The 71615-nt window shown below is 41.0% G+C and overlaps 3 protein-coding genes and 1 non-coding gene across 9 annotated transcripts; 1 reads left to right on the forward strand and 3 right to left on the reverse strand.

The window, feature by feature from the left end:
- Positions 1-3381: 3381 nt before the first annotated feature.
- On the reverse strand, positions 3382-5109 carry LOC115690278 (multiple organellar RNA editing factor 3, mitochondrial-like). The gene is made up of 4 exons (XM_030616586.2): positions 4580-5109; positions 4378-4475; positions 4124-4189; positions 3382-3998 (listed from the first exon to the last, which is right to left on the reverse strand). Exons 1-4 carry the CDS (start codon positions 4945-4947, stop codon positions 3736-3738), a joined length of 795 nt encoding a protein of 264 aa, XP_030472446.1. The 5' UTR covers positions 4948-5109; the 3' UTR covers positions 3382-3735.
- A 4422-nt stretch (positions 5110-9531) lies between these two features.
- On the reverse strand, positions 9532-15213 carry LOC115689859 (vacuolar protein sorting-associated protein 2 homolog 3). The gene is made up of 11 exons (XM_030616045.2): positions 14961-15213; positions 14731-14775; positions 12510-12544; positions 12361-12411; positions 12143-12247; positions 11997-12068; positions 11771-11842; positions 11590-11670; positions 11186-11221; positions 11039-11094; positions 9532-9800 (listed from the first exon to the last, which is right to left on the reverse strand). Exons 1-11 carry the CDS (start codon positions 14995-14997, stop codon positions 9749-9751), a joined length of 642 nt encoding a protein of 213 aa, XP_030471905.1. The 5' UTR covers positions 14998-15213; the 3' UTR covers positions 9532-9748.
- A 3608-nt stretch (positions 15214-18821) lies between these two features.
- TRNAA-AGC (transfer RNA alanine (anticodon AGC)) lies at positions 18822-18894 on the reverse strand. Its single transcript has one exon. It is a non-coding gene; the product is annotated as a tRNA-Ala (tRNA).
- Positions 18895-22911: 4017 nt separating this feature from the next.
- On the forward strand, positions 22912-29778 carry LOC115689735 (probable inactive lysine-specific demethylase JMJ19). 6 transcript variants are annotated; one of them, XM_056307703.1, is made up of 8 exons: positions 22912-23439; positions 25127-25204; positions 25342-25836; positions 25910-26098; positions 26366-26521; positions 27524-27892; positions 28689-28776; positions 28864-29778. In XM_056307703.1, the coding sequence occupies exons 1-8, from the start codon at positions 23179-23181 to the stop codon at positions 29517-29519; spliced, it is 2292 nt and encodes a 763-aa protein (XP_056163678.1). In that variant the 5' UTR covers positions 22912-23178; the 3' UTR covers positions 29520-29778. The 6 variants fall into 6 exon arrangements, with proteins under 6 accessions (XP_056163678.1, XP_056163679.1, XP_030471746.1 ...); XM_056307704.1 differs by having other exon boundaries at positions 28954-29778; XM_030615886.2 differs by having other exon boundaries at positions 22912-23095; positions 23179-23439; positions 28689-29778.
- Positions 29779-71615: the final 41837 nt, after the last annotated feature.

Below are 71615 nucleotides of genomic sequence, written 5' to 3' on the forward strand. Positions count from 1 at the left end.
GGTCCCTGAACTTTCAATTTATTCAATTTAGTCCATGAAATATATTAAAATGTTCAAAATTATCTCTGAACTTAAATTAATGGAAGGACAATATTGAACTTTTTTATATCGTTCATAGACTAAATTAAACATATACCAAAAGTCCATATACCGCATTGAATAAATTGAAAGTTCAAGAACTACATTACACATTGGGCTAAAGTTCAGAGATCATATTGAACAAATCAAAAATTCATGGATCACATTGTATATTGGGTTAAAGTTAAGAGACCATTTGTCTTATTATCCCAAATTTTAAGTACGATATGGAATTAGGACAAACTTTGCTTGAATTATCAAATTATTTGACACCCTTCGGAGGGGGAGCAAATTTTATACGATCTTGATGTAAGTGAACTCAACTCATATGTTTTGAAAAAAAAAAAAACTCAACTCATATGTATCAACGGTGCACATGAGCCTTTAACAATACATGGATAGGACTCCATTCTGACCCATGAATCAAAAGTCACTTTCTTGGAGGCACAGATAGCATCTATTCTGTTGTTCTTTTTCATTACTAGTCATACAACTAATAGAACTGTACATTACAAAGCAACAGAAAAACAAAACATAAAGACCAATTGAAAATTCTTGTTGTAACGGGAGCTATTATCATTCCATCGAAATTGAAAGGTGCAAGATTCAAATAATTCGGGAAGTTTTGCTCGAAATATGACCAGATGACAAAAAGAGTTTGAAAATCATCCTTTAAAAAAAGTAGAATAAAAATTCACTTGTGCGCATACTGTATACTAGATATCTGCAGCGTAATCTCTATTATGCAAAAGCCAATTCAATGGGGGGTTTGAGCTTCAAACATTTATTCAAAAATTTCATGAAACATGCGTGACCTTCATTAGGATATGTAATATACTAGGAAGGACAAAATCATAATTTAAATAGAAATATAATTGTCAGCTAATCCATAATTCAATAAAACTCCATAATGCTGGGAGAAGCATGAGGGATCAAATGGGTTGTGAGAGTGATGTTAAAAACTCATGTCACGAATCTACAAATGGGTTGTGAGAGTGATGTTAAAAGCTTGCGTTAGGAACCTACTCATGAAAGGAACATCATGTGAAAGATGTCCGAAGGCAGGATTGGATATTCGAGTATAAATTGGTTGAGAGCTAATGCCGCTCTTCTGATAAAGACCACAGTAAGCCAAAACTAGTTGTTGTTTTGAATCAAGATGCATGCCTCGCTCGGGACATGAGATGCCTCAATTGAAGGGAGTCGTGGTACGGTCGATCGTAATAAGGCATTCCCCGGTACAATCCATAAGAACAATATTCAAAAAGAAAGACTGGCATAATGAATTGGCTCACCAACCATCTCATGATCCCATAATCGAGGCAAATCTGCATCTATCATGACAAATGGTATCAAAGTAAGTTCCCAAATTGTATATGTGGAGGCCATCTATTACCATATTTCAAGCATGAGCAATGGAATAGGGCGAAAATGTGTTTCAGTTGGGCAAGCAACATTCGTGTAATGCCTAGGAATAGGCATTGATAGTGCGGTACGCAAGGAAGTGATAGGGAGTAACGCATTATGTTGGGCGAGCATTGACCTTTTATCTAAGACCTAGGGAGAGGCAATAGTAATTAGAGGAATGAAGGAAACGACAGATTTTTCCGTGACAAGGGCATTGCAGAAATCAGTTGGGAGAGAATGTCATTGTCCGACATTTTTTCATTCCATGAAGGCATGGAAATGGACTCCACAATATCAGAAGAAGCATTAGCAATGCAAGATAGATGATACAATTGGTTCGTGAAAGCGGTATTTTAGGAAGCACGGATACTTTATGGGGGCCTTCGTGTCGGTGTCGGACATGTTCGACACTTTTCTTTTATTATTTTTTTTGCGTGGATTTGAATCAAATTAATTTGATTGAAATAATCATAAAAATGATAATTTATCATGTATATATAAAAATATAAATTTAATATACAACGTGTCTCAATTTGTCGGAATTCTCTATTTTTTTAAAAATGACGTGTCGGCGTATCATGTCATGTGTCGGTGTCAATTCTACTTAGGTGGTATTAGAATGTTTGGACTAAAATTCTACTAATGAAAGGAATATCATTCGTAAGATGTCCGAAAGCAGGCTTGGCCCCCATGCACATTATGATCGGGAGTTGATGCCGCTCTTCTAATGATAGTCACAGCATATCGAAATCAATTGTTATATTGAGTAGAGATGCATGCCTTGCCTGCTTTCGGACATCTTACGCTAAGGGTGAGCATGGTCCGAATGGGCGGTTCCTACCATAGAAACAAAAACCGCCCACTAAGGATCGGTTTCAAAAAAATGAAACCGAAAATCGCTCGTTGGTTCATTGGATCCACCTGAGAACCAGACCGGCAGTCCGGTCCGGTTCTCGAGTGGGTCCATGGAACCAGTCCCACTAGCCAGGGACGGAGACGAAAAGATGGAGACGGAGACGAAAATGGAAAGTCGAAAACGATGAGGTGAGCATCGACCGAAAAAAGTGAAAGTGAGAGTGAGAGTGAGCATGAGGCGAAAACGAAAGAAGGTGTTTCTCAGCTCAATGTGAGGCTGCGAGCGTCGAGCGAGTTAGATTTAATTTAAGGCTTTAGGATTTTTCTTTTTTTTAAAAAATATATTATATTTATTATTATATTACCCATCCGGTCCGGGTGGGCGGTTCCACACCTGAAACTGAGAACCGGACCGGTACCCACCGGTTCCCAACAATTGGAACCAAAAACCAGACCGGTTCCGGTCCGATTCCGGGCGGTCCCGGACATTTCCTGGTTCTTTTGCACACCCCTATCTTACACATGATATTGATTTCGCTATGCTGAAATCAGCCCAGACTGTGACACCCTATGGCTACTACCCCGTTAAAGGCTGGCGGTCCTTTACAAAGAGTTTCACACAAACCAAAGGCAACCTACGATATCGAAGAGGTGGTATCACTGCTTGAAAATGACTCAAACCAAGATTTCGTGCAGCACATGACCCACTACTCCGGCCACAAACAGGTCTTGCCACTGCAAAAAAATCTATTAAAAATTGATAAAACTTCCTCATTTTATACTTCAATCCAGAAAAGATGAGTTGAAGAAGTTCTCTCAATTTGGATAATAACCAAGTCTGCCTTGCAAAGCAGTTTCATTCAACATCCTCATGAAAGTCAGGAAATCTTTTTGAAATGTTCTGTGCAGGAATTAGAATACCTATTGTGGAAGCAAAATCTAGAGGGACAAGAAACAGCCGGTTTCACAATGCATTTGATATTCATTTTGTGCAGAAAAAGTTTGTACTCTCTCATCTAGTTCCAAGATCTTACACCATCATTGCCATGAAAGGAACTAGCGATGGACCTTAATATTGTAAATGACTTCACCACCAGCAGCAGCAGATGTCTGAAACAAGAGTAACAATTACATATGCAACTTCAGTAGATGTTTATACATTATCCACCAATTTTGCCGATTTAGCAGAGACTAGGTCCACCAATCTGTTTTCCCTTCGGTATATTTCTAACTAGGAAGAGTAGCGACCAAAGCAAAACAGCTAACCTCTCGACAAGCGAAAAATTCCGATAAGACAAGGCCGTGTCTGCAACGGCAAACCTCCATTCATGCCACTCTCATAAATTTTGCGTGAGGGCTTCATCAAGACAGTTATATATTAAAGCCGACAACATCTTATGTCCTTCCAGTATTTGATTCTCCCATGTTGACGCCTGCCCCTCCAACCTGAGCGGAACCCTGGGATTCCATAGTCATTTGCTGCTGAACAGCCTGTGGCCGGCTCTGTGCCCAGCTCGCTCTGTTTCCAGGATCTCTCCTTTCAACCTGCATCGTTTCACGGCGCCTATCATACCGTGGGCGAGGCCGCCTCGTTGGCTGCCTCTCGTTATACCAATATTGCGGCCGGTGAATGACTTTACCATCAACAAACAAATCACCTGATAACGTGCTCCGAGAATTCGGAAGCCAACATTGTTTGCAGTTAGCAAGGGGGACACACAAATGAACGGAAGCAACGCGCTCATAACTGGCAGTAATATGGCGAAATGCTCTAAACACCAACCTCCATAATCTTTGTTCGGCACATCAAGATACGAATCGGGCAAAACCCAGAGAACACCAGGTAGTCCTATTCAACCAAGACGAAGCAATTTAATCAAAAACTCAAGCCAACACGATCCGACACCAAGGCGACACCAATCCTCAATCATCGAATTGAGTGGAATCTCCAACAATTTCCAAGCTAATTGAAGACACTAGCATCCAAAAACCAATTTGAACATCCTTAAATCCTAAACCCAGATCAAAATGAATCACCTTTAACTTTATAGGAGAGCTCCTCGGAGATCAAGCACCCGAATCCGGTATAAGTGGTCGTGCAAACTGAGTAAATCTTCTTCTTCGCCTCCTCCTCACTGGAAACTCGAACACATGCGAATCACCAGCTTGAACTAGGAAAAGAAATTAAATAGAAGGAAAAAAAAAACACACACACACACACAGCGTCGAAATTGGTTACCTTCCGACAACGGAGGCTAGGGTTTTGACGTAAGCGTTGACCATCTCCTCCTCGGAGGGCTTGGGGTCGGCGGGGAACTCCATGACGATGAGCCAGTGCTCGTAGTCACAGCCGTCGAGGAGGATGGTCTCCTTGGGAGGCCGGTTGCTCCAGTTCGGCGACGGGTCGTTCAGGGGCGAGTAGCCCGACCCGGAGGTCTTGGGGCGGGTCGGGACGCCGAGCGGGTCAGGCCCGGGGAAGGGCGAGGCGTGGAGGAGAGGAATGGAGAGGCGAGAGCGAGAGGAGGAGGATGGAGATGGGGAAGCGAGGGCTCGAGCGAGGAGCGAAGCTAGGGTTCGACGAGCTGTGATTGTGAAGGGGGAAGCCATTGACGAGGAGTGTTCGAGCTTTTAGGGTTCGAGGGAGTCACCGCGGATCGTCGCTCTCTCGTCTGCGTATGTATGGCTACTCCGCTTTTGCGTCCGCTGACAACAGAGAGAACGATCCTCTCCCATCCAAGGTTCCGCTTCCGCTTCTGTTTTTTGGAAAATGACTCGCGGACGCGGAGTGCTTAATTTTGCCCCAATATGCAATTTAATCCATGAATTTTTAATTTATTTAGTATAATCTCTGAACTTTAGCCTAATATATAATGTGATCCCTGAACTTTTAATTTGTTACATATGATTCTTCAAGTTTTGGTACATGCTCAATTTAGTCCCTGAACTATATGAAAATATTCAATATATACTGAACATTAGGCTAAAGTTTATGGATTTTATTGAAGAAATTAAAAGTTCATGAACCAAATTAAACATCGGGCCAAAGTTAGGGACTCTTTGAGTCATTTTTCCTCTCTTTTTTAAAGGGAAAAAGCCAAAAAAAAATTTTAACTATACCAACCGTGAGGCCTAACTCCCAAAAAAAATTGGTCAAGTCTCAAATCTGCTCCATAACTTATTTTTATCTCGGAAAAACTCCAGACTTTAGGTTCAGTCTCAAATCTGCCCTGAACATTTTTTTATCTTGGAAAAAACCCCAAACTTTAAGTCCAATACCAAATCTGCTTCGAATTTTTTTTGTCTAAAAAAATCACCAAATTTCAATCTATTATAAGTTCTACCCCTTAATTAATGCCCAACTTGATGTGTCATTTTCACGTTGATAACAATTCACATCGGCAAAGTAATAGGGTGATAAGTACGGACCGATATCGCATTTCCACTTCGATAACAAATCCGATCCAATAAAAATTGTTGAAATACTCCAAAATAAAACCGTTCTAGGATATGAAAGTTAGGGACGATAATAAATCCACCCCAATAAAACTTTTTTTTATCTAAAAAAATACCCAAACTTTAGGTTCAGTCCAAATTTCTATCGAACATTTCTTTGTCTTAAAAAAAAGCCACATTACTTTGCTGATGTGGATTTATTATTAACGTGGAAGTATCACGTCAAGTTGGGACTGAATCACGGAGGTACATTTTGAGAATAGATTGAAATTTGGTAATTTTTGTAGATAAAACAAAATTCGGGACGAATTTGGGATTGGACTTAAAGTTAGGGTTTTTTTTAGAAAAAAAAAGTTTGGGGCAAATTTGAAACTGGACCTAAAGTTGGAAGTTTTTTTTGGGAATTAGGACCCATTATGACATATTTACTCTCAAATTTTTTTGTGACATCAAAAACTCCAAACTGTCTATTGTGACACATTTACCCTAAATTTGTAACATAAAAAATCCAAAAACCTGTGACATATTTACCCTCCATTAATATTCCATCGGATGATTTTTCAGTTAAAATGTCTTTTTTATTTCACTTAAGCCACGTCAACGCCATTTCAACAACGTTCGCTTTAATGCAGGTAGGTTTTTAACGGTCCTCATTGATGAAACTTCGATAGAAGATAAATGTGTCGTACAAGTTTAAGATTTTTGGTATCGAAAAAAAAAATTAAGATAATTGTGTCATAACTCTTATGTTTAGGATAACAGTTCTTCTTTGCCCACTTTATTCCATCCACTTAAATAGATCATCACCTAGTAAAGTCTGTCTACATCCTTCTAATCCTCAAGTACACTTTCATCACGGTCACCTCACGGATAATTTCATTACCCTCATGTCATCATCATTATCATTGTTCCCGCATTGGTAACCTCAAAAATGGTGCATTCGCGGAGTGCTCCATTAGCGTTCCTGAAAATTTGTTCTATAATTCTAATACATGTACCGAATTGAATTTAAACCATTTAAAATTGGTTCTCCTAAATTGAATTTAGACCATTGAGAATTGGTTCTCCCGAATGCAGGTTCATTCTAATATATTAGCGAGTTTGAACTGTTTATTCCATAATTCATGCCCATCAAAATACGGACTCAGCATACAATAAGATACTACCGCCTGAGTGGTTTTTTGCCGGAGAAACATCACAATACTTCGTTAAAACGAACCCGATCAATTATATCTTTTAAAAGCAATTCTAACAAAGAAGATGGGGGGTGTCGTTACCTAATCACCCAAGCACATCCTCTTTTTACCTCCTTGTGCTGACCAATTTGCACTTTCTTTACCACCACCTATAATCACATTAAAAGAAAAACCCTCAAAAACAGAAGACAAAGAGTGAATGTCTGCAATTAGAAGAGATATCTTCCAGCTACTGCTGAATTTCCCAGCCTTCAGACTCTTGTAGACACCAATTATGAGTCGATTTTCGAATACCACCTTCCATTGTTTCCTTTTAGCCAACAAGACCCCTTCCCCGAGAGCTGCTGCTTCAGTAACCTCAGCACAATCTGCATTTATCTCCTTGCTAATACCTCCCAAACTCTACCTTTCCAGTCTCGAGCTAGAATACCTCTACCTGCTTCTTGTGAACTTAGAGAGAAAGCACCACCACAACTTAGTTTCATAACATCTCTATCAGGCTTCATCCGTTCCTCTACAACGTCCTGTTGAGCGTTGGTTTGTTGGCCAACCTTCTTCTTAAGCAAACTTTTAGTATCAGGTGAGTGATGGCCAAAGGTGGCCTCGCATTTACCTTTCCCAGTATACCAACAAATGGTTAGAAGCTAATTGGCCAACACCCCCTTCTTAGCATGCTTCTCTGTTAATACTGCTGGCTAACTTAGACACCAAATCATCAATGGTAGAGATTGATTTGTTATGGATTTCGACCCTGAAACCTCTCAAAACCAACTCCTCTATTCCGTTCACATAAGAATGGAGCATGTTCAATAGTCTCATCCTCGTGGCAAAAGGAACACTCCTTACCAGCTCGTCTTCCTTTTCCACATATTATCAGTAGTGACAATGGCTTTTGTGCAGGCTCTCCAGAGACTGTTTACTTCTTTATACACGATCCAGGCTCCACAACATCTTCCAAAAGCTCCCCTCAACCACATGAGAAGTAGGTGGCCCGCTGTGTGCAACTTTCCCTCCTGCATTCTTCAAAACATAATAGGCTGACTTAACCAAAATTACTCCTCTTCCATCAGCAGGCCGGACCAGTTTGTCTTGCTAACCTCTGCATGGGATGTAGATCTTCAAGAGGCATCCATATCAACTTGGGACACCTGATACCCAATATGGAGAGATCCCAACAACTTGCTTATTTATTAATAATTTCTGAGACCTTCTACTCCTCATCAATGTTCTCACGATCCTTTGGAAGTATCTTAAAATTTTCAGCACCCGCCACCCTTGGATCAGCCCACACTTTAATACTTTCTCCATAGCCAATCTGCCAGCAAGCACCTTTTCTAAGACCATCTCTTCCTTCGAAAATGCTATTCCATCCCCATGATCTCCGAGCCCCTTTCCTATCTTCCCATGAAGCCACAATTTGGGAAATACGAACCTCCAAATTCCCTGGCCCATAGAGCTTGAGGATTCTGCAAGAGCCTCCAGGCTTGCTTAGTGAGCACAACAATGTTGAAGAGCTTAAGATCCTTGAAGCCCATTCCTCCTACATTTTTGACTTTATGAGAACATGCCACCTTTTCCAGGGCATTCTTCCTTCTGATTCTCTACGTCACCGCCTAAATCGAGCCATAAGTCCATGTGCTTCATCACTTCTTGGGCCACTTGAAACAATCTATTGAATATGGAGGTATTGCACAAGCCACTGCTTTGAGCAAAACTTCACTACCAGCCTGTGAGAGGAATTTCATTAACACCTTAGAGATTGTCTTCTAGACAAAGTTACACAAAGTTCTTGGCCTAAAATACGAGACTTCCTTTGGATTTGGAGTTTTTTGGAACACCAAAGCAATATTAGTAGTAGAGTTTGGAGAGACAGAGGAAGCTGACCTTAAACAAAAAAGAATTAAACAGCTGTGACAATGGAAGGTCCTACAACATCCCAATACTTTGATTAAAGAATCTCGAGAATTCATCTGGCCTAGGAGAATTTAGGGGGGCCCTGTTGAAAATTAGCTAGCCTTATCTCTTCTGCAGCTACCTCACTAAGGAAAGCCTGATCTATGCTTTCAGTCACCCTACAACTTACTGTAATCTAATACCCCTTCCCTGCTTCTATTTCCTCCATGTGAAAAGCTTCCTATTATAATCAACACATATTCATTGTCCGGAAGATCTGGCCATGGCAGCCATAGGCTTTAAAGCTCGAATGATCATGCAAAGGCGGCGGCCGTGAGCCTCGAGCTCGAGCAAGCCATGGCCGCGATATGGCTTCTTCTGGGCCGGTTCTCTCTCTCTCTTAAGTAACTGTTTTTTTTAGTTTTCATGTTGTTTTGACATAGTAGTTTTGAGTGTATCCTAACACCATACGTGTACTCCATCGTCCACATCAACAATCCAACTAACCATATTAGCAAAATTTCACCGGCAAAAGAAATAAATTAATGGAACCGCTGACGTAGAACGTTTTAGGAAGTACAGGGACGATTTTGGACAAAAAAGAGCAGAAGACGATTTTGAATTTCGGACAAAATAGAAGGACCATTGGTGACATAAAGCATATAGCAATTGAACTTGCACAGGAATTTCCCAAAATAAGTAGATCATTCAGTCATACAGGGAAATTCCTAATTCTGAGATGGATACGATGGAAAAGATGACCACAAAAATGAAAAAAGGAGGATATTTACAGTGTACAATTTGGAACAAATACGAATGATCCTCTATTCATCAATTCAACAAATTTTTGTTTCTCGATCTTCAGCTCATGGATTCTTTAGTGCCGCCAACCGCTTTTCAAGCTCATCAATGCCCGAACTGCAGCATAATAAGTATCCAAATGAAATCAACCAACAATTTGAAGAACTTTTCCGTAAGGCTTTAAGGATAACTAAGTAATCGGCTAGAATGCTGGCAATCATTGCAAGTCAGGTCGACCAAAACAATCATTCACAAATACATGAGCTCATTACTCTCACCTTGCAAGAACAAATACAACATAAAGCATGCAATAATAGAAACTCGGGATACAACAATTGTTCCAACCAAAGATAGAAATGAGACCATATTTTCTCAGCAAACAAAATATGATCAATTATTTACAAGCAAATAATATTATCTGACTACAATGTTGAGTTAATTGATCCACAATTTAATATCTTTCTGGGGAAACAATCAGCTCGTCGCTTGTTTTTGCTCTTATTTAACACCCCTTGTGCTTCAACCGTTATTACCCGACAAACAAAACAAAAAAGCGAGAATGAAATAATACGTCCAGGACATACATTTAAAAAAACAACATAACCATATTAACCTCCTATTCTTGAAGAATGCGAATCTTCCATAACAGGTGAATTTCAAGTTTCTGAAGAAAATCATAGATATATGACTAGACGTGTATCAAATAAACGGAAACCAGATCATATTTTTACTTTTTTAGGAAAAATAGTTCATAAATTGTTTGACTTTATGTAATTCACCCTCTCCATAATTTACTTCATTTTAGTTGGAAATCGCTATATTCCTTAAAAAAAAAAACCCCTATTTTCGTCTCATTACAAGGGGAAAACTTTGAAGACTATTTATTTCTATCCAGTTTCCAGAACAATATTTTTCTAGGAAAGAAAGTTGGTCACTGAACTAGTCTATGAATTTAATTGAGTGAAAATAGCAACCCGGAAATTCTCAAAAACCAAACAAGCCCTTAAAGTAGATTTTAAAACATTGTATCTTGATATGAATGTATTAATTGTTTGAGCTGTGATGGGATCAAGGCAGTCTTATTTAGTTATTCAATTGAATCAAAATTTAGAACAACCAATCTCTTCCTCAGGAGTCCAATGATCCCTATAGCCATGAAAAATTGGAGATAGTAGCAAAATCTACACCTCGTCTCCATTGGAAGAGAAAATCAAATTAAGACATTTTTAACCATCCAAAACTGTAGGCCTAAACTCCCAATATAATCAAGTAGACCATGTCTTGGAAGCATGGCTCGACTAAACTCAACGTCAAAATACCCAAGATGCAACAGGAGCAAAAACTCAGTGACATACCTGCCAACATCCTCACTTTGCTTTGTTGCAATTCTTCCTTTTGGAGCAGTTGACAACTGTGAAAAGTTCCAATGCAACAGAAGTCAGCCAAATATGTTACAACAACTAAATTTAAAGTGACAATATAAGTTCAACAAAAAAACTAACCTGCGAGGCAACATCAACACCAATCTCATCCAAAACCTGGAAACAGTTTGGGAATTAGAAAAAAACAATGATCATCTTGAGAAAAGTCGTGAAAACATATATCTAATGAAAGGTGAACAAAGAATGGCCGTCACAGGATATTTATAAGCTGAATGAAGATCATATGCTCCTTGAAAACTCAACAGACAAATGACATATGTAGAGAAGAAGTATTCTCGAATTGAATATACAAAATCTCTACCAAAGTTCTTTCCTACTTTTAGGTAACTAGTAGCAACCACATTACGATGGCTGAATCAATTCACTCTTCAAAGACTTCTAACATAAACATTCCGCATAAGCCAGACTATCAGAAAAACAATCCTAGTCTCAGTTCACGTAAACAAAGGCGATTAAAAATCTACCTGATTTGTCAACTCTTCAGTTTCATCTTCAGCCTCATCATCATCCAATGCATCGTCAATGGCATCTGACATCATTTCGGTCTGCAGAACAAAATATAGAGGGCTGAGATCTGAATTTCAAGACTACAAGCCCAAAAGGTAAATTTTCAGATGAGACTTAGAGCAAAGTGCAAGATCTTACAGTCATATCCATTTGAGCCGACTGCTTCTGAAATTCCTGAATAACCTTTGCTTGCTTTGCTGGGGCCATTTGCTAAAAAGAAACCATGCCAATTAGTCAAGGAGCAAGAGGAAGGAAAAGAGAGTCTCAATGCTTGTAGAGACACTTAAATTTTACCAAACATCTAAAAAAAATCCTCCCCCAAAAAAAGTATGCCATATGCGCAAAACTCATTAGCAAACCTCACCTTATTTATAGCTGACATTGCCTTACTAGCACCTTGCATGCCGACAGCAATCGAAGACTGAGCATACATTGCCTGCAGACAAGACAAACATTCTTGAGAGCACGCTCCAAGGAGAGAGAGAGAGAGAGAAGGATTGGCCAGTTGACCTGTGTGTGAGTTGCAATGCCTCTCATTTGAGCTCGACTACCCTGCAAGTTTGCTATTTGTTGTCTTAGCCTAACTAGCTGGCGGGCTAGAATTTTAGTAGCTGCCTACAGTTTAAACGTCAAAAGTGTACGAAATTTTGTGAGTATGAATTCAAACAACTTAACTTGTAACATTATGACGATTCAAGCTACACTAGTGAACTCAGTGTATTAGATACCTCATTTCCTGTTTTAGCAGTTCTCTTTATCTCAGCAACTAGTTTTTTCTCCTGAAAAAAGAATAATATCAAGATCCTATATCACATAAAATATATATATATATATATATATATATATAAAGGAAACTATTTGGAAGCTCACAACATACTTCTAGCTGAAGTGCTCCAATCTCCTTCTCTAAGCCTGGACAAATTCAAAAGTACAGTGACAAAAGTTTCATTTTATGAAAATACTGAATACTCCAATACAATTGTATAATCTACAAACATAATTTAGGCTTTGAAAAGATCTGAAAGAAGGATGTTTAGCATTACGAACCACAAGAGAGGCAAAAATTTTCCACCTTCCAACAGGTGAACTATATTTTCACTATAAACCAAGCATGAAACCACTAATGAAGATGACTAAAAATTGTTGAAGCTGCTGCAGGGCCTTATCATATCATGATTCATACCCAGCAGCACAAACCTGATTCTCACAGGAATATCGCCTATTATTAAAAGGATACTTTATACTTTTCTCAGTTAACCTTCAGAAATGGGGTGACCAAGGTCATCCAGTTCATTCACAGAGGGGATAATGCATAATATCAAGAGCTAACCAACTGTGCTAAAAGAATTTGAGCAAGAAAGAGCCCTTACAAAAGCCAGCAACCAAGCAAAGTTTAACTATAATAGCCAAAAGTTTCCTTCCAAAGATACAAAGTCTGCAAGAGTACAATGATGATCATGGACTTGAATTCATAATGGTTCTACATGTAAATCCATCAATCATCTCAGTGTGAATTGATCTTATGTCTGTATCTCTATAGAGACAAGAACAGATTCATACCTCCCGCTGTAAAAGCATATCAATATATTCAGTTATCAGAGAAGGCATGATGCTCTTTACCTAAGCTTTTAGCTTAGTGATCCAGGAAGTTTCTCAATAAACAGCTACTTTAAGTGAACCGATTAGATTTAGCATGTGAAAACCAATAACTTTTAAAGCAGAAATTGTATTTAAAGTCCAAAAAGAAAATTAAGCCTTTGATGCAGGAACAATCCTCATGTTTGTTAGACATGCCACTTTACACGAAAATTGAAGTCAAAACTGGTTAAAAGTTAGCTAATTGGCTAATTGTAATAAGCAGTTTACTTATCCAAAAAAAAGGACTTAGGAGCTCCAAGAAGATCCATCTAGGGTGAGTGGCAATTACAACAGAAAGTAGTCGGTAAAAAAGTCACTACCCGTACTGGATGGAGAAAATGTCAAGGATTTCACAATACCTAACTATGTGGACAAAATTTCAGCTTTCGAGTCTGACTGAGCTTTACCAACAAGACACGATGTGAGTAACCAACAACAAGAAAACATGATCCAAGTGGCTTCTAAAAAATTCTAAAGTCTGTTGGAGGATCAACAATTTCAGATATCAGGATCAGGAAATTGGGTTTAATGATCTGCTTGAACTTGCAAAGTAATCCAGACACATCTTCAAAAGTACATAATGGCTGATATCAAATATTTCCAATTGCATGCTAAAGGAGAAAGACGAGTCACTCAAAATCCTAAGAAACAGAATGTTTTTTGACCAATTCTTCATAGAAAGTTGAGAGTACAACAAATATAGACCTAACTTCATCATCCAAGGAAGTTGAATACTCTGAGCATCTCTCCCAAATAAGAAGCAACAACAAAATTAGCTGGTTTAATACTCCTTCTTCTATAGCTTTTACAAGTTGATATGAATCTAGAGTGGCAGTTTATTCCAGTTCATAGGTTATAATAGCTGTCCATAAGTGTCTCCATAACTTGTTCACAAAACATGTTTTTGGAGAACGAGAACAACAAAGAAGTTGTGAGGACAACTATAATTTTCTCGTTACCTAGTTCAACTAACAAATACATGGTCTGACATTATTCACATTCTCCATTCATGTACCGCTGGATTAAACTATTGAAAAGATCAAACCAAGGTTTATCCCAGAAAGCATGCATGCTGGCTCTCGGTGACAACTATCAGCCCCGAAAAAAAACCAGACAACTTTTCACTTTTCAACATATTCCCAGTAGAATTTCGGATATCCCAACATGATATGTAAAGCTGCTCCAAGTGACAGTCATGTAAGCACACAACTTAGAAGAAACCTGCTGCACTTATCAAAATCCAATGTTAACCCGAAGATCATAAAGCAATACAAATCCACAACACCCATCAATTCATCTGAAACCAAATCTTAAAACCCCAGAATAGCAGATTAACTTCAACAAAAGGAAAACAAACATCACCATTAGCAACACCAACTCCAACGACCATAGCAGACAAAAAAACTAAGCAGAAACTACCAAAAGAAAAAAAGGGCAGTCCTCCATAACAACAACCGTACCTCTGGTGGCCTGATTCATCTCCCTCTTGCTCTCTCGAAGAGCCTCTGCAAATCGAAAAAAACACCGGCGGCACACAAAGATCAATCAAAAACGACGACGACCCTTTTCTCCGCTGGCGACGAATCGAAGCCGCCAGAGCAACGCACCGGAAAATTCACACGAGAACGAATCGCAATCGGGGGCAATTCTTGAACGAAACGCAGAATCTAAAAGAGTTTGGAGAAGAGACCTTTGGGGTTGGGTTTCCGGTTGAAGAGGGTCTTCATGGCGGGCGATCGTTGGTCGGTCCAAATCGATCGATGAAGCGAATGTGCAAGCTGAACCGCGGCGATGAAGGGGAGGATGGTCCCTGTTTCGTTCTTGTTCGAGCAGGAATGCGTCCACGACAGAAGAAAACTCCCACTTCCGCGTACGCGGTGAAGAAGGCGAGAAGCAGTGTCTCGGAAAAAGTTTCTAAAGCGACGTACGCACCCCTCGTTTGGGAAAATGATTATTTCATGCCTATTAATTCAAGATTGGCTAAAATTTATTGTGAAAAATTGGCCTAATTCCCTCGACTTTTACTTGGGATCCAATTTTCGGCCCCAATTTTTTTTTTTTTGGTCTCGTGATGATGCACCAACTTTGTATCGTTATCCAAATCTAACTTTCTATGCCTTCATATGTCGTACTTGTGAATTGGCTCCTCTGTTTTGTCATCATCGAATCTGTCGAAACTATCTCCGTCCTTTTATCTTTTATATTTTCTAAGGAGTCGCTCAACTTACGAGATTTCTAGAGCCACCTACACCTTTAGACATTGAACGTGTCATTTCACGTGTACGTTATTTTCGTGTCGCCCGCTAACATGAAACTGAGGCACTTGAACCGATGTTGTTTCGACCAAAAGGCGAAGCCAACTCTGACTCAAACAATGCCGCTTGAAATTGGGGGAAGAATTAGGGCACCCAAACTACACAAGCCTCAAGCTTCAGAGTTTGCTCGAAAATCTATTATTTTGTTTTGACAGGGATGATGATCGTGGGTTTTTTTTTAATGGATTGATCATGCATTGACAATGCGAGAGAAAGAAGTGATTTGCCAACTGATGAATGATATTGAGACCTCGCAAATCGTGGACAATCAAATGTAAAGAAGCAAGTAAAAGATTAGCACTCTCCAAAGTTAGTAGGAAAGAATTGGGTTTTATCCGGAGATGAACATGATGTAAGAGTTTTTCTAATATGGATTACATTAATTGATATTGTAATTAACCATTTTATGGGCTTGGTCTAATAAAGTCAAATATAAAATTTCTTAATTAGTCCAATATGAGACCAGTTAGTGTGGGCCGAGTAAGATTGGCCCGTGATGAGAGAGTCTGGCTTAAAACTTTATAAATAGTGCTCAAGTTTCTCCTCTAATTCTGATTCACAAATTATTTCACATACGAAGCATACACTAATTGTGAGGATAGTCTTATTAAGCTAATGATGGGTAATAGATGAGAAGATTTGCACTGGGGATAGTCGCTATTCCGCATAAAAAACGACGGATTCCAAATCAGGTGCACAAATTCCTTTTACTCTATTCCTGTGTTCTAGATTCTAGCTATGGAGATCTTTGGTGTCGTTTTATCGTAACTAACACATGAGTCACATGACTTGACATTTGGTGCACAATGTGTATATAGAAAATTACTTCTTCCAAAGTTCGTATGGTAGATAAGGAGAGGCTGAATCTTCATAAATAAGTTGACTTTAATATCTAAACCAATTTGTGCCATGAACTAGACTTAGAATTATTTTTTTATTTTTTTATTTTTTTGGTAACCGAGGATCCGCCACCATTTCCCGGGGACAAGCCCGCACAGGTAATCGAGACGCCTATACCTCGGGGGAGACTAGCCCAGCAACCCACCGCCAGGGCCCCCCACTTAAATTACAGAACCGAGCGGGGATTCGAACCCAGAACCTCTGAGGAGGGAAGGAAAGCGTCCACCAACTCGGCCATGCGCAGGTGGGTAACTAGACTTAGAATTATTCATGTCTGCCAATTTCACAATATTGTTTCTAATCCTTGTAGCCTTTTCATTTTTATGTCTGTTTTTTCTTTGGGGCAGATGGTTAGCCTTATCCCCCTCTAGGGGTATTTTAGTAATAGGTTCTATAGGAACCGAACGATCCTATCTGTTCAAATACCTAGGGACAAACTCATGTGTTCCTTTCATTACAGTATTTCTGAACAAGTTCCTGGAGAACAGGCCTAAAGATTTTTTTATTGATGATATTGATATTGAGGATAGCGACGATATTGATCGTGATCTTGACACGGAGCTGGAGCTTCTAACTAGGACGAATGCGCTAACTATGGATATGATGCTGAAAATAGATCGATTTTATATTACCCTTCAATTCAAATTAGCAAAAGCAATGTATCATTACATAATATGGATTCCAAACATTCATGATCTGAATGTGAATAAGTCAAATCCCTCAGTCTATTAGTGAACTATCAAAATATTAATTTCTAAACCAGTTCTTTAGGGGGGTCAAAGGGACGATAATAAGCTGACTTTTAATTTCTAAACCAATTTGTGTGCACGAACTAAACTTAGAAATTAGAATTATTCAGACATTTGCCAATTTCACAGGGTTTGTGAATCCTCATAGCCTTTTTCATTTTTGATGTTTTGTTTTTCCTTTGAGACAGACGAATAGCTTTTCAAGAATGTTTTTGTGCGACAAACTAATTTTACCTCTCCAATCTGTTGAGCCCTCTCGCCCAAATCTAGTTTGCGATCAGCTCGAATGTCAAATATGTTTGGACAGGGGCAAGCACTTCCTTTTCTTGAGCTTGCAATTGATCAAAATTATGTGAAGGGAAAATGACACAAACAGTCTCTTAACTTTGATCCAATGTGTAATTTGGTCCCTGAATTTTAATTTGTTCAATGTAATCCCTGAACTTTAGCCTAATATTCAATTTGGTCCCTGAACTTTTAATTTGTTCAATGTGGTCCATGAGCTTTTAGTATATGTTCAATTTAGTCCCTGAACTATTTGAAAATGTTCAATTTAGTCCTTCCATTAATTCAAGTTTAGGGACTATTGAACATTTTCATATAGTTTAGGGACTAAATATGAACATATACTAAAAGTCTAGAGACCACATTAAACAGACTAAAAGTTTAGGGACCAAATTGAACATTAGGCTAAAGATTAAGGACTATATTGAACAGATTAAAAGTTCATGGACCAAATTGCATATTGGACCAAAGTTCAGGGACTGTTTGTGTCATTATCCCTTAGATCAATTTCACAACAAAAATTTATTATTTCTTTCAATCGTGGATGGATCCGAATAAAGATTTTTAGCCCCAATAGTAAACACTATCGCCCCAGCCTAACCAATAGTGTATCAAACTTTTTTTTGACTATCCATGGACAAAATGTAATACATTGGCTGTTCTTTAAGGCGTGCAAATAATAAAGAAAACAAAAAGAAAAAAATGTGAGAGAGATAGAGAGAAAATGGATGCACACGCTTCCCAATGACTTTGTCCGAGCCCTGTGAAATGCTATAGAGGTGGATCGGGCTCATGTGAATTGGATTCAAAACGACAAAGGGTTGATATAACGAAAAATCTCAAAATAGTACATATGTAGTAAATTAATTCTAAATTAATTTTTTGATCACAAAAAATCCTAAATCGGTATATTTACGATAAATTTATCCCAAACTAATGTTTTAACCACCAAAAATCGTAAACTGGTGTATTTATGATAAATTTACCATCTGTTATTTTTTATTTAATTTGATTAATACCATGAAAAATCATAAATCAGTATACTTGTGACAAACTGAGGTTAAAACCCCAAATCTGCACACCCATGAATCGCCATGTGTCATCCAACTCCGTAATTTGGAAAACTAACAGAGGGTAAATTTGTCACAGGTATACAAATTTAGGTTTTTGGTTATCAAAAAATTAGTTTTGGATAAATTTGTTATAGGTGTAATCATAGATGTACCAAATTGAAATTTTTGGTGGTATTAATCCAATGAAAAAAAGAGAAAAAAAGGAAAAATAAAAAATTCGGGAAAAGAGTGGAGATGCGGGGTATCGATCCCCGTACCTCTCGCATGCTAAGCGAGCGCTCTACCATCTGAGCTACATCCCCTTGATAAATTTATATTTTAATTTTTATATATATAGTAATATACCAATCTTGCGATTCTCCTTTTTGGGTCAAAGGTATTTCTTCTCTTGCGTGTGCAGTCTTCTTTCACTTTTTTCATGTTCCTAAGTTTAGCCCAGCCAATTTGATAAGCGTGAAGAAGCCTCGCATCCGAAGTATTCTAATATATTATATAAATGGAAAAGAATCCCACCTCATAGTATAATTTCGCTAATCTCGTGAATCAAGTAAGACGTGATCAAATCTAGGAATGATTCAAACATGAAATTGTTTGCACTCGATTACAGGAGGAATTGAACTTATGCTGCATATCTGATGGAGGTTCGTTCCACCCTAAACCCATTCAAAAATCAATAGTGGTGCTTGGATTGTTCGTTCGAATTAAAGTCGGTTAATCTATGTAGTATGTCGTGTTAAAATTGGAGCACTCGTAATGCTAAATTCGACGAACTAAAGAAAATACTCTTTAAAAAAAGAAAAAAAAGAAATTCTCGAAGAAAATGAAATTGCTCTTTAAGAAGCAAATTGGAAGTTGGATTATTGTTGACTTTCTTTAGCATTTAAGTAAGTCCGATCTCACGTGCTGTCCCAGTATTAAAATAGGGTTAATACCATGAAAAATCCAAAATTGATACACCAATAATAAATTTACCCCAAACTAATCTTTTGACTACCAAAAACCCCAAATTGATACATATGTGATAAATTTACCCTTCGTTTGTTTCCGTTAAAATTTATTGTCAAATTGCTGAATTAAATGACACGTAGCAGTTGACGGATATACTAGCTTTGGGTTTGACCATTCGTTTGTCATAGGTGTACTAGTTTGTAATTTTTTTTTGTATTAATCTAATTTAATGGGGGGTAAATTCATCACAAATGTACTAATTTGGGATTTTTGGTGGTCAAAAAATTAATTTGAGGTAAATTTATCACATGTGTACCAATTTGAGGTTTTTCATGATCAAAAAATTAGTTTGGTGTAAATTTATCACAAGTGTACTAGTTTTGGATTTTTTGTGGCATTGACCCATTAAAATATTGCCGCTTGAAAACTTCCATTTTATGAATTAACAAAATTAATCTTTAGAATTCTACCAAAATATGCCGCGGACTAATCTTATTTATTCAATTTTTTAGTCAATGAAAATTAAATTGTTGTCAATTTTTTTCTTCATCTAGTTAGTATGATCCCTGCCGAATGCCGTGTTAAGATTGTATAGCTAGAAACTCTAGTTTAATGATTAACTATATTACTCTCAAAGAAGCTGTCAAGAAAAGCCCCTTAATTCCATTCGTAACTATTTTTGGAAAATTGCTTTTCGACTTTCGGTACTTGAATGACGGAAAATTAATCGAATTATAGAAAATATTTTCCAAAGACTAAAAACAGCAAGCTTAGATTGAAGGAAACAACTTCCTTTTCTAGTGAGAAGGAATCCACTTTATTTAAACCATAAACGAATGAAAAGTAAGTATTTTTCTTGAAAATGATTTTCATGAAAAATATTTTCGTTTATTATAATAAAATTTTCAATAAAACAAACGAACGCTTAATTATTATTTTTCATTATTTCTTGAATTGATGAAAAATGGAATTATCGTCCAGTTTTTTTCATCCAAGTTAGTATAATCGTTATTGTTTGAAGGTTTTGAGAAGTTGGTAATCCGTTTATTTGGCAAATAATGTGGAAATCTCTTTCCTAAAACGATTATTTTTATGAAAATATTTTTAAAATTATTTATTTTTCGCAAAATAAATGAAAAGATGAGATATTTTAATGTTATAAAATGGGTAATTTTGAAGGTATAAAAATACCATAAAGTGGGAAGACATTTGTGCGCTCCTTAATCGGAGCGAGTAGAGCAAGTGGGTCCCATGGTCATATTTTGGCGTAAAAGTCGGTCAAAGTCAACTTTAGAGGTAGCTTGAAACGAAATTTAATTAGGAAATGACATAAATAATTCATAAACTTTGATCCAATATGCAATGTGGTCCCTAAACTTTTAATCTATTTGATATGGTCCTTAAACTTTTAGTATATGCGTAATTTAGTCAATGTATAATATGAAAATATTCAATATTGTCTTTGAACATGAATTAATGGAAAGACAACATTGACTATTTTCATGTTCAAAGATAACATTGAACATTTTCATATAGTTTAAGAATTACATTGAATATGTATCAAAAGTTCAATGACCATTTTGAACAAATTAAAAGTTCTGAGACCACATTATACATTAAGATAAAGTTTAGGACCACATTGAACAAAATAAAAGTTCATATACCACATTGCATATTGGATTAAAGTTCATGGACCATTTGTATCGTTACCCTAATTTGAAAGTATTAGGAGGCATATTGCCACAATGAAAACATTAGGGGCATTTTGCAAAAATCCAAAAAAATCCGGGGAATAACATGTAATTCCTCCTGTAGTTTTTTTTGTACATCCACGACTTATCTAACAAAAATTCTATATTTTCGTGTATTTATTATTCCCTAATTATACGAAAGAACATCTAAAAATCGTTAAATTTAATGCGCAACTGAAATGAAAGAGAGAGTCAAGCACTGCTTTCTATGAACGAGTAATATTAGGAGAAATTACACAAAAACCCCTTGAATTTTGGATTAGTATATTTTTTCCCTAAATTTTCATCTATCACATAATACGAGTGTCAATTCTTTATTATTTTTGCCGCTAGCATATGTAACGCACAAGACTTTTAAGTAGTAAAAGTATATATTCATCTTTTTTTTTGTTGAAGAAATCTTTGTTTTAGCCTTAATTATTATAATAAACGAAACAAAAATACAAAATACAGGAGAAAACTAAACTAATTAAAATGATAACAGAAAAATTAATAATATTATAAAATGAAGGGCCCAATTTAATGAAAACTAAATAATATATTTGAAATCAAAGAACAAACACAAATTGAATCGAAAGGGAAAAGACCTTATTAACAAAAAGTTCAAATGAGAAAAATTATTTTACTTATTATTTATACTAACTAATGTGAACAAATAATTGATTAATGAAAAAATATTTATAGAAAATTATAATGAAAAATGATGTCCTCAAATCATAAAAAGAAATCATTAACAAATATCTACGGCAATTTGTATTAAATAATTTCATTAATTAATCATTTTTCTGCATTAATTATACTTGCGGTATGTCACACTTGTTTATTTTGGAAGCTCGTAATCCTAAGCCGACACCGTCCCTTATTTTACTCTTGTTATTACATTTCAAGCTTCTCATCGTTTGCGTCGTCGAAGCATTTATCTCCTATCAAATCATGTGTGTTAGGAGAGACATGAGTATTACATTTTCATTGACTAATTATCTTAAAAAATACAGGCGATTATGTTTAGGAAAATTATTTTCATATAATTTATTTTTGAGCCTTAAATGTAATTTTCCTTTATATGGGCATCTCCAATTTACTACTTTCCTGTTAAGGCTCTATTCGTTTCACGAAAAATGTGACGTTTTTCAAAGTTCAACTAAGACCTAAAAATGAATTGAAAAATATTTTCCATCATTTATTAAGTAAAATCTCATTTGATTTTCAATATCGTTGTTTGGTCGGAAGTTATTGACGTGGACCCAGCAGTCTCACGTGGCATGGCCGGCGCTGACGTAGATAATTTTTGAAATTTTTTAAAAAAATTCGAATTTTTAATATTTTTTGAATTTTTTGGAATTTTTTATATATATATTTTTCTCTTCCCGTGCGATTGGCAAAGGAAGAAAGAAAAAAAGAAAAAAATTATAAAAATAAAAATTCAAAAAAAAGAAAAAAGAAAAAAAGAAAAGAAAAATGAATAAAATAATAAGAAGGGAAAGAAATGTGAAGGAATGTAGGGTGGAAAGAGAAATTTTGAAGCTGTATTTTTCATTCGGGAAAAATATTTTTCTCTGTTAGTTTATTTTCCGTGAATCAAATATTGTTTTCCAAACATTGGGAGGAGCCTGAAAGTACTCTCTTTATTTTCTTGGGACTACTGCTCTAGCAAACGAAGCCTTCGGACTCGCGGTAGGTCGCACCTCTTCGTTTCGTTCCGAAGCTCGTGATCCCGAGCCGTGTTGCCTCTTTTACTCTCTCGTCATTGCGTTTCGAGCTCCTCATCGTTCGTGTCGTACGCGAATGTCCCCCCGAATTCCAGGTTTTCTTGAGCAGAGATTTTGTAGCTAGTTCGTTCCGGTTCGTGCGGTGAATTTTGGTGTCTTCCTCTTTTTTCAATGGCAGATGGGCACGAAACGTCCGAAGCTCGAAGCGGCAGAGGAGAAAGGAGAACAGCGAACGAGAGGCCCTGACCTGTCCGTTCCGCCGGGCTTCGCGTCCCTCACGTCCTTCCTTCTCAAGCGAGCCGAGGAGGCGAATGCCGAACCCCCCGCCGCCGCCGTCGCGGCCGCCTCCGTCAGTCGCAGACCTTGGGTGCTTCACCGCGGAAGCGGGACCGGTCACGGGGCGCGAGATTCCGACCCGGCGAAGCGCGGTGCGGATGCGGTGAGTTTCTCGTTTCCCCTCGGGCATTGTGGTCGGAATGGAATGGGATGCGGATGGAGGAGTTGCTTTTGGCGTTGTCGAATCCCTTCGCATGGTGGTCTGTTGTTTGTTTTACCTTCAAAGACCGCCGAAACATTTTATCGGGCACGTGGAGTACAATGCTCGAGTTGATTCAGCATGTTGTTGCCTTCTTTTAATTGGCATAACATTCAAGCAAAGTGGAATGGTTTCCCCTCAGGCATTGTGCTTGGAATGGAATGGGATGTGGATGGAGGGATCGCCATTTTGCGTTGTTGAATCCCTTCGCATGGTGGTCTGTCGTTTGTTTTACTTTCATAGACCGCCGAAACATTTTATCGAGCATGTGGAGTGCAATGCTCGAGTTGAGTCAGCATGTTGTTGCCTTCTTGTAGTTGGCATAATATTCAAGCAAAGTGGAATGGTTTCCCCAACATAACTTTGTATGTGTCTGGCTGTAGATGATGCAATCGCTGAACATTACTACGATTACAACAAATTAGTCATTTTTTTATGCAGAATTTGGAGGGAGCGGGAGAGGTATAGTCATTTTGTTATGTAGAATTTGGAGGGAGGGAGAGGGATAGGGAGAGGAGAGGGAGCGGGAGAGGGAGGGAGGGAGGGAGGGAGGGATAGTCATTTTGTTATGTAGAATTTGGAGGGAGGGAGATATTGCCCTCATATGAGGATATGAGAAATGATGGAGACTCGGAAAGAGCTCATTTAGTGAGGGAGAACCAAGTAACATAGATGATTCTGTGGGAGGATAATGTGATTCCCTCCATCGGCTAGGTAATGGGATTCCGGGATTTTTTGAAACCTTTATTACTTTAGTAATCTTGTTCCTAGTATAAAAATGTCGCCAAACAGAAGTATGGTTTATCAGTAATTGGATTCCGTTTCAGAAGTGAACCAACAAGGCCTTTCTGTCGGTTGAGGCATCATGCCGGTCACCTTTGAGTAATTATACTGGGTCTCAACAAAGTAGAGGTATTTGGTGCGGAAAGAAGTTTTTGGCATATATTTCAATGAAGCAAGATTGCCCTAAAGCTGTCTTGTTGCTATTTTATCTGAATAAGCAACCGCAAGCCCTCATGGACTATGAATTGTCATGTAATTTTTGCCATTGTGAATTCTAGAGGTTCACTACTTGTGTGGTTCAAATGGGGAAACTGTTGCACCAGCCTTGAGGCCTTTGCTCTGGGCTGGTTCTTCGTTCATTCTTGGAAAATCTGAAATCTGTTACAGGTTGAGATTCTGGATGTTTACTGACCTTCACTTGAAGTTAAGACAGCTGAATTATGAACCTGTTTGTTTTCTCCCAGAAGGTGATTTTCAATTAAAGTGTTCGTTCAAATTTGAACATCGACTTTTTAACAGGCCAGAGTCCAGAGAAGTTGATATGATGCTAGGTTGTGAATCTTTTTGGGAGTCGATGCACATTCGAATTCAATCATTCGGATAGATAAATTCCCTCAAATTCGCTTGGTTTTTGCTAACTGAGAACAATGGATTTCTGTCTTCATATTCTTTTCATCTCACCCTGTAATCTCTTCAATTGAATTCATTTAAGAGTTTGTCTATATTTCTATGTGTTTGCTTATTTTGCACTATTTGACTTGGAGAGTCTGAAACTAGTTAAGTTTCCTATCTTGCTTTTCTAGAACAGGTACAAGCTGTAGGGGCTTCTGAAAATGCAATAACTTGTATCCTTGAGGAGGCTCCTGTTTTCCGACCAACTGAAGAGGTATTCGTTCTAATAAACTCTTGGTTGATTACAGAAAATGTCTGTGTAAACAATTATAGTCAAGGGGACCACTAGGTTCCCGTCTAACCCACCATGAAATTCAGGTCATTTTAGATTTTTTGGAATATGATTGCCAGGAATTCGGTGACCCCCTTAGGTACCTGACAAGCTTACACCAGAGGGCAGAAGCGTATGGGATCTGTCGTGTTGTTCCTCCCCCCTCTTGGAAGCCTCCATGCCATTTAACTGAGCAAAACATATGGGGAACTGCTACATTTAGGACTCAAGTACAACGAATTGATTTGCTGCTAAATACCCATTTGCCAAGGGAAACACTTAAATGTAATGGAAATGCAGACTGTAAAAACCAAAATATCATGACGTTGGCCTCTGATGATGGGGTCCAAAGAAAACGCAACTTTTACCTTTGTGAAGATGGGTGCCTTTGTACTGAAGGCGTTCAATGGGAATGTGGTCCAGAATATACTCTTGAAACTTTCAAGAAATATGCCGATGATTTTCAGGAAAACTATTTCTTGAAAAAGGATTATAGTATGAAGTCAGATGATGATGTGCAGAATATTGAGTGTGAATATAGACGGATCTGTGAGAATCCTACTGATAAAATTGAGGTAAAGTAGAGATAGTGATTATGTCGACTTCGTTGTTTTGCTTGCTACTAACTGGTCTCCTATGCTCTTGTAGGTGTTATGCAGCGATGATTTGGATTCTAGAAATTTTAGCAGTGGATTCTCTTCTAACTTTAATTCAGGGTGGAATCTGAATAATTTACCGAGGCTCTCTGGTTCTCTTCTTTTTTTTGAGAGCTTCAGTACGTGTAGTATTTTGGCACCTAAGCTACATGTGGGTATGTGCTTTGCAACAAGTCTCTGGGTAAGATTTTAAAGCATCTTAGTGCATGTGAATTCGTTTTTGTTCATTCTCGCTTATGCAATCGTGCTGTAGTTATATGATAGCTTCTAAACTTACACGTGTTTACCTGGTCCTATATATTGCTTTCTTGGTGTGCCGCTTGATATTTGCTTGGTTTTGCATGTTCATTTCTCAGCTGATATTGTTGTTGACTCCTCTTTCATGCTAATTTATCCAAGTCTTTAATAATTGTTTATGACCTGACTTTGCCGCTAATGTTGGAAGCAGAAATGTGAAGAACACTGCTTATATTCAGTATGCTATACGCATATTGGTGCTCCAACAATTTGGTACTGCATCCCGGGCAGATATCGTGCTAAGTTTGAGGCTATCGTTAAGAAGTATTCCATGGAGTTGCTATCTGAACGGCATGAGTTGAACGTGGTAAATACCTATTAAGTATTAGAAATTGGTGGTTATTTCAAATGTTTGGTATCAAATATCACTGGGGTCACTATTATCTGTCGCCTGATGTATAGAAATTTTGAAGTAATTCTCAATCGAGGCCCTTTGGTCTCTCTTTGGTTTAGTTTCCAGCCAAATGCTGACATGTCCACCCACAAGATATTTTCTTTATAGATGATGTGTGGTGCTGCTGCTGTTTTCAATTTGCGCCAGATTGGTGACAAACACAACAAATTGGTGACAATTGAATGATTTCGAATGTATAGTGGTGATCGCTGCCATACAATTGAATTCCATGGTGACAATGAAAAATGACCTAAAGTTGAATGACCTATTATGGAAGCAACTGGGTATTTATATTGTAGATACTGTGCTTCTATGTCCACCATCAGCCAATACCTCGACTTTTTGGCTAAACTTTCACCTCTGAATCGGCAACTGTAATAAAATTGCTTAGCTCCTATGTGTTTACCAGTTCGTCAGAAGCAAGTTGAAGATCTCGTCTACGCTTCAAGAGATTTAAGTTCTCTTGATTTTGAATCTTAATATTATTCTTTAATCTATTTTTTTAATTCCTCCATCTACACTTGTTGTGCGCTCTGTATATTCTCTCAATGCCTTGACATGCTTTCATCTACTCAGACAACCTTTTAGCATCAGAACAAGACTTACCAATTAAAAAATTCATGTGCTGCTTGTTGACACCTATTTTTAGTCGCGACACCGCTTGATCTGATATTGTCATGGAATTGTAAAGAAGTTCTCAAGAATAGTGAAGTGACTGTTGGACCACATATTGTGGTGTTAAAGTTTTTGTCCTAACTATGCTTGTAGGAAGTTGAGTGAATATTTTGCTATTTCCTTTAACATTTATTTCATTCTTCTGAATGTTAGTTCTACAATGGAGGGATGTGTATAGTTACAATCCTACAACCTAGCAAAGCGTTTGATTGGTGTGTAAATTTGTTGTATTGGATGCAGTTTTCTCATTTATCCCCATCAACACTGAAAAGACAGGGTATACCTGTCTACCGCTGTGCTCAGAATCCCGGAGAGTTCGTTGTTAATTTTCCGGGGGCATATAAATCAGGATTTAGCTGTGGATTTAACTGTGTGGAATCCGTTAATGTTGCTCCCCTTGATTGGTTATCTCATGGACAGAATGTTGTTGAACTTTATCGTGAGAAAAGGAGAAAGACAATGATTTCCCATGATAAGCTGTTGCTTGGAGGAGCTAGAGAAGCTGTGAGGGCACAATGGGAACTTTTACTGTTGAAAAAGGAGACTGCAGATAACTTAAGGTGGGAACATGCATGTGGAAAAGATGGGATCCTGGTCAAAGCACTCAAGGTATAGTTCCTGGAATTGTTGCTACATAAATCTGAAGGTTCAATTCACTATGCTAGCCCATGATTATTATGTAATTCATGGATTGTGATGTGGACAAGTTATCATGCTTGACACTAATTCTCAATATCTTTGTCAAATGACTGAATGGTTCAACCCCTCTTGTACAAGGGAATTGAACTATTAAGAAAATTTTGGGGATCACTAGAGGGAGGGAACGATAAAACCCAAAAGGCACTGTCTTTACTCCACTAACATAGTTTGCGATTATATAGATGCTCTATATATAAAGCATGGAGAGGAGATCTACTTCATACCAAAATTTCTAAGTACAGTATTTTGAACTTATTAAACTAACCAAAATTATCTCAATATTACTACATACTCTTTGACACTTTTCCTCAAACTGAAGCATATCCAGCTTATTTGAAATATTATAAATGAGGAGGAATATTGAAGACAATGTTAATGGGGCCATTACTCTGGAGTCTTAACTATGTGAGACTATGCTAATAGCACCGTTTGAAGTCAACTGATATTAGAAATTACTGAACAAGAACTAAGAGCAGAGGTCAACTTGTAATAAAACATCACATACCAAGAATTAAAAGCTCCCTGTATAATGCAAGTATTATTATTTCATAAAGCTTGTTTGGGCATTTGTTTGTCTAGGTAGTAACCAACTCCTTTTGTCTTAACTTCTGTGGTGCACTTGATTTATTTTTTAACAAAGAGAATGTGCTTTTAATTTTGCTTATCAGCCTTTTCTTTCTCTTCCTTTTCCTTTTCTTTTCCCCAGTCACGAGTTGAATGGGAGAGTCTACGGAGAGAATATCTTTGCAACTCTTCACAGTCAATGAAAATGGACCAGAACTTTGATGCTTCAAGTAAGAGAGAATGCAGCATATGTCACTTCGATTTGCATCTTTCTGCAGTGTTCTGCAAATGTTCAACGGACAATTATTCTTGTCTAGATCATGCTACACAAATTTGCTCTTGTGCTTGGACCAATAAAGTTTTCCTGTTCCGCTATGAACTGAGTGAGCTGAACCTCCTTATTGAAGCTTTGGAAGGGGATCTCAGCGCCGTGTACAAATGGGCCAAAGTTCTTGGGCTTGCTTTTAAGTCTTCCACGGAAGATCTACTGGTGAGTTCTGTTCCTGTAAGCAAGTCCACCTCAGATGCTGAACCAACTGATTCGGGACAAAAGGTTAGCACAAGTGCAAGCATCACCTCTAGAGCTCACATCAAGGCCGAACTGAAGGAACGTTTGATTAAAAAAATGTCGTCAGATGGATTGAGGGGTGAAGTAAACAATGATCCTGGGAAAGCAGAAAGCTCATCGCATTCGCACAAACATATCATGGGTGTTCTATCTGAAAGTGCAAGTGTATCAGTCTCCTCAGACTCTGAAGTGGAGACAAATAATTTTGTGTTCCATTCTGGGGTAAAAGCTGCAGAATCAAATAATAAGATGGCATCCACCAAACAAAGCATTGTCGACAGTCCTACTTCGACTGTGAAGAAACCTTCTTTTGGCAAATTGGCACCTGGGAAATTAATGGCAAAGGATGCTAAATCTTGTTCACCACTCAACGTCATTGTGCTAAGCGATGATGACAATGACTAACACATCTTTGGTAGATCTACTGTGCTCTTCCATAAGTATACATGGTCTGCATCAAAATGTTCTGTGTTATAGTGGGACTCTTTTGTTATGCAAATGTTAACTATAGATCATGCCAATAGAAGTCTCGCAAGAAATGTTTCCGCTAATCTTGTTTATAGTTAGCGACTAAGTGGGAATCTGTAAGTATAGAACGCTCGAGATTTTTTGTTCTACACTTTTTATATTGTCACTATATAATTCTTGAAGAATGCTTATGCCTTACTTTTTTTTTTCTTGTCTTGAACGCTCAAGCTTTAGTTATACTATGCCAGTAGTAGGCTCCTTTTGGCAATAGCTTGCTTCCCAGCTTTGTCTTATTGTTGACAAGTACCTTTAGTTGTGTATTCTGAATTTTTGGTAAATTCCACCGTCTTATTGCACTCTGTTTCATCGAAATATAAGGTTGATACCATACTTGGGTTGTGGTTTTCGCCACGGGAGTTCTGGATGTGATCGAGGTTGAGGAAGTTCATGCCAAGAAACTCCTACTACACCTTCCAATTTAATTGCTGTGATAGTGGAAGATTTGCAAGTGATGGTGATGCATGCTTATGAATCTTTGGGTTGTGGTTTTCGCCACGGGAGTTCTGGATGTGATCGAGGTTGAGGAAGTTCATGCCAAGAAACTCCTACTACACCTTCCAATTTAATTGCTGTGATAGTGGAAGATTTGCAAGTGATGGTGATGAATGCTCATGAATCTTTGGAGAAACATATAAATAGGTATGACATGTTATGGAAGTAAGATGAGGAAGAAATTATTATGAAATTGATGAAGGAAGATGAGATGGTTTATTAATACGGAGTACTTAATGAAGTGAAGACCTACAAATTTGATGATAGATAGAATAGATCGGATCTTTCCAAGAATCGCTAAGAGGATAGCATGAGTGATGTTACCTTACAACTGGAAAAGGTTTGCTTGAGTAGTCAAAGGTTCAATTTGGAGTGACAGGGTTCATGCTTAAACAGAACATCTCGTGATTGAATGAAATCTTAGATTAGGTGTCATACCCTGTGATGATAGCAAGGACGAGGAGGTTTGCATGCATTAATGGAATTAGTATAGTCAAAATTTGGTTATCCCATGTGATAAAAAGTTGGTACCCTGAGATTACAGGATATAAGGGAAAAATGTCGGAAAAGTCCTAAACTTTTTGCATTGATGCTAATTCAGTCCTAAATCTTGTCTTTATGCCAATTCAGTCATTCCGGCTAATTTTGGCCGAAGTTTGCTGACGTGGACGCTGGTTGGCCTACGTGGCACCACCGGTGTTGATGTGGATAATTTTTAATGATATTTTAATATTTTTTTTGATTTTTTAATTTTTTTTCTTTTTTTTTTCTTCTTCTACTTATGGCCAGTGACCGGACACAGGCCACCGGCCATGGCCGGCCACTTGGCCTTGCCCGGACGAGGCCGCCATCGCCTGCCACAGGCGAGGCCGATCGTCCCTTGCCTAGGTGAGGGCGGGTGAGCCCCGGCGAGGGTCGGCCTCGCCAAGGACAGATCTGGCGAGGCCGACCCTCGCCCAGGCCATGGCGGCCTTGCAGGGTGTCGTCCGTGTAACATCCTCAATTTGGATCGAGATGACCAAAGGAAGATGGCCATGGAATTAGTGCATGGACCGATTCGACGGTTAGTCATGGATTGGCTAGTATGATCGAAACGGGTATTTAGAGGGTCAGTGATGATCTGATCGCAAGATCGTTCAAAGATAGGCCAGGGGGTCGACAATGAAAAGACTTTCTCGTCATACAAGTCAATTAGAGCAATTTGACCATGGGCTGACATTTCAACCATAAGGGTTGCTAGCGGGATGATTTGGATGACCATGGATCGCGTCGTGTGGGCATGCATCGATCGCGGGTGATTCTGCACGATCATGCATCGGTCACAGGCGACCATGGACCGATTCCATTGTGTTCAATTCCACGTGGCTATATGAAAATCGAGGGTCGACCATGGATCGTTGATACTCGAACATGGACCGGTCACGAATCGGCCATGGATCGTTGCATTGAATTGGGTAGGCCATGGACAGGCCATGTGCCAAGCTATGGACCAGCCGTGTGCCCGTCAAACAGGCCACGGGCTGGCCATGTGCCTGTCCGTGTGCCGACCATTATGCCAAGCCTTGTGCCCATTAGTTCTGGTCCAGATCCCGAGTTGGTCAGACCTGGCCATGGGCCGTGCACTGTGCCGCCCATAAGCCAAGGTATGTGCCCGATCCATGAATCGATCCCTCAACCGTGTGTCTTGTCCATGCGCATGGCACATTGCTCGTGTAGCCCGGTTGTGTGCTCGGCACACCGTTCGTGTGGCTCGGTCCCGTGCCCATGCATTCGACCTCGTGCTCGTGCGGCAGGTTTGGTGTCCGTATGGCCCGGCTGTGAGCCCAGCCTTGTGCCTGAGTGACCCGACAGGGTGCCAGGCCCTATGCCTGGTCAAGGTTGTCCAAATAAGTTCAGTACTTGGTCTGGGACATTCTGAAATTTGACCCATTTTTGGGATTTATGAAATGATTATATCTTTGATGCACTTTTAGTTAAATCTTACTTGGAATTGATCACTCTTAAGAAGACTAACCGTTAGGGAGTGGCTAGCTAGGAATCAAGTACGTGGACCTAAGAACTTGGCCATGGATCGACACTTCGACCATAAGGATTGATGAGGAGATATTTTGGACCATTATAGGCCGATCCAAAGATGATTATGGAACGATTCGCAAATGTTGTATAATTGGATCGCGGGTGATTCTGCTTGACCATTATATGAATTTCGAACGATCCTAAACCTAATCCGAATGATCGCGTTAATTGGAACTAGTGATTAACCCTCGTGATTACATGACAACCGAGATCACCATGACTCAAGTAAGCTTAGATGTGGCTCGATATTAAATTGGTCACTGGTTGATACGCGTAATTCCTAAAAGCCGCCGTTAGTTTGAGATATACTATAGTTGCGATTGATTGGTTTTAACCATGAATTAGAATTCGGAATGGGATGTCAAACTTTCAAGATTCCACGAAAATTTATCGGACGTTGTCTCATCAAGCGTGACCAACTATTAGATCGCTCGGGATTATCAGAAAAGTGTAATTTGGACCGGGTATTGGAAAAGACCGTTTTACCCTCGAGGATATTTGAATTCATTTGAGACATTGAAGGGCAACTTGGACTTTAGTATTTTCCCTCCAATGGCCGAATTTAATGGACCATTGTGCCCCTCCTCTCCTTGCTTATTTATTTTCACGCCATTTGTTATTTTTGGGTAATTGGTTGGGAGATTAATTGAGAGACATTAGATCCTATGTGACATTCTAAATTTCAACCAGCTTAGTATTTATGAAATGCGTAATTTCAATAACGCACTTGTAGTGAATCTCGCCCAGAATTGATCACTCTTGGGACACTAACCAGTAGGGAAATGCTAATTAGGGATTTAGATTCGCGCGACCATAGACCTGACCATGGACTGGCTTTCGACTATAAGGATTGTCGAGATGATATTTTGGACTAATATAAACCGATCTAAGGATGGTCAGGGATCGATTTGCGAATGTCGTATAATTGGATCGTGGGTGATTCCGCCTTGCCAGAATACGAATTTGCGAACGATCTCAAACCTATTCCGAACGATCTCAAACCTATTCTAAACGATTGCGTTCTTTAGAACTAATGATTGATCCTCGCAATTACATGACAATCGAGGTCGCCATGGTTCAAGTGAACTTAAACGTGGCTCAATTTAGTATCGACCATGGGTCGAATATACGAATTTTTCCGAAAGCCGCCCGTTAGTTTAAGATAAGCTCAAGTCGCGTTTATTTGAGTTCGGTCATTAAATAGAGACTGAGTTTGGGTATTGAAAATGGTGAGTCATGATAGAGTAATTGGACGACGTCGTTATGATTGTGGTCAGCTTCGGATTTGTCCGGATTTGTCAGAAAAGTGAAGTTTCGACAGGAAGTGGAAAATGACCATTTTGCCCCTGGGATTTTGTGAAGGCTGTATAAAAGTGGAAGGGCATTTTGCTCATTTCACCCCAACTTTAGAAATATAAATTTTTGGACGATTTTGCCCCTGCACTTTATGTGAAATTCCCGTTTTACCCTTGGATATTTTTGGGTAAGGATTGATCTTGGCCGTTGATCCTTGGATAAGAACAAATCTTGGCCGTCGGATGGAAAGTAGAGAGAGGGGCAAGATGGCAATTTTGGCTAGGGAAAGGACACCAATTATTAGTGTCACTCATATTTAATTTCCTTTCTCTCTCTCTCTCTCTCTCTCTCTCTCTCTCTCTCTCTCTCTCTCTCTTTCTCTCTCTCCCTCTCATTCATGCCAAAACCCCCCTCCCTCTCCCCCTTGGCCGAATCAACCCTCTCCCTTCCCCCTTGGCCGTGAGTTGGCCGGAGCTGGGCCGGATCGCCGCGCGCTCGCAGTCCGCCGTGTGTTCCACTGTTGGACCGCCGTGGCCGCCGCTCCTTTGTTGCCTTGCCGCCCCCTTGAGAGGCTGTTCTTGCTTAGAAATTTCAGGTAAGTGACACCCTAATCCCTATTTAGGATATCGGGTATTAACGGGCTCGTTTAGACACGGTTTAGTGTAGTTTTAGGGGCTGTTTTGGAGGAGGGGCCTTATGGACGAATTTGTGGTGATTTGGTGATTATTTAGAGGCTAAATGAGGGCTGAGTATGGCTGGTATAGGCGCTGCAAAATTCGATTTTGGGTGTAGGGTGCATAATTTGGTTTGGTTCTTAATTGCATGAAATTGTAGTGTAGTGCCGTGCTTGTTGTGCCATGGTTTTTGTGATGAAAAATGGCATGTTATATGATGGTTGTATGTATGTTCTATGGGCTGAATTGAAATGGTTGAATTGGGTGCATTTAATTAATGTTCGAGTATGTGAAAGTGTGAGATTTGAGGCGTGTGATGTGCATGTGATCACTAAAAATCCCTTAAGCGTGTTTACGCGGGGTATAGATAAAATATGGCGTGTTGGCATGTTTGCGTGATCATTTAATCCCTGAGACGTGTTTACGCGGGTCGTGATACGAATGTGGGGCCTGAGGCGTGTTTATGCCGGCCGTGGAAAGAGATTGAAAGTGAAATGTGTGATGTGGCAAGTGGAAAGTGAGATCGGGCATGAGGCGTGTTTACGCGGGTCGCGATAGGAATGTGTGATGTGGCAAGTGGAAAGTGAGATCGGACCTGAGGCGTGTTTACGCGGGTCGCGATAGGAATGTGTGATGTGGCAAGTGGAAATGAGATCGGGCCTGAGGCGTATTTACGCGGGCCGTGGAAAGAGATTGAAAATGAAATGTGTGATGTGGCAAGTGAAAGTAAGATCGAACTTGAGGCATGTTTACGCGGGTCGGTGGCAAGTTAATGAAAATGGTGTGGTGGTGCATGAATGAGTGTGAAATGCGGAGTTCGGAAATGCCATGTGTTCGACATTTGCTTTTGCGCATGATAATAGTTTAGAAAGTGCATGTGGTTCGAAATTTGTGAATTTGAGACTAACGCGCAGGTTGTGTGCACTAAGAGTCCAGGTAAGTGCATTTGTGTGTATATATGTGTTTATTGAATGATATGTGTTTGGATTTGTCTGGAGGTACATGATAGCCTAAGTGGGGTTAAGGCTGTCGACTTATTGAGATTCGTCTCATAGTTGTATAAATTAACATTTTCAGAACCTCGGCCTGGACCATGAATCTTCCACCACCACCGCCTCAGCGTTTTGGCATACCCATGCACACCGACCATGCAGTAGTAGAATACCCTATAGATAATCCGATCGAGATTGAGGCAGATTCTGAGTCATCAGAGGAGCAGGTGAATCAGGGGGAGTTAGATTCAAGTTCGGAGGAGACCGACTCGGAGTGGACACCATCTAGAGTTCGTAGGGGTTAGCTGAGGGTAGGGTGATCATTTTTTAAGTACCCTTTTTGGAGTTAATTTGCACCCAGACTACTGGTCTCTTTTGATGGTAGCGGTGTGAATTTTAGAAGCCGGTATGCCTGTATAATAGTTTTATTGTGAATATGGTGGGTGTATGAAGTGGTTGGTTGTTGTATATGATGGATTGTATTGGATATTGTAAATATATCACAGTGTAATATAGTGCTTGGTGGTTGGTGATTTGTCTCTCCCTATTACCCTAGACCTTCCCCCTTCTGCTTTCCTTCTTTCTGTTTTTGATTGAGTTTCAGGTTCTTTCTACGGATTCAAACCAGTTATATTTTGATCTAAGACGACCTTCTCTTATAGGACAAATACCCCGGTTTTGTCCGACATTCTATTTACTAAACTCAATAACCAACCCCGTCTTCTTCGATCGGAGATTACGTTGTTTTCACTTCTATCACTTCGAAGAAGATTATCATAGGTAATAATAGCGGATATCGTATGATTGGTTTGAGGACAGCTAGTTCGGACAAGAGGGTTTGTACTGGTCTAGTGGCAACAACAAGAACAAGGTTTAGATGTCGGATTGTTGTTATAAGGAATGAATGTTCTAAGAGAGCGAAACCAACCGTGGGACTGGCTGACTCTAAAACCCGGCTTATGAGATGTCACGCCTCGAACTCCACGGCGCGCGATCATCCCAACCCAGGTCGAAAGTGTGCGACGTCCCAGGACTGCGTCGCCGACCCAAAACCCAAGCAGAGATCGAGACACATGCGGAAGCAACATAAACACCCGTACAAATAAAACAACACGAGACCAAGGATAGCACAACATCAAACAACGGAATAACAAATATACACATGTATTAACCGGGGAAACATTTACACTATCCATTTACACCAAAATAGACACCACGAGCCAAAAGCGGGTCAAAGGCCACTAACTACAAAAAGGGGTAGGTGGCCAGGTGGTTAGACTACTGACTAAGGTTGGGCTTCAATAAAAAAGGTACTGGTCCGACCTATCGGAGACTACGACTAGCCCTAGAGAACCCATTCCGGGTCGGATCCCGAGGACTCAGAAGATGAAGAACTGTCAGACAGCTCCACCTCGGAGTCTAAGGAATCTAGCTCGGACTCGGCCTCTGCTGGCTCCTCCTTAGAGTCCATCTCCTCGGACTCGCCCTCCGGCTCAGGGTCCTGCTCCATAGGCCCTGGCTCCTCATCCGGCTCCATCGGCTCCGGGTCAACGTCCCAATCCACCGGCTCCTCGTCCATCGAGTCCTGCTCATCCACCTCCCAGACATCAGGTCCAGCGCCCAAACTCGAACTCCCATCAGCTGTAGTATCGGGGTTCGCCAGGTCTCCGTCGGGACACTGAGGATCCATCTCGCCCTGCCCGTTGAACGGGACATCAAAAGTCCGAAGAGGTCCATACTCTCTGGAGTAATCTCTAAAACACCACGCTACATACTCGTGGGTCTCAAAATGTGTTTCCCCCACATCAACCCATACCAACGTATAATACCTAATATACATATCCCCGTTCCCTACGGTGTACACGGACATCGTCTTCTCTATATGATACGGAATCCCATAACGTACCGGGACCTCTGACATCCTCAGGGCCCGGGGTCTGAAAAGATAGGTTTTAACAGCAATGAGACGAATCTCAGCGAGGAAAAAACCCTTTAAACCTAAACTAGGCTAACATGCACCTCTTGACAGGCAATAAATCACAAACAACTAATAACATTTAACAATAAACTAACCTAGGCCCTCGGCCCAGGTCGAGCACACAATTAACCCTGCAGGTTAGGCAGTTCATAATATTACTCATGGCACATACGCGATCACACTTAGTCAAACGTACGCCATACGCATGCTCATACTTATTAGTGCCTGCCTTACATACGAGTCACCGATACGCACAACTGCCAATACACTCTTGCACACATATGCCATGCTTATGATTCGGTTTAGTAATACACACTGGCACATTGCTCATTTCTCAATTAGAGATCGACCCGCGTAAAACACCTCAGGTCTATCCGTCAATCCCAACGCTTCATGGCCCGCGTAAAACACATCAGGCCCGGTGTCTCTAGCCCGCGTAAAACGCATCAGACACAACACCGATCTCCATATATGGACCAAAACCCGCGTAAAACGCATCGGGCTGGCCGTCTTCCGATAGAACCGGGTACTGTCCCGCGTAAAACGTATCAGGACTCATAATGATCACACGGCCACACAACCAATTTTATCTGAACCCCGCATAAAACGCATTAGGGCAATTAGGTGATCACATGCTCATGTCAGGCACGCACGCTCGCACAATTCCCGAATCAAGCCAATGTTCAATCATGCGAAATATATGGCCATGCAATCCCGCACTCAGGCAATCACACAATGCACAGTGAGCATCCAATTTCAACTCAGGCATGTAGTCAATCAATGCCAGGACATACTGTAACATCCTGAATTTCTACTCATTTCCGGGATCAATGAAATAGATATTATTTCTCATTTAATTTTAGTAAGTCTCGCCTGGAATTGATCAATCGCGGGATACTAACCAAAAGGGAATGGCTAATTAGGAAAACGGTACGTGGACCAGGGACCCGATTGCGAATCGGGCACCGATTCCGAGAAACGACGAGGAAATATTTTGGGCCAATGTGGGCCGATCCTAGGAAGGTGACGAATTTAGTTTGGCTAATGACGTACGATCGGATCGCGGGTGATTCTGCACGACCGAGAGTATGCGTGGCGAACAAATTCCGAACTTAAACCGAACGATCGCGACCTCCAGAACTAGTGATAATTCCTCGCGTTCTCCCGGTAATCGAGATCATCACGACTCGAATAATCCTAGATCGATACGCGTAACCCCTAAACAACCACCCGTTAGTGAGGGATCCTAAAATTTTAAATTGAGCAAATTTTGATCACGAAATTGGATCCGGACTCGGACGTCGAATTTCGTGGGCGTATACGACTATTTTGCGAGGACGACATCATTTTAGTATGGCCAAATATATTTGGGATCAGTACGGTCGAAAAATGGAAATTCGGCCCGAAATCGGAAAATTTCAATTTTGCCCTTAGGCCTATTTTGGGGTATTCCGAATTTTGGATTTTTTTTGGGAGAATATTTGGGGATTAAATAGAGGATAAACATTAGCCCAATAATTCATATTTGTCTTGGACCAAATTGCCCTCAATTGTTGGATAAGGATTTAATCTTCACCATTGGCTTGAAGGACAAGATGGGAATTTATGGAAATTTGGTCAAACCTCCCTTGGACCAATAAATACTCTTGTCTCACATCATTTCTTCCTCACCAAGCCACTCTCTCTCTCTCTCTCTCTCTCTCTCTCTCTCTCATTTCCCTCTCCAACCCGCCGGTTCTCTCCCTCTCTCCCGGCCATGAACACCGCCCGCCGGTGAAGCGCTGCCGCCGTGCCGCCTGTCCAGCCGAGCCGCCGCCGCTCATCCACCGAGCCACCACCATCTCGTCCCACTCTCTCTCGTCTCATCTCTCTCTCTTCCTCGCCGGCGTGAGGAACACGCCAACCAGTCCTTTGGGCTGCGCTGTTCGCCGCCGCTCGCCGGACACCGCCGCTCGCCGAGGCCGCCGTCCAGCCGCGCCACCACCATCCGACCGCCACTTTTCTCTCTCTCCCCTGCTCACCAACACCACCGACCCTCATCCTCATCCCTTCGGCCGCCGTGACCGCCGTGAAAGCCACCGGTCGCCGCCGCCGTGAAAGCCGCCGATCACCGCCATTGTTAAGCCGCCGCTTGGACCGCCCGAATTTCCACCGGTTTAGCTAATCGGAGCTTAGGCGATTAAGTGAGTAATTAGCCCCTAAACCCTAATCAGGACAATATTGCATTTCTAGATAGGTTAGGTTGATTTTAGGGGTCAATTAGATGGTTTTTAGGGATAATTAGTGATGGAATGTTGTGGCTGTTTTTGTGGTGAGCTTAATGATCTAATATGCTGATTTGGGGAGTGGAATTAATGGCCTAGCATGGCCGAATAGGTGGCTGTCCATGGAGGGCTCAATTGGACTAAGTTCAGTCAATTTTGGGATTAAATTGTGTAATTGCCGAGCATGTCTAGACTAATCAATTAGTGGCTGAATTGTGCTTGATGGTGTTCAATTTTGTGATGCCATGTGTGTGCCCTAATGTGGCCAAGTGTGTGTGGCATGGCGGGCCTTGATTTGGCGAGTTTGTGTTGCATTAATTGCGAGATTTGTGTGCTGTGCCGAAATGTATTAAATTGGATATTTGGACATGCCGATGCATTGTTGATTGAACATGTTATGGCATAAATTGGGCATGTCATGGCTAGTGAGTATGTTACGGCACAAATTGAGCATGTTTTGGCATTATTGGATTATGTGTCCATGATTGAAATTGAGTGCTCATTTCGCATGGTCTCGCATTTCGCATGCTGAGCATTGACTTGAACTGAGAATTGTGCGAGTATGCGTGCCTGGCATGAGCATGTGATCACCCTAATTGCCCTGATGCGTTTTACGCGGGGTTCAGATAAAATTGGCTGTGTGCCTGTGTGATCATTATGAGTCCTGATGCGTTTTACGCGGGACACTACCCCGTTTTACCGGAAGACGGCCAGCCTGATGTGTTTTACGCCGGTTTTGGTCCGTAAGGAGATTGGTGTTGCGTCTGATGCGTTTTGACGCGGGTTAGAGACACTGGGGCTGATGCGTTTTACGCGGGCCATGAAGTGTTGGTATGGAGAAATAGACCTGATGCATTTTACGCGGGTCGAATTCGAATTGAAAAATGAGCTGTGTGCCAGAGTGTATTGTGGAATCAGAGCATGAGTATGTGCATGATGCACGCGTGACTAAGTGTAACATCCCGAATTTCGACCCGTTTCCGGGACCAATAAAGTGTACATTAATTCTCATTTAATTTTAGTAAGTTTCGCCCGGACTTGATCAATTGCGGGATACTCACCCAATGGGAATGGCTAACTAGGAAACGGTACGTGGACTGGGGACCCGATCGCGAATTGGGCACCGATTTCGAGAAACACCGAGGAAATATTTTGGGTCAATGTGGGCCGATCTTAGGAAAGTGACGGATTCAATTTAGCCAACGACGTACGATCGGATCGCGGGTGATTCCGCACGACCGAGTGTACGCGTGGCGAGCGAATCCCGAATTTGATCTGAACGATCGTGACCTCCGGCACTAGTGATAATTTCTCGCGTTCTCCCGAAAATCAATGCCATCACGACTCGGACAACCCTAGGTCGATACGCGTAACCCCTAAACAGCCGCCCGTTAGTGAGAGGCCCTAAAATTTTAAAATGAGCGAATTTGATCGTGAAATTGGACCCGAACTTCGATGTCGAAATTTCATGGACGTTTGCGACTATTTTGCGAGGCCGACGTCATTTTTGAGTGGCCACACCTATTTGAGGTTGGTACGGTCGAAAAATGGAATTTCGACCCGGGACCGGAAAATTACGAAAATGCCCTTGTGCCCTAATTTTCACTATTCCGAATTTGGATCAATTATGAGCAATAATTGAGGATTAATGAAGTGGATAATTATTAGGATTTATTGAATTACTACTATGCCCTTGCATTATTGGACGAGGACAATTATGGGCCATTAGATCAAGGGTAAAGTGGTCAAGATGCCTAGGATTGTGACATGTGGCATCCACTAAGGGGGTATTTGATCAACTTTGACTCTCATTCTCTCCCTCCTCCCCCATTCGGCCGCTCCCCCTCTCCCGTCCACCTCTCCTCCGCCGTTTCCTCCTTTGGCCAACCACCGTCGGAGCCACGCCGGCGCCAGCCACCGCACGCCGTCGCCGTCCAGCCGTGCCACCATCTCCGCCTCACCTCACCACCATCATCCTCAGCCGACCATCCCATTTCTCTCTCCTCCCTTTTGGTCGTGAATCGCTGTCCCCGACGCCGTTCGCCGCCGGCAAGCCGAGCACGCCGGAGCGCCGATTGCCGCCGTTCCGCGCCGTCGTGTACCACCATCACCACCCTCGCCCCTCGCTTCACCGTCCTTCCCCTGTTCCGGCCGAGAGGACCGCCGGAATAGCAGTGACCGAGAGGATGCCGGCCAAGCCATCGTCGCCGAAGCCACCGCCCGTCGTCAGTACCGTCGCGCCGCCGTGTGACTCGCCGGAACGCCGCCGCCGGTTTCGCCGCTCGCCGGCAATCGGCCGCTCGTTCCTGTCGACCCGGTTTAGATTGAATATAAATTCCTAAACCCGAATTAGGAAATTGTGCATTTTTAGACGGGTTCGGGTAGATTAGTACAATTTAGGAATAAATTGTGGAATGGGTAGTGCGACCGAGTTCGCGGTTGATCAATGTGCCGATTTAGAGAATTAAATGGGAAGCCAAATGATGGAATGATAGTGGCTGTCCATTTTGAGGTATTATCGGATTTTAAAATCGGCAAGTCGAGGACTTAATTGTGTGATTGCCGGGTGTGCCCGGATTGAATGTTGATTGGCTGAATTGTGCTTCAGGGTGTTTAATGGAACATTGCCATGCCGCGTGTTCGTGTGATCGACTAAGTGCGGTGTGCGTTTGGCCAATGAATGGCATTATACTGCCGAGTGTTCTTTCTAAATACCAAATTGAGTGTGGGCCAAACGGTATTAAATTGGCCAATCGAGTATGTAATATTATTGTTGGGCATATTGAATCGTATGTTGATTTGGTCATCAGATAATTATGTGCCTGTGTGATTTGACACTCATTGTGCCTGGCATTATTGCCTGAGTGCGAAGATTGTATGGCTGAGCATTCGTATGCTGAGAATGGGCATAAGGCTGAAAAGTGTGCGAGTATGCCTGCTTGATCGGATTATATTTATAGGCCTTCGGGTCGGGCCTACGGGTCGATTTATTACTGAAAATGGCCTACGGGTCGGGCCCTAAGCGTTTTTACGCGGGTCGAAATATTTATTGGCCTTCGGGTCGTGGCCTTTGGGTCGGAATATTTATTGGCCTTCGGGTCGTGGCCTTCGGGTCGGTTTATAACTGTTAACGAGTTGCATGCCGGAGTGCATTGCCTGAGATGATTCATGAGCATGGTAATTGTGTGCCGGAGTGTGTTAGCCGTGGTGCGCATTCGGTGAATTGTATGTCGGGCTGGCATCAATGAGCATGAGCATGTGTATGACGTATACGTGACCAATGTGTGCGCGCATGTGCCGTGAATGTTATTATAAAATGCCTAACCTGCATGGTCACTGTATGAGTGAATCGGAGCCATGAGCCTAGGTCAATTATTGTGATATTTATGGTACACGGTTATGCGTGTTCTATTCGCCTATCAAGAGGTGCACGTTAGCCTAGTTTAGGTTTACGGGTTGTTACTTGCTGAGATTCATCTCCCGGTTGTTGGAAACCGACATTTCAGACCCCCGGCAGTGAGGATGGCAGAGGCGCCAATCCGTTTCGGGATTCCCCACTTCATCGAGAAGACTATGTCCGTACATCCCGTAGGGAACGGGAATATGTACATTAGATACTATACCTTAGTATGGGTAGATGTTGGGGAGTTAGTAACTGAGACCCACGAGTATGTTGCGTGGTGTTATAGATCGTTTAATGGGGAAGAGACCGGACCCCTTCGATCTTTTGATATCCCGTTTAACGGGAAGGGTGAGATTGATCCCCAGTGTCCCGATGGAGATATAGTAGACCCCGGTACCTCAGACGAGGAGGGTATGAGCTCCGATGGCGTTCTTGTGGAGTACGAGGTTGATGAGGTCGAGCCGATGGACATGGGGCCAGATGATGATGAGTTGGAGCAGCCGATGGAGGAGGACCCCGAGCTCGAGGCGATGGACGCAGAGGACGAGCCCGAGGAGGCTGAGTCCGAGTTAGACTCGTTGGATTCTGATGAGGAGCTACCAGACAGTTCTTCTTCGTCAGAGTCTTCTGGTTCTGACCCGGATTGGGTCCCCTAGGTTGACCTTAGCCTTAGATAGAACGGCTGCATCTTTTTGACTGAAGCCGTCTTAGCTCAGTAACCTTTGGCCACTGACCCTTTTTGACCTTAGTGGCCGTTGTTTGCTTTTGGTGGTAGTCTGTACTCCCCGTAAATGGATATTGTATCTACTTTTAATAGTAATGAAATATATATGTTTTTAATCATATCGATTTCTCGTGTTGTGCTATCCTTGGTTATCTTGTTTATTGTACGGGTGTATATATGTATTTATATACGTTGCTTCCGCATGTGTATTGATCTCTGAGCGCTGGGTGTTGGGTCGTCGACGCGTCCTGGGACGTCGCAACAAATTCGACTATCGTTGGGATGCTCGCGCTTTGTGGGGTACGGGGCGTGACAAGTCAGACATGATGAAATCCTTTTATTGGCCTCAGAATGCCTATCCTTTGAATAGCCATTGACCAAGCCAACATTACAATCTTTTGAAAGACCTTATCGGATCAATTGGATTGTATACATTGCGAATATCTCCGAATGCCTAAGGATTGGTTAAGAGAGATAAAATTGAGGGATATCAGATCAGTCCCCTTTCAATCAAATGAAGAAAAGACCAAATTCATAGATTGAAACAATCATTTCTAACGAAGGTCTTCAGAATGATTATTTCAAGCATTTCTTGAAAATTTGCAAGCATTTTGCTCAAATACTTCCTTTAAAAGGAAATTTGATTGCCTGAAATGCATTTAATACAAAGAATGCATATTTCAAAATCAGGTTTCAAATAGTTTTTGGTCAACTTAAAACCAAGTTTTCAAATAGTTTGTGGCAAGCTAAAAGAAAAACCATATTTCAAACGGTTTTGATTAATTTCAAAACTACTTTTCGAAATAGTTTTTGGTCAACTAAAAACCATATCAAGGTTAGTGAAACCTCAAAATCACAAAAACTCACAGTTAAGGCATTCATTGAAGTCTTCCTAAAGTCCTACCGTTGAGGAACCATTAGGCAAAATCCAAGTCCTATTGGCTAGGAGCCTTTAGGCAACATCTAAAATCCTACGGGTTAGGAATTACATGGCAAGTCTCCAAAATTCAAGTCCTATTTGGCGAAGAGCCACCAGGCAAATTTGAAGTCTATTTGGCGAGGAGTTACTAGGCAAAACAGATATTCTAAAGTAAGTTGCACTTCGTAGCCTCTGAGTGATGATTCTCATGAGTGACCACGATTTTGCAGCTTTGAATATGGTGATTTTTATAGTCTTACCAAGTGTTCGCAACCTGTAGCTTTGGATGACTTCTTGGGCCTAAAACATGGCCTCATTATAGTTTTTCTGAGTGATCGTGGATTTGTAGCCTCGGAGAATTGACCCTCTATAAGTGATCACAAACCGTAGCTTCAGAAAACTATTACACAAGTCCTACAGGCGAGCAGCCCCTAGACAAATTCAAGTCCTACTGGTGAGGAACCACTAGGTAAATTAAAGTCCTAAAGGCGAGGAGCCCCTAGGCAAATTCAATTCCAACTGGCAAGGAACCACTTGGTAAAATTCAAAATCCTACAGGCGAGGAGCCCCTAGGCAAATTCAAGTCTTATTGGTGAGGAACCACTAGACAAAATTCAAGTCCTATAGGCGAGGAGCCCCTAGGCAATTTCGAAGTCCTATAGGTGAGGAGCCCCTAGGCAAATTCAATTCCTACTAGTGATGAACCACTAGGTAAATTCTAAATTCCTACAGGCGAGGAGCCCCTAGGCAAATTCAAGTCCTACTGGTGAGGAACCATTAGGTAAATTAAAGTTCTACAGGCGAGGAGCCCCTAGGCAAATTCAAGTCCTATTGGTGAGGAACCACTAGGCAAAATCCAAGTCCTATAGGCGATGAACCCCTAGGCAAATTCAAAGTCCTATAGGTGAGGAACCACTAGGCAAATTTCAAGTCCTAGTTGGCGAAGAGCCACTAGACAAATATCCAAAGTCCTATAGATGAGGAACCACTAGGTAAATTTCAAAGTCCTATAGGTGAGGAACCCCTAGGCAAATCCAAAGTCCTACTGGTGAGGAACCACTAGGCAAATTCAAGTCCTAAGGTGAAAAGCCGCGGACGTTCGTGGTTCGTGAGTTCGTCCTTAAACCGCGAAATCAGAATAATCATCATAATCATCACTACTATCAATTCATGCCCTTGGATGAGCAACAAAGAAACTCTCACAAACAGGTAAGTTTCTCTCTCTCAATCATTAAGAACCTTTCAAAATGTGTTCCAAAAAGAGAACATTTGGATTAGATCACGAATTTCAAAAGCAAAGACCCTAATCAGTTGTTGTGAAATTTCCATTTTATCTTGTTTAGTGAGTCGATTAAAAATTCATGTGTCACCTTGTCTTTGAGATTAACCTCTAACAAGCTCAATCTCAAAGAGGGGCAGCTGTTGACACCTAATTTTTAGCTCATTTTTGTCATATTTTCAAAACTTTCAAAATTAGGTCTGGGGATCTTCGCCAAGCCTAGAAACCTATTTCTAAACCAAAAAATAATTTTTTAGCATTTTTCGGGAAAAATGAAACTTCTTTTCCCCAAGCGGATTAACATGAAAGATTGTTTCAAAGATTATCTCAAAAGTGCTTTAAACAAAAAGTTTTGAAACACACATTCTTTGAGCATGCATTACGCATAAGAATTCCTTAAAAAAGGAAGTTTTGACGAAAGGCTTTGAAAATTTCATAGAAAAAGTTTGGATCAAATCAAATGGAAAGACCTTCAAATGATGAAAGGTAAGCCATATCCAAACATGTCCCCTATACACTCGAGTGAATGGAAAGATGAGTATCAGAATTAGAGAAAACCTCATCCGAAGGAAATATGGGATATTCGCAATGATAACATCAATTGAAATGATGAAAGGCAATCATTTCATCATCCCAAACACATGATTATCTCTTGCAAACCAAATTTGAGCCTAAACGGTGAAGAAATTTCCAAAAATAACCATGTTAAGAACCACCCCACACTGGGGCAAATTAGGAGGTTCACGGTTGACATTTATGGAGAATAGGATCAAGAAAGATTTTATTGCATACACTTGCATCAATCTTTCTGTGATAACCTCAGATGAATTCATATGGAAGCTCACAACATCCCAAGAGGAAGAAGAGCATTTCGTTTTCATAACCCCAAACACATTTATCTTTGGCAAAGCCCAATTGAGCCTGAATATTCATTTCAGAACCCCAAATTGGTGTTCATCGCTTTGCACTGGAGCATGAGCATATGATCCACTTTAATAAATAGAAAACAAAAGGGCAGAACACAGAGTCCTTAGAATGCAAAAAGATCAAGGACAAAGGAGTATGGGGCATGAAAAAGAAGTGTGCCTGGTAAAAGGAAGGCCAATGCCGAGAAAAATGAGCAAAAAGAAAAGAAAGAAAAAGCATTCAAAACAAAGAATGACATAAGTCAAGTCAAAAGCAAAGCAAAAGTTGTGAAAAATCGAAAGTCACAACAAATCAGTGATTGAAAAAAAATCTCGATGAAAGTTTAGGGGACTCTTGTGTTCATGCTAAGAAAAGATCTCCAGTGGACAAAGAAAAAGGGTGGTGATGCCAAGAAGATTACCAGTTTCACAAAAACCCTGAATTCAAAAACAATTGAGCCCTTTGAGCCTACCCAATACCAACATTACAATCTCTCCCCAAAGACTCTTCAGATTGGGATGTCGAGAGTGAAAATATGATTTCATGACAGGAAGTCATCACTCAAAGAAGTGTATGCAATATTATTTTGTCTTATCCTCGAGGTTCTTAACTTGTAGACCCGAAGTCAGACATGATGAAATCCTTTTCTTGGTCTCAGAATGCCTATCCTTTGAATAGCCATTGACCAAGCCAACATTACAACCTTTTGAAAGACCTTATCGGATCAATTGGATTGTATACATTGCGAATATCTCCGAATGCCTAAGGATTGGTTAAGAGAGATAAAATTGAGGGATATCAGATCAGTCCCCTTTCAATCAAATGAAGAAAAGACCAAATTCATAGATTGAAACAAATCCTTTCTAACGAAAGTCTTCAGAATGATTATTTCAAGCATTTCTTGAAAATTTGCAAGCATTTTGCTCAAATACTTCCTTTAAAAGGAAATTTGATTGCCTGAAATGCATTTAATACAAAGAATGCATATTTCAAAATCAGGTTTCAAATAGTTTTTGGTCAACTTAAAACCAAGTTTTGAAATAGTTTGTGGCAAGCTAAAAGAAAAACCATATTTCAAACGGTTTTGATTAATTTCAAAACTACTTTTCGAAATAGTTTTTGGTCAACTAAAAACCATATCAAGGTTAGTGAAACCTCAAAATCACAAAAACTCACAGTTAAGGCATTCATTGAAGTCTTCCTAAAGTCCTACCGTTGAGGAACCATTAGGCAAAATCCAAGTCCTATTGGCTAGGAGCCTTTAGGCAACTTCCAAAATCCTACGGGTTAGGAATTACATGGCAAGTCTCCAAAATTCAAGTCCTATTTGGCGAAGAGCCACCAGGCAAATTTGAAGTCTATTTGGCGAGGAGCTACTAGGCAAAACAGATATTCTAAGGTAAGTTGCACTTCGTAACCTCTGAGTGATGATTCTCATGAGTGATCGCGATTTTGCAGCTTTGAATATGGTGATTTTTATAGTCTTACCAAGTGTTCGCAACCTGTAGCTTTGGATGACTTCTTGGTCCTAAAACATGGCCTCGTTATAGTTTTTCTGAGTGATCGTGGATTTGTAGCCTCGGAGAATTGACCCTCTGTAAGTGATCACAAACAGTAGCTTTAGAAAACTATTACACAAGTCCTACATGCGAGGAGCCCCTAGACAAATCCAAAGTCCTACTGGTGAGGAACCACTAGGTAAATTAAAGTCCTACAGGCGAGGAGCCCCTAGGCAAATTCAATTCCTACTGGCAAGGAACCACTTAGTAAAATTCAAAATCCTACAGGCGAGGAGCCCCTAGGAAAATTCAAGTCCTATTGATGAGGAACCACTAGACAAAATCCAAGTCCTATAGGCGAGGAGCCCCTAGGCAATTTCGAAGTCCTATAGGTGAGGAGCCCCTAGGCAAATTCAATTCCTACTGGTGAAGAACCACTAGGTAAATTCTAAATTCCTACAGGGGAGGAGCCCCTAGGCAAATTCAAGTCCTACTGCTGAGGAACCATTAGGTAAATTAAAGTCCTACAGGCGATGAGCCCCTAGGTAAATTCAAAGTCATATAGGTGAGGAACCACTAGGTAAATTTCAAGTCCTAGTTGGCGAAGAGCCACTAGACAAATATCTAAAGTCCTATAGATGAGGAACCACTAGGTAAATTTCAAAGTCCTATAGGTGAGAACTCCTAGGCAAATCCAAAGTCCCACGGTGAGGAACCACTAGGCAAATTCAAGTCCTAAGGCGAAAAGCCGCGGGCGTTCGGGGTTCGTGAGTTCGTCCTTAAACCGCGAAATCAGAATAATCATCATAATCATCACTACTATCAATCATGCCCTTGGATGAGCAACAAAGAAACTCTCACAAACAGGTAAGTTTCTCTCTCTCAATCATTAAGAACCTTTCAAAATGTGTTCCAAAAAGAGAACATTTGGATTAGATCACGAATTTCAAAAGCAAAGACCCTAATCAGTTGTTGTGAAATTTCCATTTTATCTTGTTTAGTGAGTCGATTAAAAATTCATGTGTCACCTTGTCTTTGAGATTAACCTCTAACAAGCTCAATCTCAAAGAGGGGCAGCTGTTGACACCTAATTTTTAGCTCATTTTTGTCATATTTTCAAAACTTTCAAAATTAGGTCTGGGGATCTTCGCCAAGCCTAGAAACCTATTTCTAAACCAAAAAATAATTTTTTAGCATTTTTCGGGAAAAATGAAACTTCTTTTCCCCAAGCGGATTAACATGAAAGATTGTTTCAAAGATTATCTCAAAAGTGCTTTAAACAAAAAGTTTTGAAACACACATTCTTTGAGCATGCATTACGCATAAGAATTCCTTAAAAAAGGAAGTTTTGACGAAAGGCTTTGAAAATTTCATAGAAAAAGTTTGGATCAAATCAAATGGAAAGACCTTCAAATGATGAAAGGTAAGCCATATCCAAACATGTCCCCTATACACTCGAGTGAATGGAAAGATGAGTATCAGAATTAGAGAAAACCTCATCCGAAGGAAATATGGGATATTCGCAATGATAACATCAATTGAAATGATGAAAGGCAATCATTTCATCATCCCAAACACATGATTATCTCTTGCAAACCAAATTTGAGCCTAAACGGTGAAGAAATTTCCAAAAATAACCATGTTAAGAACCACCCCACACTGGGGCAAATTAGGAGGTTCACGGTTGACATTTATGGAGAATAGGATCAAGAAAGATTTTATTGCATACACTTGCATCAATCTTTCTGTGATAACCTCAGATGAATTCATATGGAAGCTCACAACATCCCAAGAGGAAGAAGAGCATTTCGTTTTCATAACCCCAAACACATTTATCTTTGGCAAAGCCCAATTGAGCCTGAATATTCATTTCAGAACCCCAAATTGGTGTTCATCGCTTTGCACTGGAGCATGAGCATATGATCCACTTTAATAAATAGAAAACAAAAGGGCAGAACACAGAGTCCTTAGAATGCAAAAAGATCAAGGACAAAGGAGTCTGGGGCATGAAAAAGCAGTGTGCCTGGTAAAAGGAAGGCCAATGCCGAGAAAAATGAGCAAAAAGAAAAGAAAGAAAAAGCATTCAAAACAAAGAATGACATAAGTCAAGTCAAAAGCAAAGCAAAAGTTGTGAAAAATCGAAAGTCACAACAAATCAGTGATTGAAAAAAAATCTCGATGAAAGTTTAGGGGACTCTTGTGTTCATGCTAAGAAAAGATCTCCAGTGGACAAAGAAAAAGGGTGGTGATGCCAAGAAGATTACCAGTTTCACAAAAACCCTGAATTCAAAAACAATTGAGCCCTTTGAGCCTACCCAATACCAACATTACAATCTCTCCCCAAAGACTCTTCAGATTGGGATGTCGAGAGTGAAAATATGATTTCATGACAGGAAGTCATCACTCAAAGAAGTGTATGCAATATTATTTTGTCTTATCCTCGAGGTTCTTAACTTGTAGACCCGAAGTCAGACATGATGAAATCCTTTTCTTGGTCTCAGAATGCCTATCCTTTGAATAGCCATTGACCAAGCCAACATTACAACCTTTTGAAAGACCTTATCGGGTCAATTGGATTGTATACATTGCGAATATCTCCGAATGCCTAAGGATTGGTTAAGAGAGATAAAATTGAGGGATATCAGATCAGTCCCCTTTCAATCAAATGAAGAAAAGACCAAATTCATAGATTGAAACAAATCCTTTCTAACGAAAGTCTTCAGAATGATTATTTCAAGCATTTCTTGAAAATTTGCAAGCATTTTGCTCAAATACTTCCTTTAAAAGGAAATTTGATTGCCTGAAATGCATTTAATACAAAGAATGCATATTTCAAAATCAGGTTTCAAATAGTTTTTGGTCAACTTAAAACCAAGTTTTGAAATAGTTTGTGGCAAGCTAAAAGAAAAACCATATTTCAAACGGTTTTGATTAATTTCAAAACTACTTTTCGAAATAGTTTTTGGTCAACTAAAAACCATATCAAGGTTAGTGAAACCTCAAAATCACAAAAACTCACAGTTAAGGCATTCATTGAAGTCTTCCTAAAGTCCTACCGTTGAGGAACCATTAGGCAAAATCCAAGTCCTATTGGCTAGGAGCCTTTAGGCAACTTCCAAAATCCTACGGGTTAGGAATTACATGGCAAGTCTCCAAAATTCAAGTCCTATTTGGCGAAGAGCCACCAGGCAAATTTGAAGTCTATTTGGCGAGGAGCTACTAGGCAAAACAGATATTCTAAGGTAAGTTGCACTTCGTAACCTCTGAGTGATGATTCTCATGAGTGATCGCGATTTTGCAGCTTTGAATATGGTGATTTTTATAGTCTTACCAAGTGTTCGCAACCTGTAGCTTTGGATGACTTCTTGGTCCTAAAACATGGCCTCGTTATAGTTTTTCTGAGTGATCGTGGATTTGTAGCCTCGGAGAATTGACCCTCTGTAAGTGATCACAAACAGTAGCTTTAGAAAACTATTACACAAGTCCTACATGCGAGGAGCCCCTAGACAAATCCAAAGTCCTACTGGTGAGGAACCACTAGGTAAATTAAAGTCCTACAGGCGAGGAGCCCCTAGGCAAATTCAATTCCTACTGGCAAGGAACCACTTAGTAAAATTCAAAATCCTACAGGCGAGGAGCCCCTAGGAAAATTCAAGTCCTATTGATGAGGAACCACTAGACAAAATCCAAGTCCTATAGGCGAGGAGCCCCTAGGCAATTTCGAAGTCCTATAGGTGAGGAGCCCCTAGGCAAATTCAATTCCTACTGGTGAAGAACCACTAGGTAAATTCTAAATTCCTACAGGTGAGGAGCCCCTAGGCAAATTCAAGTCCTACTGCTGAGGAACCATTAGGTAAATTAAAGTCCTACAGGCGATGAGCCCCTAGGTAAATTCAAAGTCATATAGGTGAGGAACTACTAGGTAAATTTCAAGTCCTAGTTGGCGAAGAGCCACTAGACAAATATCTAAAGTCCTATAGATGAGGAACCACTAGGTAAATTTCAAAGTCCTATAGGTGAGGAACTCCTAGGCAAATCCAAAGTCCTACTGGTGAGGAACCACTAGGCAAATTCAAGTCCTAAGGCGAAAAGCCGCGGGCGTTCGGGGTTCGTGAGTTCGTCCTTAAACCGCGAAATCAGAATAATCATCATAATCATCACTACTATCAATCATGCCCTTGGATGAGCAACAAAGAAACTCTGCAAGCAGGTAAGTTTCTCTCTCTCAATCATTAAGAACCTTTCAAAATGTGTTCCAAAAAGAGAACATTTGGATTAGATCACGAATTTTAAAAGCAAAGACCCTAATCAGTTGTTGTGAAATTTCCATTTTATCTTGTTTAGTGAGTCGATTAAAAATTCATGTGTCACCTTGTCTTTGAGATCAACCTCTAACGAGCTCATTCTCAAAGAGGGGCAGCTGTTGACACCTAATTTTTAGCTCATTTTTGTCATATTTTCAAAAATTTCAAAATTAGGTCTAGGGATCTTCGCCAAGCCTAGAAACCTATTTCTAAATCAAAAAATAATTTTTTAGCATTTTTTCTAGAAAAATGAAACTTCTTTTCCCCAAGCGGATTAACATGAAAGATTGTGTCAAAGATTATCTCAAAAGTGCTTTAAACAAAAAGTTTTGAAACACACATTCTTTGAGCATGCATTACGCATAAGAATTCCTTAAAAAAGGAAGTTTTGACGAAAGGCTTTGAAAATTTCATAGAAAAAGTTTGGATCAAATCAAATGGAAAGACCTTCAAATGATGAAAGGTAAGCCATATCCAAACATGTCCCCCCCTATACACTCGAGTGAATGGAAAGATGAGTATCAGAATGAGAGAAAACCTCATATGAAGGAAATATGGGATATCTTCAATGATTACATGAATTGAAATGATGAAAGGCAATCATTTCATCATCCCAAACACATGATTATCGCTTGCAAACCAAATTTGAGCCTAAACGGTGAAGAAATTTCCAAAAACAACCATGTTAAGAACCACCCCACACTGGGGCAAATTAGGAGGTTCACGGTTGACATTTATGGAGAATAGGATCAAGAAAGATTTTATTGCATACACTTGCATCAATCTTTCTGTGATAACCTCAGATGAATTCATATGGAAGCTCACAACATCCCATGTAACAGTCTGAATATTCGATCCTTTTCCCGGGATTTAGGAAATGAATATTGATCAATGCACTATAGTGAGATCTCGCCCGGAACAGTGCATTCTCGGGATGCTAACCGTAGGGATAGGGCTATTACGGGATTGAGTTCGCACGACCAAAGGACTCGACCTGAGTTCGACCTTCGACCATATCGATTGACGAGGGAATGTTTTGGGCCAACAGAGACCGGTCTATTTGATTGATTGTGTCCGAAGGGAACTAGTGACAGACCCTCGCAATTATATGACAACCGAGGTCATCTTGGGTAGAGTAAACTTAAACGTGATTTGACTTAATGTCGGTCACGGGTCGAGAACGCGTAATCCCAATGAGCCACCCGTTAGCCAGAGATAAGCTAAAGCCGTGATTGTTCGATTTTAGTCATTTCTTGGAATTCGGGCCCGGGAATCGAGAATTTTGAAAGTGACAATTTTGAGCGGCCGATGACGTATTTGGCTTGGCCAATCTTGGGGCCACCCATTTCTGCAAAAAAATGGATTTCGGTTCGAGACCGGAAAAATTACGATTTTGCCCCTCGGGACCCCGACGTTGATTTTGAGGCCGTATGAGATTATTTTTTGAGGCCGATGTCATTTTAGGGTGGCCACGTATATTTGGAGTGGTTACGGTCAAAAATTGGAATTTTGGCTCAAAAGTGAAAATAATATTATTTCATTCCCCATGACTTTGCAGTCGATTTTCGAGGGCTTAAGAAGCTATTTTCGTGATTCCGACGCCATATTATTTTGGCCACTCACATTTTTGGTTAGTACGGTCGAAAAATGAAATTTCGGCCCGGGGCGAAAAAATTACTATTTTGCCCTTGGACCCGGTACTGGGTATTCCGAATTTTGGACTGGAGAATTGAGAATTATTAAATTAGAATTTCAGCTCAATTATTGGACCTTGGATGCTTTTGCCCCTCAATTATTGGATATGGACAAACGAGGACCGTTGGATCAAGGGCAAAATAGGAAATCGCGTAGGATTGCGACAAGTGTCGCCACCAGCCACCCTATTTGACCACCTTGGACCGGCCCTCTCTCTGTCCTCCCTCATTCGGCCAGAAACCCCTCCCCACCGATCGGTCTCTCTCTCCCCTCCCCCGTGCGCGAGTTCCTTGGCCGGCCACTCGCCGCACGGCCGCCGCTCCCACCCATCCGCCCCGCCGCCCTCCTCTTTTTCCGGGCCAAGCATCATCACCGCCCGTCTCCCTCTCTCCCTCTGTTTTACTGTTCCGATCAAGCCCAACCACAGCCGAACCACCTTTGGCCGCCCTCCCCTGTTCTGTACGACCAGGACGCCGCCTCCAGCCGCCCGTGAGCCGCCCGCCAGCCACCCGCCCGCCGTGGAAAGCCCGCACGCCCGCCGGCTGGCCGGCAAACGCTTCTTTGCTGCCATCGGGCTGTTCGGGCTGTTCCCACCTCTATCCAAATCGAGTTGCCCTGTTTTTCTTAGGTAAGTGTCTTCCCCAAAAACTACCTAGGACTTCGGGTATCGTAGGACATGTTTAGGGTTCGGTTTAGGGGTTTATGTGGCTGTTTTGGGGCTGAGATGAAGGCTGGTATTTGGTTGTCGTGGGCTGATTTGGGGCTTGATTTGCCGAAGAAATTTGTGAGGATTTGAAGGCTCGATGATGGCTGTGATGTTGTGGAACGATCGGTGTGAATTGGTGTGATGGATTGTGATTGTTATGGCTTGATTGGGCTTATTGGGGTATTTATATTGTTTGTTGTTATTGGCTGGTTTTGGTTTGTGTATTGGGCTGAATGTGATGTGGTGGTGTGCCGTGTGTGTGTGACCGTGTATGCTGAGTATGGCCGTGTGTGCCATGGGTGTGATCGTGAGGTGTGCCGATGTTATCGTGCATTGAGGTTGCATGCCAAGTGTATGTGGCGGCGTGATGTGCTTGTGTAACGAGAATATGCATTTGTGGAGTGTGTATGAGGTGTGAGATTATGTGTGATGGTGTGTCGGTGGCCGTGTGTAGAGTGGTTTGAGTGGAAGGAGGGTATGGAAATGTAGGATTTGTTGTAAAGGATCCGTCCTAAGGCGTGTTCGTTTACGCGGGACGATGCCGTCCCGACGAGGTGACGATGCCCGGCCCGATGGAGTGACGATGCCTGACGTGGGAAGAAGACTGTTGGCCTGATGCGTTTTACGCGGGCGCGGTAGAAGGAGAGTGTGTGTAGGATCCCATCCTGAGGCGTGTACGTTTACGCGGGACGATGCCGTCCCTGACGAGGTGACGATGCCCGGCCCGACGGGGTGACGATGCTTGACGAGGTCAGAAGACCGTTGGCCTGATGCATTTTACGCGGGCGCGGTAGTGGTGGAAGATTGAGAATGAGCGGGAATAGGCTTGAGGTGCGAGGTTTGCGAAAGTGATGTGTGGTGTGAGTCAATGTGCGAGTGTGGTTTGTATCGCGTATTGTGGTGCTCGATTATGGAGTAAAATCTGCTAGGCATGGTATGGGACGTGTCCAAGTAGGTTTTGCCTTATAATCGAGGCACGTGCCCGGTTGTGATGCTTTGCTGTAATATGTTGGCTGTGTTATTGTCTAACGTGCAGGGACGTGTATGATGGATTCTAGGTAGGGTCGTGTGTGGTTGTTAGTTTGATTGATTGTCGTGTGTATGCGTGTTTTTGTCTGGCGGTACGTGAGTGCCTACGTGGGGTTTGGGGTTGTACACTTATTGAGATTCGTCTCATGGTTGTATAACCACCACTTTCAGACCCCCACTGTCGTCATCTTTTGTCCGGGGTTTTGATATCCGTTTCCGCATGTGGCTCTGCTATTTGGGTTGGGTCGGCGATGTTCCTGGGACGTCGCAACTATTCGACCAGAGTGGGATGTCGCGAGCTCGATGGGGGTTCGGGGCGTGACATCCCCATTTGAATTGGTATCAGAGCAAGGCTAACTCGATACCGGTAAGGTCGAGGCCTGGAGTGATAAGGAGCGACGACTTCAGGGTAGTAAGTTAGGGAGCCCTTCGTAGAACGCATTTTTATGTTGATCATGCATGTCTTGTGAGTAAGCGCCTGTGATTGTTGAGTGGTTTGTTGTGGTTATGATGTTGTTTGAGACGAAGGTGCGGCAGGACTAGAGGTGAGTACGGGAACCCTATTGGTTGCTTGGTGATATTGGTTTAGGGTTATGTGATTGGTTGATAGTTGGCTGTCGGTTGCTGAGCGTTGGTTGTCGAGTTTTGTGCCTAGAGCTTGGACTAGTGTAGTTGGCCTAGGTCCCTGATACCAGTGTGGACTTATAGCAGGTAGGAGAGTAGTAGGAGGCTGATACGATGAGCAGCGAAGGAAAAGGAGTAGGAAGAGTCCCAAGAAGGGGCGCTGGGAGAGGAACAAGAGGTAGAGGTCGTGCTCGGGCTAGAGTTGTAGAGGACATTGATATGGGTGCTAGAACGGTAGGAAACCCTGGAGTTGATGCTGGAGCTGCAGGGGACCCCAGAGCTAATGTTGTACCTGCGGAAGATCCGCGTATGGAAGGAGTCCTCAGAGTATTAGAGAGGATTGGGAATATGTTGGACAGGCAAGCTCAAGAGCGAGATAATGCGACCGCTCAGGCTGCTGAGGCCGCACCGATTGCTGGTGATGGAGGAAATCAAGCCCAGCAAGGGCAAGTTCAACCAGCAGGAGTGAGACAGATGCCCCAATTAGTGGAACAATTCATAAAGTTGAAACCGCCTCAGTTTCATGGTAATGGTGACCCCGAGACTGCACCGAGATGGGTGGAATCATTAGAGAAAACTTTTAAAGTTTTGGGGTGCACCGATGAGGAGAAAGTAACGTTGGCGGTATATCAGTTACAGGAAAATGCCCATGATTGGTGGAAGGCCACTGAAGGTAGAGTATTTCCAGAAGGAATGGCCCAGACTTGGGCTGCGTTTGTTGAGAGTTTCTATGAGAAGTATTTTTCGGAGAACGCCTAGGAAAAGAAGTTGATGGAATTTATGCGGTTACGCCAAGGTCAGATGACAGTTGATCAATATGAAGCAGAGTTTGCGAGGTTGGCAAAGTTTGCCCCGACAATGGTAGAAAATCCACGGGATAGGGCTCGAAGATTCCGGGACCGATTGAAGCCGGATCTTCGGAGTCAGATATTATCGGTCGACATTAAAGATTATGGAGAAATGTATAGGCGGGCTCAGATTATCGAACAGGATATGACGGATAGAGCCACTGCTTCTGGATCGCAGTATACCTCAGCCAGGGATGATCGTCAGCAAGGGAAAAGACCGATGATGGAAAACCGATGTTTTGTCCCTCCGGCAAGAAGGAGTATTTGGAAGTTGACGCATCCGTCTAATTTAGCCTGTAGACGATGTGGGAGACACCATGGGAATGGTCCCTGCCCAAGTGTGACTGGTGCATGTTTTGGGTGTGGTGGAATGGGGCACCACATAAGGAATTTTCCGAATCTTCAAGTTCGACCACCCCCGTCAGTGCAGACACCTCGGATTGGGAATCCGACTAGTGCAGCCCTGCCGACTAGTTTGAATAGGCCGCCGGCACAAGGACGAGTGTACGCCCTGACGCGGAAGGGAATTGAGAATATGCCAGGCGAAAGTACAGGTATGGTTTCTCTGCATAATTATGTGACTTCTGTTTTATGGATTTGGGGGCGTCGTACTCATTTATGTCTGCTTGATTTGTTATATTAGCTGGATTGAAACTGTTTTTGAAAGTGTAAGTGTGTGTGACTGTATTGTTAATGAATAAGATATGCATGTTGTTGGGATGTTCAGACTGTGAAATGGTTTTGGTGGTGTAGAAAGCTGGATAGATTCGGCTATGTTGGTTATGTGTGGTTTTGGAAATGATTGAGGGTGTGGGTTGATAGGTAAGCAGAATGCTATAATGGAATGCAGCATCAGGGTGATTCAGTTTAGTCTGGCTGGACACCTTAGATTTGAGGTTGTAAGGAGTCGAGGAGGAACCTCGATAGTTGCGTTGTTGACGGAATTTAAAGGAAAGATTTTTATCGGCCAGTCTGGACGGACTATACAGATTTGAAAAGATATGTTGGGAACTTGGTATATTGGATTTTAGGGGCAAATGGGAAGGAACCCGTTTCAAGGATTAAGACGGTCCCATTGGTCAAAGATGTTTGAGATTATTACGGGACAGAAGGTACCATTTGGGAGAAAGGAACAATGAGACGTCATCACCCCCATCTGGTTGGATAGCTGAGGATAGCTGTAAATTTCGAGGACGAAATTTTTATTAGGGGGGAAGAATTGTAACAGTCTGAATTTTCGATCCTTTTTCCGGGATTTAGGAAATGAATATTGATCAATGCACTATAGTGAGATCTCGCCCAGAACAGCGCATTCTCGGGATGCTAACCGTAAGGGTAGGGCTATTACGGGATTGAGTTCGCACGACCAAAGGACTCGACCTGGGTTTGACCTTCGACCATATCGATTGACGAGGGAATGTTTTGGGCCAACAGAGACCGGTCTATTTGATTGATCGTGTTCGAAGGGAACTAGTGATAGACCCTCGCAATTATATGACAACCGAGGTCATCCTGGGTAGAGTAAACTTAAACGTGATTTGAATTAGTGTCGGTCACGGGTCGAGAACGCGTAATCCCAATTAGCCACCCGTTAGCCAGAGATAAGCTAAAGTCGCGATTGTTCGATTTTAGTCATTTCTTGGAATTCGGGCTCGGGAATCGAGAATTTTGAAAGTGACAATTTTGAGCGGCCGATGACGTTTTTGGCTTGGCCAATCTTGGGGCCACCCATTTCTGCAAAAAAAATGGATTTCGGTTCGAGACCGGAAAAATTACGATTTTGCCCCTCGAGACCCCGACGTTGATTCTGAGGCCGTATGAGATTATTTTTCGAGGCCGATGTCATTTTAGGGTGGCCACGCATATTTGGAGTGGTTACGGTTAAAAATTAGAATTTTGGCTTGGAAGTGAAAATAATATTATTTTATTCCCTAGGACTTTGCAGTCGATTTTCGAGGGCTTAAGAAGCTATTTTCGCGATTCCGACGCCATATTATGTTGGCCACTCACATTTTTGGTTAGTACGGTCGAAAAATGAAATTTCGGCCCGGGGCGAAAAAATTACTATTTTGCCCTTGGACCCGGTACTGAGTATTCCGAAGTTTGGACTAGAGAATTGAGAATTATTAAATTAGAATTTCAGCTCAATTATTGGACCTTGGATGCTTTTGCCCCTCAATTATTGGATATGGACAAACGAGGACCGTTGGATCAAGGGCAAAATAGGAAATCGCGTAGGATCGCGACAAGTGTCGCCACCAGCCACCCTATTTGACCACCTTGGACCGGCCCTCTCTCTGTCCTCCCTCATTCGGCCAGAAACCCCTCCCCACCGATCGGTCTCTCTCTCCCCTCCCCCGTGCGTGAATTCCCCTTGGCCGGCCACCAGCTCGCCGCCGCCGGTCGCCGCCTAGCCAAGCCATCCGCCCGCTGCCGCTCCTCCTCTTTTCCGGCCAAGCATCATCACCGCCCGTCTCCCTCTCTCCCTCTATTTTACTGTTCCGATCAAGCCCAGCCACCGCCGAGCCACCTTTGGCCGTCCTCCCCTGTCCTGTACGACCAGGACGCCGCCCGCCAGCCACCCGCCAGCCACCCGCTCGCCGTGGAGCAGCCGCACGCCCGCCTGGCCGCCGGCGACGCTGCTGCTGCTGCTCCGGCTGTCCCCGCCTCTGTCCAGCCGAGTTGCCCTATTTTTCTTAGGTAAGTGTCTTCCCCAAAAACTACTTAGGACTTCAGGTATCGTAGGACATGTTTAGGGTTCGGTTTAGGGGTTTATGTGGCTGTTTTGGGGCTGAGATGAAGGCTGGTATTTGGTTGTCGTGGGCTGATTTAGGGATTGATTTGGCGAAGAAATTTGTGAGGATTTGGAGGCTCGATAATGGCTGTGATGTTGTGGAACGATCGGGGTGAATTGGTGTGATGGATTGGGATTGTTACGGCTTGATTGGGCTTATTGGGGTATTTGTATTGTTTGTTGTTATTGGCTGGTTTTGGTTTGTGTATTGGGCTGAATGTGATGTGGTGGTGTGCCGTGTGTGTGTGACCGTGTATGCTGAGTATGGCCGTGTGTGCCATGAGTGTGATCGTGAGGTGTGCCGATGTTATTGTGCATTGAGGTTGCATGCCAAGTGTATGTGGCGGCGTGATGTGCTTGTGTAACGAGAATAAGCATTTGTGGAGTGTGTATGAGGTGTGAGATTGTGTGTGATGGTGTGTCGGTGGCCGTGTGTAGAGTGGTTTGAGTGGAAGGAGTGTATGGAAATGTAGGATTTGTTGTAAAGGATCCGTCCTGAGGCATGTTCGTTTACGCGGGACGATGCCGTCTTTGACGAGGTGACGATGCCCGGCCCGACGGGGTGACGATGCCTGACGTGGTAAGAAGACCGTTGGCCTGATGCGTTTTACGCGGGCGCGGTAGAAGGAGAGTGTGTGTAGGATCCCATCCTGAGGCGTGTACGTTTACGCGGGACAATGCCGTCCCTGACGAGGTGACGATGCCCTGCCCGACGGGGTGACGATGCCTGACGAGGTCAGAAGACCGTTGGCCTGATGCGTTTTACGCGGGCGCGGTAGTGGTGGAAGATTGAGAATGAGCAGGAATAGGCTTGAGGTGCGAGGTTTGCGAAAGTGATGTGTGGTGTGAGTCAGTGTGCGAGTGTGGTTTGTATCGCGTATTGTGGTGCTCGATTATGGAGTAAAATCTGCTAGGCATGGTATGAGACGTGTCCAAGTAGGTTTTGCCTTATAATCGAGGCACGCGCTCGGTTGTGATGCTTTGCTGCAATATGTTGGCTGTGTTATTGTCTAACGTGCAGGGACGTGTATGATGGATTCCAGGTAGGGTCGTGTATGGTTGTTAGTTTGATTGATTGTCGTGTGTATGCGTGTTTTTGTCTGGCAGTACGTAAGTGCCTACGTGGGGTTTGGGGTTGTACACTTATTGAGATTCGTCTCATGGTTGTATAACCACCACTTTCAGACCCCCACTGTCGTCATCTTTTGTCCGGGGTTTTGATATCCGTTTCCGCATGTGGCTCTGCTATTTGGGTTGGGTCGGCGATGTTCCTGGGACGTCGCAACTATTCGACCAGAGTGGGATGTCGCGAGCGCGATGGGGGTTCGGGGAGTAACATTCCAAGAGGAAGAAGAGCATTTCGTTTCCATAACCCTAAACACATTTATCTTTGGCAAAGCCCAATTGAGCCTGAATATTCTTTTCAGAACCCCAAGTTGGTGATCATCTCTTTGCACTGGAGCATGAGCATATGATCCACTTTAATAAATAGAAAACAAAAGGGCAGAACACAAAGTCCTTAGAATGCAAAAAGATCAAGGACAAAGGAGTCTGGGGCATGAAAAAGCAGTGTGCTTGGTAAAAGCAAGGCCAATACCCAGAAAAATGAGCAAAAAGAAAAGAAAGAAAAAGCATTCAAAACAAAGAACGACAGAAGTCAAGTCAAAAGCAAAGCAAAAGTTGTGAAAAATCAAAAGTCACAAAAAATCAGTGATTGAAAAAAAATCTCGATGAAAGTTTAGGGGACTCTTGTGTTCATGCTAAGAAAAGATCCCCAGTGAACAAAGAAAAAGGGTGGTGATGCCAAGAAGATTATCAATTTCACAAAAACCCCGAATTCAAAAACAATTGAGCCCTTTGAGCTTACCCAATACCAACATTACAATCTCTCCCTAAAGACTCTTCAGATTGGGATGTCGAGAGTGAAAATATGATTTCATGACAGGAAGTCATCACTCAAAGAAGTGTATGCAATATTATTTTGTCTTATCCTCGAGGTTCTTAACTTGTAGACCCGAAGTCAGACATGATGAAATCCTTTTCTTAGCCTCAGAATGCCTATCCTTTGAATGGCCATTGACCAAGCCAACATTACAACCTTTTGAAAGACCTTATCGGATCAATTGGATTGTATACATTGCGAATATCTCCGAATGCCTAAGGATTGGTTAAGAGAGAGAAAATTGAGGGATATCAGATCAGTCCCCTTTCAATCAAATGAAGAGAAGAGCAAATTCATAGATTGAAACAAATCCTTTCTTACGAAGGTCTTCAGAATGATTATTTCAAGCATTTCTTGAAAATTTGCAAGCATTTTGCTCAAATACTTCCTTTAAAAGGAAATTTGATTGCCTGAAATGCATTTAATACAAAGAATGCATATTTCAAAATCAGGTTTCAAATAGTTTTTGGTCAACTTAAAATCAAGTTTTCAAATAGTTTGTGGCAAGCTAAAAGAAAAACCATATTTCAAACGGTTTTGATTAATTTTAAAACTACTTTTCAATATAGTTTTTGGTCAACTAAAAACCATATCAAGGTTAGTGAAACCTCAAAATCACAAAAACTCACAGTTAATGCATTCATTGAAGTCTTCCTAAAGTCCAACCGGTGAGGAACCATTAGGCAAAATCAAAGTCCTATTAGCTAGGAGCCTTTAGGCAACTTCCAAAATCCTACGGGTTAGGAATTACATGGCAAGTATCCAAAATTCAAGTCCTATTTAGCGAAGAGCCACTAGGCAAATTTGAAGTCTATTTAGCGAGGAGCCACTAGACAAAACAGATATTCTAAGGTAAGTTGCACTTCGTAGCCTCTGAGTGATGATTCTCATGAGTGATCGCGATTTTGCAGCTTTGAATATGGTGATTTTTATAGTCTTACCAAGGGTTCGCAACCTGTAGCTTTGGATGACTTCTTGGGCCTAAAACATGGCCTCGTTATAGTTTTTCTGAGTGATCGTGGATTTGTAGCCTCGGAGAATTGACCCTCTGTAAGTGATCACAAACCGTAGCTTCAGAAAACTATTACACAAGTCCTACAGGCGAGGAGCCCCTAGACAAATTCAAGTCCTAGTGGTAAGGAACCACTAGGTAAATTAAAATTTTACAGGCGAGGAGCCCCTAGGCAAATTCAATTCCTACTGGCAAGGGACCACTAGGTAAAATTCAAAATCCTACAGGCGAGGAGCCCCTAGGCAAATTCAAGTCCTATTGGTGAGGAACCACTAGACAAAATCCAAGTCCTATAGGCGAGGAGCCCCTAGGCAATTTCGAAGTCCTATAGGTGAGGAGCCCCAAGGAAAATTCAAGTCCTACTGGTGAGGAACCACTAGGTAAATTAAAGTCCTATAGGCGAGGACCCCCTAGGCAAATTCAAGTCCTATTGGTGAGAACCACTAGGCAAAATCCAAGTCCTATAGGCGATGAGCCCCTAGGCAAATTCAAAGTCCTATAGGTGAGGAACCACTAGGCAAATTTCAAGTCCTAGTTGGCGAAGAGCCACTAGACAAATATCCATTGTCCTATAGATGAGGAACCACTAGGTAAATTTCAAAGTCCTATAGGTGAAGAACCGTTAGGCAAATCCAAAGTCCTACTGGTGAGGAACCACTAGGTAAATTCAAGTCCTAAGGCGAAAAGCCGCGGGCGTTTTTGGTTCGTGAGTTCCTCCTTAAACCGCGAAATCAGAATAATCATCATAATCATCACTACTATCAATTCATGCCCTTGGATGAGCAACAAAGAAACTCTCGCAAACAGGTAAGTTTCTCTCTCTCAATCATTAAGAACCTTTCAAAATGTGTTCCAAAAAGACAACATTTGGATTAGATCACGAATTTCAAAAGCAAATACGCTAATCAGTTGTTGTGAAATTTTCATTTTATCTTGTTTAGTGAGTCGATTAAAAATTCATGTGTCACCTTGTCTTTGAGATCAACCTCTAACGAGCTCAATCTCAAAGAGGGGCAGCTGTTGACACCTAATTTTTAGCTCATTTTTGTCATATTTTCAAAAATTTCAAAATTAGGTCTAGGGATCTTTGCCAAGCCTAGAAACCTATTTCTAAACCAACAAATAATTTTTTAGCATTTTTCTGGAAAAATGAAACTTCTTTTCCCCAAGCGGATTAACATGAAAGATTGTTTCAAAGATTATCTCAAAAGTGCTTTAAACAAAAAGTTTTGAAACACACATTCTTTGAGCATGCATTACGCATAAGAATTCCTTAAAAAAAGGAAGTTTTGACGAAAGTCTTTGAAAATTTCATAGAAAAAGTTTGGATCAAATCAAATGGAAAGACCTTCAAATGATGAAAGGTAAGCCATATCCAAACATGTCCCTTATACACTCGAGTGAATGGAAAGATGAGTATCAGAATGAGAGAAAACCTCATCCGAAGGAAATAGGGAATATTCGCAATGATTACATTAATTGAAATGATGAAAGGCAATCATTTTATCATCCCAAACACATGATTATCTCTTGCAAACCAAATTTGAGCATAAACGGTGAAGAAATTTCCAAAAACAACCCTGTTAAGAACCACCCCACACTGGGGCAAATTAGGAGGTTTACGGTTGACATTTATGGAGAATAGGATCAAGAAAGATTTTATTGCATACACTTGCATCAATCTTTCTGTGATAACCTTAGATGAATTCATATGGAAGCTCACAACATCCCAAGAGGAAGAAGAGCATTTCGTTTCCATAACCCTAAACACATTTATCTTTGGCCAAGCCCAATTGAGCTTGAATATTCATTTCAGAACCCCAAGTTGGTGATCATATCTTTGCACTGGAGCATGAGCATATGATCCACTTTAATAATAGAAAACAAAAGGACAGAACACAGAGTCCTTAGAATGCAAAAAGATCAAGGAAAAAGGAGTCTGGGGCATGAAAAAGAAGTGTGCCTGGTAAAAGCAAGGCCAATGCCCAGAAAAATGAGCAAAAAGAAAAGAAAGAAAAAGCATTCAAAACAAAGAATGACAGAAGTCAAGTAAAAAGCAAAGCAAAAGTTGTGAAAAATCAAAAGTCACAACAAATCAGTGATTGAAAAAAAATCTCGATGAAAGTTTAGGGGACTCTTATGTTCATGCTAGGAAAAGATCCCCAGTGGACAAAGAAAAAGGGTAGTGATGCCAAGAAGATTACCAGTTTCACAAAAACCCCGAATTCAAAAACAATTGAGCCCTTTGAGCCTACCCAATACCAACATTACAGTCTCTCCCCAAAGACTCTTCAGATTGGGATGTCGAGAGTGAAAATATGATTTCATGACAGGAAGTCATCACTCAAAGAAGTGTATGCAATATTATTTTGTCTTATCCTCGAGGTTCTTAACTTATAGACCCGAAGTCAGACATGATGAAATCCTTTTCTTGGCCTCAGAATGCCTATCCTTTGAATGGCCATTGACCAAGCCAACATTACAACCTTTTGAAAGACCTTATCGGATCAATTGGATTGTATACATTGCGAATATCTCCGAATGCCTAAGAATTGGTTAAGAGAGATAAAATTGAGGGATATCAGATCAGTCCCCTTTCAATCAAATGAAGAAAAGACCAAATTCATAGATTGAAACAAATCCTTTCTTACGAAGGTCTTCAGAATGACTATTTCAAGCATTTCTTGAAAATTTGCAAGCATTTTGCTCAAATACTTCCTTTAAAAGGAAATTTGATTGCCTGAAATGCATTTAATACAAAGAATGCATATTTCAAAATCAGGTTTCAAATAGTTTTTGGTCAACTTAAAACCAAGTTTTCAAATAGTTTGTGGCAAGCTAAAAGAAAAATCATATTTCAAACGGTTTTGATTAATTTCAAAACTACTTTTCAAAATAGTTTTTGGTCAACTAAAAATCATATCACGGTTAGTGAAACCTCAAAATCACAAAAACTCACAGTTAAGGCATTCATTGAAGTCTTCCTAAAGTCCTACCGATGAGGAACCATTAGGCAAAATCCAAGTCCTATTGGCTAGGAGCCTTTAGGCAACTTCCAAAATCCTATGGGTTAGGAATTACATGGCAAGTCTCCAAAATTCAAGTCCTATTTGGCGAAGAGCCACTAGGCAAATTTCAAGTCTACTTGGCGAGGAGCCACTAGGCAAAACAGATATTCTAAGGTAAGTTGCACTTCGTAGCCTCTGAGTGATGATTCTGATGAGTGATCGCGATTTTGCATCTTTGAATATGGTGATTTTTATAGTCTTACCAAGTGTTCGCAACCTGTAGCTTTGGATGACTTCTTGGGCCTAAAATATGGCCTCGTTATAGTTTTTCTGAGTGATCGTGGATTTGTAGCCTCGGAAAATTGACCCTCTGTAAGTGATCACAAACCGTAGCTTCAGAAAACTATTACACAAGTCCTACAGGCGACTGAGCCCCTAGACAAATTCAAATCCTACTGGGGAGGAACCATTAGGTAAATTAAAGTCCTACAAGCGAGTAGCACCTAGGCAAATTCAATTCCTACTGGCAAGGAACCACTAGGTAAAATTCAAAATCCTACAGGCGAGGAGCCCCTAGGCAAATTCAAGTCCTATTGGTGAGGAACCACGAGACAAAATCCAAGTGCTATAGGCGAGGAGCCCCAAGGCAATTTCGAAGTATTATAGGTGAGGAGCCCCTAGGTAAATTCAATTCCTACTGGTGAGGAACCACTAGCTAAATTCTAAATTCATACAGGCGAGGAGCCCCTAGGCAAATTCAAGTTCTACTGGTGAGGAACCACTAGGTAAATTAAAGTCCTACAGGCGAGGAGCTCTTAGGCATATTCAAGTCCTATTGGTGAGGAACCACTAGGCAAAATCCAAGTCCTATAGGCGATGAGCCCCTAGGCAAATTCAAAGTCCTATAGGTGAGGAACCACTAGGCAAATCTCAAGTCCTAGTTGGCAAAGAGCCACTAGACAAATATCCAAAGTCCTATAGATTAGGAACCATTAGGTAAATTTCAAATTCCTATAGGTGAGGAACCCTTAGGCAAATCCAAAGTCCTACTGGTGAGGAATCACTAGACAAATTCAAGTCCTAAGGCGAAAAGCCGCGGGCGTTCGTGGTTCGTGAGTTCGTCCTTAAACCGCGAAGTCAGAATAATCATCATAATCATCACTACTATCAATTCATGCCCTTGGATGAGCAACAAAGAAACTCTCACAAATAGGTAAGTTTCTCTCTCTCAATCATTAAGAACCTTTCAAAATGTTTTCCAAAAAGAGAACCTTTGGATTAGATCATGAATTTTAAAAGGAAAGACCCTAATCAGTTGTTGTGAAATTTCCATTTTATCTTGTTTAGTGAGTCGATTAAAAATTCATGTGTCACCTTTTCTTTGAGATCAACTTCTAACGAGCTCAATCTCAAAGAGGGGCAGCTGTTGACACCTAATTTTTAGCTCATTTTTGTCATATTTTCAAAAATTTCAAAATTAGGTCTAGGGATCTTCGCCAAGCCTAGAAAGCTATTTCTAAACCAAAAAATAATTTTTTAGCATTTTTCTGGAAAGATGAAACTTCTTTTCCCCAAGCGGATTAACATGAAAGATTGTTTCAAAGATTATCTCAAAAGTGCTTTAAACAAAAAATTTTGAAACACATTCTTTGAGCATGCATTACGCATAAGAATTCCTTAAAAAAGGAAGTTTTGACGAAAGGATTTGAAAATTTCATAGAAAAAGTTTGGATCAAATTAAATGGAAAGACCGACAAATGATGAAAGGTAAGCCATATCCAAACATGTCCCCTCTCCACTCGTGTGAATGGAAAGATGAATATCAGAATAAGAGAAAACCTCATCCGAAGGAAATAGGGGATATTCGCAATGATTACATGAATTGAAATGATGAAAGGCAATCATTTTATCATCCCAAACACATGATTATCTCTTGCAAACCAAATTTGAGCATAAACGGTGAAGAAATTTCCAAAAACAACCCTGTTAAGAACCACCCCACACTGGGGCAAATTAGGAGGTTCACGGTTGACATTTATGGAGAATAGGATCAAGAAAGATTTTATTGCATACACTTGCATCAATCTTTCTGTGATAACCTTAGATGAATTCATATGGAAGGTCACAACATCCCAAGAGGAAGAAGAGCATTTCGTTTCCATAACCCCAAACACATTTATCTTTGGCCAAGCCCAATTGAGCTTGAATATTCATTTCAGAACCCCAAGTTGGTGATCATATCTTTGCACTGGAGCATGAGCATATGATCCACTTTAATAATAGAAAACAAAAGGACAGAACACAGAGTCCTTAGAATGCAAAAAGATCAAGGAAAAAGGAGTCTGGGGCATGAAAAAGAAGTGTGCCTGGTAAAAGCAAGGCCAATGCCCAGAAAAATGAGCAAAAAGAAAAGAAAGAAAAAGCATTCAAAACAAAGAATGACAGAAGTCAAGTAAAAAGCAAAGCAAAAGTTGTGAAAAATCAAAAGTCACAACAAATCAGTGATTGAAAAAAAATCTCGATGAAAGTTTAGGGGACTCTTATGTTCATGCTAGGAAAAGATCCCCAGTGGACAAAGAAAAAGGGTAGTGATGCCAAGAAGATTACCAGTTTCACAAAAACCCCGAATTCAAAAACAATTGAGCCCTTTGAGCCTACCCAATACCAACATTACAGTCTCTCCCCAAAGACTCTTCAGATTGGGATGTCGAGAGTGAAAATATGATTTCATGACAGGAAGTCATCACTCAAAGAAGTGTATGCAATATTATTTTGTCTTATCCTCGAGGTTCTTAACTTGTAGACCCGAAGTCAGACATGATGAAATCCTTTTCTTGGCCTCAGAATGCCTATCCTTTGAATGGCCATTGACCAAGCCAACATTACAACCTTTTGAAAGACCTTATCGGATCAATTGGATTGTATACATTGCGAATATCTCCGAATGCCTAAGAATTGGTTAAGAGAGATAAAATTGAGGGATATCAGATCAGTCCCCTTTCAATCAAATGAAGAAAAGACCAAATTCATAGATTGAAACAAATCCTTTCTTACGAAGGTCTTCAGAATGACTATTTCAAGCATTTCTTGAAAATTTGCAAGCATTTTGCTCAAATACTTCCTTTAAAAGGAAATTTGATTGCCTGAAATGCATTTAATACAAAGAATGCATATTTCAAAATCAGGTTTCAAATAGTTTTTGGTCAACTTAAAACCAAGTTTTCAAATAGTTTGTGGCAAGCTAAAAGAAAAATCATATTTCAAACGGTTTTGATTAATTTCAAAACTACTTTTCAAAATAGTTTTTGGTCAACTAAAAATCATATCACGGTTAGTGAAACCTCAAAATCACAAAAACTCACAGTTAAGGCATTCATTGAAGTCTTCCTAAAGTCCTACCGATGAGGAACCATTAGGCAAAATCCAAGTCCTATTGGCTAGGAGCCTTTAGGCAACTTCCAAAATCCTATGGGTTAGGAATTACATTGCAAGTCTCCAAAATTCAAGTCCTATTTGGCGAAGAGCCACTAGGCAAATTTCAAGTCTACTTGGCGAGGAGCTACTAGGCAAAACAGATATTCTAAGGTAAGTTGCACTTCGTAGCCTCTGAGTGATGATTCTGATGAGTGATCGCGATTTTGCATCTTTGAATATGGTGATTTTTATAGTCTTACCAAGTGTTCGCAACCTGTAGCTTTGGATGACTTCTTGGGCCTAAAATATGACCTCGTTATAGTTTTTCTGAGTGATCGTGGATTTGTAGCCTCGGAAAATTGACCCTCTGTAAGTGATCACAAACCGTAGCTTCAGAAAACTATTACACAAGTCCTACAGGCGAGGAGCCCCTAGACAAATTCAAGTCCTACTGGGGAGGAACCACTAGGTAAATTAAAGTCCTACAAGCGAGGAGCACCTAGGCAAATTCAATTCCTACTGGCAAGGAACCACTAGGTAAAATTCAAAATCCTACAGGCGAGGAGCCCCTAGGCAAATTCAAGTCCTATTGGTGAGGAACCACTAGACAAAATCCAAGTCCTATAGGCGAGGAGCCCCAAGGCAATTTCGAAGTATTATAGGTGAGGAGCCCCTAGGCAAATTCAATTCCTACTGGTGAGGAACCACTAGGTAAATTATAAATTCATACAGGCGAGGAACCCCTAGGCAAATTCAAGTTCTACTGGTGAGGAACCACTAGGTAAATTAAAGTCCTACATGCGAGGAGCTCTTAGGCATATTCAAGTCCTATTGGTGAGGAACCACTAGGCAAAATCCAAGTCCTATAGGCGATGAGCCCCTAGGCAAATTCAAAGTCCTATAGGTGAGGAACCACTAGGCAAATCTCAAGTCCTAGTTGGCAAAGAGCCACTAGACAAATATCCAAAGTCCTATAGATTAGGAACCACTAGGTAAATTTCAAATTCCTATAGGTGAGGAACCCTTAGGCAAATCCAAAGTCCTACTGGTGAGGAATCACTAGGCAAATTCAAGTCCTAAGGCGAAAAGCCGCGGGTGTTCGTGGTTCGTGAGTTCGTCCTTAAACCGCGAAGTCAGAATAATCATCATAATCATCACTACTATCAATTCATGCCCTTGGATGAGCAATAAAGAAACTCTCACAAATATGTAAGTTTCTCTCTCTCAATCATTAAGAACCTTTCAAAATGTGTTCCAAAAAGAGAACCTTTGGATTAGATCACGAATTTTAAAAGGAAAGACCCTAATCAGTTGTTGTGAAATTTCCATTTTATCTTGTTTAGTGAGTCGATTAAAAATTCATGTGTCACCTTTTCTTTGAGATCAACCTCTAACGAGCTCAATCTCAAAGAGGGGCAGCTGTTGACACCTAATTTTTAGCTCATTTTTGTCATATTTTCAAAAATTTCAAAATTAGGTCTAGGGATCTTCGCCAAGCCTAGAAAGCTATTTCTAAACCAAAAAATAATTTTTTAGCATTTTTCTGGAAAAATGAAACTTCTTTTCCCCAAGCGGATTAACATGAAAGATTGTTTCAAAGATTATCTCAAAAGTGTTTTAAACAAAAAATTTTGAAACACATTCTTTGAGCATGCATTACGCATAAGAATTCCTTAAAAAAGGAAGTTTTGACGAAACGATTTGAAAATTTCATAGAAAAAGTTTGGATCAAATTAAATGGAAAGACCTACAAATGATGAAAGGTAAGCCATATCCAAACATGTCCCCTCTCCACTCGAGTGAATGGAAAGATGAATATCAGAATAAGAGAAAACGTCATCCGAAGGAAATAGGGGATATTCGCAATGATTACATGAATTGAAATAATGAAAGGCAATCATTTCATCATCCCAAACACATGATTATCTCTTGCAAACCAAATTTGAGCCTAAACAGTGAAGAAATTTCCAAAAACAACCATGTTAAGAACCACCCCACACTGGGTCAAATTAGGAGGTTCACGGTTGACATTTATGGAGAATAGGATCAAGAAAGATTTTATTGCATATACTTGCATCAATCTTTCTGTGATAAC

This window comes from Syzygium oleosum, unplaced genomic scaffold (assembly GCF_021117445.2).
Source record: "Syzygium oleosum isolate NSW1041296 unplaced genomic scaffold, Sole_v2.1 Sole_v2.58, whole genome shotgun sequence".
NCBI classification, from domain to species: domain Eukaryota; kingdom Viridiplantae; phylum Streptophyta; class Magnoliopsida; order Myrtales; family Myrtaceae; genus Syzygium; species Syzygium oleosum.

What these genes read in the sequence shown, in the direction of transcription:
- LOC115690278 (XM_030616586.2), bottom strand. Translation starts at nt 4,947, where the DNA reads ATGGCTTCCCCCTTCACAATCACAGCTCGTCGAACCCTAGCTTCGCTC. An exon ending in GCTCTCCTATAAAGTTAAAG is followed by an intron (nt 4,190 to 4,377) that starts GTGATTCATTTT and finishes TTGGTTGAATAG; the next exon opens with GACTACCTGGTGTTCTCTGG. An exon ending in GCCGAACAAAGATTATGGAG is followed by an intron (nt 3,999 to 4,123) that starts GTTGGTGTTTAG and finishes GCACGTTATCAG; the next exon opens with GTGATTTGTTTGTTGATGGT.
- LOC115689859 (XM_030616045.2), bottom strand. Translation starts at nt 14,997, where the DNA reads ATGAAGACCCTCTTCAACCGGAAACCCAACCCCAAAG. An exon ending in CTGCTAAAACAGGAAATGAG is followed by an intron (nt 12,248 to 12,360) that starts GTATCTAATACA and finishes TTTAAACTGTAG; the next exon opens with GCAGCTACTAAAATTCTAGC. An exon ending in GCATTGCAACTCACACACAG is followed by an intron (nt 12,069 to 12,142) that starts GTCAACTGGCCA and finishes TCTTGTCTGCAG; the next exon opens with GCAATGTATGCTCAGTCTTC.
- LOC115689735 (XM_030615886.2), top strand. Translation starts at nt 23,179, where the DNA reads ATGGGCACGAAACGTCCGAAGCTCGAAGCGGCAGAGGAGAAAGGAGAA. An exon ending in AACGGCATGAGTTGAACGTG is followed by an intron (nt 26,522 to 27,523) that starts GTAAATACCTAT and finishes TATTGGATGCAG; the next exon opens with TTTTCTCATTTATCCCCATC. An exon ending in TCCTGGTCAAAGCACTCAAG is followed by an intron (nt 27,893 to 28,688) that starts GTATAGTTCCTG and finishes TCTTTTCCCCAG; the next exon opens with TCACGAGTTGAATGGGAGAG.